Source organism: Pseudochaenichthys georgianus, chromosome 5, assembly GCF_902827115.2.
Source record: "Pseudochaenichthys georgianus chromosome 5, fPseGeo1.2, whole genome shotgun sequence".
Taxonomy (NCBI): Eukaryota; Metazoa; Chordata; class Actinopteri; order Perciformes; family Channichthyidae; genus Pseudochaenichthys; species Pseudochaenichthys georgianus.
The window spans coordinates 21,441,983-21,514,071 of record NC_047507.1 but is presented as its reverse complement, the minus strand read 5'-3'; the positions used below and the strand labels follow the sequence as shown (position 1 = coordinate 21,514,071).

The 72,089-nt window shown below is 42.8% G+C and overlaps 2 protein-coding genes and 2 non-coding genes across 4 annotated transcripts; all 4 read right to left on the bottom strand.

Annotated features, from left to right (window-relative positions):
• Positions 1-15,084: 15,084 nt before the first annotated feature.
• Positions 15,085-20,760, bottom strand: ip6k2b (inositol hexakisphosphate kinase 2b). The gene is made up of 5 exons (XM_034082726.2): positions 20,157-20,760; positions 17,488-17,719; positions 17,205-17,380; positions 16,881-17,056; positions 15,085-16,791 (listed from the first exon to the last, which is right to left on the bottom strand). The coding sequence occupies exons 1-5, from the start codon at positions 20,368-20,370 to the stop codon at positions 16,186-16,188; spliced, it is 1,404 nt and encodes a 467-aa protein (XP_033938617.1). The 5' UTR covers positions 20,371-20,760; the 3' UTR covers positions 15,085-16,185.
• Positions 20,761-61,666: 40,906 nt separating this feature from the next.
• Positions 61,667-61,739, bottom strand: trnaf-gaa (transfer RNA phenylalanine (anticodon GAA)). Its single transcript has one exon. It is a non-coding gene; the product is annotated as a tRNA-Phe (tRNA).
• Positions 61,740-66,729: 4,990 nt separating this feature from the next.
• LOC117447098 (G-protein coupled receptor 22-like) lies at positions 66,730-68,552 on the bottom strand. Its single transcript, XM_034083702.2, has one exon. It carries the CDS (start codon positions 68,428-68,430, stop codon positions 66,754-66,756), a length of 1,677 nt encoding a protein of 558 aa, XP_033939593.1. The 5' UTR covers positions 68,431-68,552; the 3' UTR covers positions 66,730-66,753.
• Positions 68,553-70,618: 2,066 nt separating this feature from the next.
• On the bottom strand, positions 70,619-70,691 carry trnaf-gaa (transfer RNA phenylalanine (anticodon GAA)). Its single transcript has one exon. It is a non-coding gene; the product is annotated as a tRNA-Phe (tRNA).
• Between the last annotated feature and the right edge of the window lie 1,398 nt (positions 70,692-72,089).

The window sequence follows — 72,089 nt, the reverse complement described above, 5'->3', positions numbered from 1 at the left end:
CCCAGCCAACCCCACCAGTGGTGGAGGAGGACGAGGACTTTCAGGCTGCGGCCACACGAGGACGAAAACGGCTAAACGCATAGGATTAACATAAACGCAATCGCAAACAAGCTTCCGTCCACACGCAATAATTATCCGGATAGTGTCTGCCCACACGAGACCGCTCCGTTTAGCTCCAACCGCTGGAGAAGCTGCAGTACATATGCAGGAGCCTGTACGTGGCGCTGTAACTTCCTCCACAAAAGCAGCAAAGAAGCATGGTTGTCATGGTTGCCCTTCTGTTTATTCTCCGCGGTGGGGGCCGAGGGAACCGGGCAGAGTTTTTCGCCAGTCAACGTGTATTAAAGTTTAAATCTTCCGGACAAAATTATAAAACTGTCGGTCAAAGGTCTTCTTTGTTATTTATTGAGCTTTAAAACAAATGAATAACGACTCTATATAATATAATAATAAAATACACGGAGCGGAGCCTCTCTTTTTCCTCCCTCTCTTCGGACAGCGTCAGTGTCTGTCTCATGCAGCATCTGATCCAGTAATGAGTGACCCGGCCGACAGTAAAAATAAACATATTTATAACTAGTTTAGGGAGTTTGAGAGGTAATTAAAATAGCTAAGGGTGATGATCTAACTTGAAGTGTGTGTTTTGCTGCAGCGGGAGGAGCTGCAGGTGAGCAGAGCTGCGTGTCTCCGTCCTGTCAGATTAGACTTCACTCGCGAGAGAAAGATAAATAATCTGAATTCAGGGTGCAGTTTACTTTGACGCGGGGGTGAGCAGCAGAGGTGGGGAGAGGCGGGGCTATTGCCTCATCATTATTGCTGTAGATGTTGCACAAACAACTGTAGCATGGTCAATAGCGTCCGGAGCACGATAGCAACTCTGCGATCCGCCATTGTTGTTGTTGTTGGTGGCGAAACACTTCAGCAATGGCGCGGGGTAAGCGGAGGTGAGCAGAAGAGGTGGGGAGAGGCGGGGCTATTGCGCAATCACTATCAGTGATCTGAAAATGTTCGGATAGGGCGCACATAAGGAGCCGTTTGACCCCCCAGAGAGTGGCGTATGCCTTTCTATCCACCTTGGGACCCGTTATCGTTTCCTCAGTCGTTTAGTGCCGTATTCGGTCGTCCTCGTGTGGCCGAACGGTCTATATGACACTAAACAGTAACGCAAACGGCCAAATTCGTCCTCGTGTGGCCGCAGCCTCAATTCTTCAAGAGCCTCTTGCCCACCATGAGGCAGATGACAAAGGCACAGAGGGCAAGAGTCCGCCTCGGGGTACACCAGCTCATTTTTGAGGTGGACCAGGAGAACAATGTATAATTTTATAATTTGTTCACACATACTGATCCACATTACATTTTTTTACACTCATCACACACACTTCACTCAAATTCACCAAATAAAACATTATTTCAAGTATGTTATGGCTATACTGTGTCTTCACTTGTTCATGTGGTTTGTCAGTTGCAACATACCAGAAGCTTCATGTATGTCGGTATATATAATGTGCTTTCTTCTGTAATTGGTCATGTGAAAACATATTGAAATTATGAGTGGTTTATCAGTAAAAACAGGGCTGAAAGAAAAAGGTTGTTAGTCATATCATAATATAATAATATCAATTCAAGAAACATGTTTATTAGCAATGTTTGATTTTAAAATGGCTCATTTGGAACATTTGCTCTTGAAAGAAAATGGGTAGCTCTTAAAAGAGCTTTTGGTTTGGAGGAGCCATGGTGACCCTACACCACGTTCTGCTGCCATGACACTACACCCTCCTCATTCAAATAGGAGCAGAAGGTCTCCCGCAGTTGGATGGATCGGCGTGTGGCGTTGTTTGAGCCCATCATAAGTGCATCGCGCAGGGTTGGAGCTTCATCACTCGACTCTGCGACGACAGGTGTGCGTGATGACCTTCCTATTGTCTTCCTGCGGAGGACGTTGTGCAACACACAGGCGGCCTTCACACACAACTCTGTTACCTCCGGGCTGGTGGTGATGACACGCCGGAACATTCTCCACTGAGATGAGAGGATGCCAAACGCACATTCAACCACCAACCTGGCCGAGGTGGTAGTTGAACAGCCTCCTGTGAGGTGACGTCCAGGGAACGGACGCAGCAGGTTGTCCAGCAGCGGAAAAGCCTCATCTCCAACCAACACATGGGGAAGAAGGCCGAGCCGCTCTGCCCCCGTGATGACGGTGTCAGGTGGTAGCTGCAGACTGCCATCTCTGAGGCTCTCTCCAAAAGAGGAATTCCGCAGGCTTCCACCGTCGCTGCTCCTTCCAAAACCTCCGACATCCACTACCCTGAAGAGGTACTGGGCATCCACGACAGCCAGCAGTACCAAGGAGTGGGTGGACTTGTAGTTGAAGTACAGGGACCCAGAATGTGCCGGAGCCTGGATCACCACGTGCTTCCCATCAATGGCACCAACGCAATTTGGAAAGTTCCAGCGCTCCTGGAACCCAGCAGCGATGGCTCTCCAGTCCTCCGTCTGTGGTACCGGCATGGTCTCCTCGACCAGCGCGGTCCAGATGTCACCCGCAACCTCCTTCACGATGACAGCCACTGCTGCATGCCCGACCCGATAGCTGAACGATATGGTCCTGTACGAGTCACCGGTTGCCAGGTACCTGAGCAAAAAGTAATATACATGATTTAAAAAAAAAAAAATGTTATACGCCACGCAGACACACCAACATACCACAGACGCACACACATCACAGACACACACATCACAGACACACACACATCAACATACCACAGACACATCACAGACACACAATTACACCACAGGCAGACACACACACACCACAGACACACAATTACACCACAGGCAGACACACACACACATCACAGACAGACACACACACACACACACCGCAGACACACCAACATACCACAGACACACACACACCAACATACCACAGACACACAATTACACCACAGGCAGACACACACACCACAGACACACAATTACACCACAGGCAGACACACACACATCACAGACACACACACACCAACATACCACAGACACACAATTACACCACAGGCAGACACACACACAGCAGTGACACAAGAGCGCAGTGACGCTGCCCTCTTGTGGCCGGCGATAAACTCTTCATCCCCCCCAGACCGGAAAGCTATGGGACGGAATAGGTTAACGGTCTAAATCCAGCTGCCAGACTCGGGCTCGTAACGTGCAGGCGGCCTCCTCACGCGGCCTGGCCGAGTAGGCTGGGGCAGCATCGGCGGCGACTGCCGGTGGGGAAGCGCCCATAGCCGAGTCGCGGGGTCCAACAGCCGGCCGCTGAGCGATCCCCTGGGGCGTCGCCCAGCCCGGGTGGATAGGTAGGGGCTGATGATCCAGAGCAGCGGGCGGCGGCAAGGGCGCAGCCGGCTGCTCACGGGCGCAGGGTGTGGCCGGCGTATAGGCACGGAGGAAGCGCCGGTTGCGCAGTGTCAAACGTCCCGAACCGTCAACCCTGATCCGATACTGGTCGTGGCCCGGCGACTCCACCACGATCCCTGACCTGTCCCATTTATGGGGGCTCGGGCCTTGCTGGTTCTGGAGGAATACCCTTACACCGAGTGCCAATGGGCGGAGCGGTCTTGAGTGAGTCCCCAGAGACTCGGTGGTACGGGACATACGGGTCCGAAGGGCGTCCTCCTTCGCCGCCCATGCCTCGCGCCATAGCAGGCGGATGTGCGGGTTCGAGAACTTCTCGAGGCGGTTCACGAAGGAGAGCGAGCCACGAAGGGGGCGGCCGAAGGGGGCGGCCGAAGATGATCTGCGCTGGCGAGAGGTTGCAGTCGGGGTCAGGCGTGTTTCGCAGCTGCAGCATAGCACGCAGGAAGCGGTCCTGATCAAGGCCGCCCGACGGGCCGGTGTTGGACATAAGGAGGCGCTTAGCGGTCTTAACCGCAACTTCTGCCCTCCCATTCGACTGCGGGAAGCTAACGGACGACACACGGTGTTTGACGTGCCATAAGCGGAGGAAATCCTCAGTGTGGCTCGCCTTGAATTCCGGACCACCGTCGCTCGAGAGCTCCTCCGGTACGCCGAAGGTGGCGAAGAATGAACAGAGGTGTTGGACCAGGCCAGCTGAGCCCGCCAGGGCAGTACCCGCCGTAGAGCTCAGGACCTCTACCCAGCCCGAGAGACGGTCCCCGACAACTAGGTAGTGGTGGCCCCCATAGTCGAAGAAGTCAGCAAACACCGCCTCGAATGGCGTGGACGGGGGTGAGGACGGCAGGGGGGGTGTACCCGCCTGTGACGGAGCATTGCGGTTGCAGTCTGCACATCCGTCCCTGGTGGCCTGAATGTCCCCGGACATCCCGGGCCAGTAAACTATGGCTTGGGCATGCTGCCCCATCGCTGAGGTTCCCTGGTGGGCGGCATGGAGATGCTGAAGGACTCTCCCACGGAGGGATGGGGGGACCACGACGCGGTCCCGATAGAGCAGGACGCCGTCCTGTGCGTAGATGGACTCACAGACCGATGACAGACTCGCCAGGGCAGGGTCATTTACGTCAATCCCACCCTCCTGCTCGATGAGTTGGAGGAGGTGGCCGAGGCATCCGTCAGCTGCTGTCTCCCGTTCGAGGAGGGGCCAAGAGACGGCTCCGAGCTCCCGTGCGTCGTCGCGGATGGAGGCCATGAGTGCTGACTCCACGGCGTCAGGCTCGCTCGGCAGCCCCAATGAGAGGCCGTTCGCAGAGCCCGAGGGGGAAGGATGCCTCGACGTGGCATCAGCGGCATAGTTGCTCTTGCCAGGCAGATGCACAATGTCAAAGCGCCATGGGAGGGTGCGCTGCTTGAGTCTAAACAGACGCGAGTTTGTGATCTCATCCAGCGCACGGTCGCCAAAGATCTTCACCAACGGCTTATGGTCGGTGACCACGACGAGGTTGTCGGACCCCTGCGTGAAGTATCGCGTCTGTTCCAGACCCCAGGCCACAGCTAGGGCCTCTCCCTCGACGGCCGCATAGCGCTGCTCCGCAGGGGACAGGAAACGCGAGCCCGCGAGGGTGATCCTCCATCCACCTGGACAGCAGTCCGGTATGCCCGAGGCACAGTGACAATGTTGCTGGAGCAGGAAGTAGCCAATGCCACGCATGGACCAGTCAGGGCGGAGGCAGGTACGCTTCTGCATGTCGTAGATCTCCACGCCCTCACGGATGGCCTCCATTATGGCTTGCTTGGCCTCTGGAAGGCCTCCTCCAGAACGGGGGACCATAGGAACACACAGCGTGGGCTGAGGAACGGCTTAAATGGAGCCATCGTGTCACGCAACTGGGCGTAGTTGGCCACCTGGTTGACAAGGCCGAACCAACTCCTGATGTCCGTCGTGGAGCTAGGGGTGGGGAAGTCCCGGATGGCGTCCAACTATTTCGGGAGCGGTTCGATGGTAGATTCCGACACACTGAAGCCAGCAAAATCGACGCACCTCTCCGCGAACTGAAACTTGTCTGAGTTCAACACGATTCCTGACCGGCCGACACGCGTCAGGAAGTCGATGGTCCTCCACCAGTGTTGCTCCAGGTCGGTGTCATAGTGGATGGTATCATCCACGCAACGTTCCTTGCGTTCATAGTCCGAGAGGACGGCATCAAACCGACGGTTGTAGCCATCCCCTGATGACAGGAAACCCTGTGGTGCCCTGGTGTAGCGCCAACGGCCGAAGGGTGTGATGAAGGTAGTGAGGTGGCGATCCGACTCACGCAGGGTGACACTGTGGTAGCCGTTCCAGGCGTCCGTGACGGTCTTCCAGGTGCCCTTAGGGACGCGGCGTGCAAGGTGGAACGGGGACTCAGTGGCGAAGGTCTCACGTTGGCAGAACTTGTTTAGGGGGGAGAGGTCCACGGTCCTGCGTGGGGAGCCGTCGTGCTTCCGAGTGACTACCATACGATGGCACCACGTCACAGGCTCGCCGTATGGCACACGTTCAATGACCCCAAGGGCTTCGTCCCGCAGTAGGTCATCGTGGACCCTCCGCTGCCAGTGTAGAGGCACTGTAGCCGCGGTGTGACATGCCCTAGGCGTAGCTGCGGGGTCCACGTGCATCTCGATAGGTGGCCCCTCCATGCATGGTAGTGCTCGATGGGGGCAAGTATTGAACGTTGACGAGGCATATCTCCCGAGTAGCCAATCTTTCATCCTGTTATTGTTCTCTGGCTTACAAGGGAACGGCAGTGCTACGGGGTGGGCCGGGGGGACCGTGCGCTGAGGACATGTGCACTGGGCGTCCCGGGGGTCACCTGGCCCCACACAGCCGCCGTTGGCTGACCTCGTCGCATTGACGGACAAGGGCTGGTCTGGCGTGTCAGCCGTGTCAGGGCTACGCCTTTCCTTGTGCCCCCCTGCAACGTCGTCCGATGGGAAGTTCGCGGGCAATAGGCAGAGGTTGAGCAACGACTCGTAGGAGAGGTACATGGCCCGGACCGAGCTGCTCACATATACCATGGAACGGCAGGATGTGACACGCCCCCCACTGCAGGTTGTCGAGAGCCTAGCGAAGAACGCCCCCTCGATGGATATAGGGGAGCGGTTGGCGGCTGACAGGCTGAGGCTGACGGGTCGCAGGTCGTCCCGCGAGAAACCGCAGGCCAGGAACTCCTCCAGCGACCAAAGGTCCGACTGCGCGCCAGTGTCCGCGACGGCGGATATCCGAGCTCCGTCGGCCGAGCCCCGGTTGCCGGTGCCATCCCTCAGCCCGACTGGCATGTCCATCGAGATGGTGATTAATGCTCGGGGGTGGTCTCTCAGCCTGGCCCGTCTCCATTCGCCCTTGGAGAAGATGTGGTGCTCGAGTCTGATAGGTGCTTGTCTGTTGACACATCCGTGCGACGTCGGGGCGCGGCGTCGACGATGGCTCCTGTGACGTCGGCCAGGGCGGGCCCCAGCTTGCACCGATGAGACCTGGGAGACCGGCTCCGACCCCATGGCGGCCTGTTGACTGTCGGACGACGGCTGTTGGCGCCTCTGTCGTCGGCGGGCCCTATAGCAGCCGATGCACACCTGGTGAGGCTTAGGATTCCACCCGCGAGGCCCCTCCGTGAAGACGTTAAAGACGCTCTTACATTCCGGACACGAGGCACGTTTAGCCCCGTCCGGGGCTGGGGGCGGGGCTCGTCTGTGGAGTCGTCTTCAGGTGCCGGAATGACGACATGGCTGATAGGGAGGACAACGGGAGAGCGTTACGGGCCATCTCTCTTTTCTCGACGAGTGCAATTACGTTATTAACTGGCTTAACCAGGACGTCAGGTGTCCCCAGCGTCTCGCGGCGTATGTCCGAGTCATAAATGCCATTGAGCAGAACTTCACGGATGATGTGGTCGGTATAGTCCACGTCCTTACCACACTCGCATACCGCATTATATGCACATGTCTCTGCTTTACCCCGCACTCTGGCAGCGAATGCACGGAATGTCTCATCGCGTTCCTGGCGGAGCTGAAGTAGCTCGGTGCGCAGGACGCATGTAGCGACTGGGATGACAGCTAGGGAACGCATGACGGTGATTAGGTCTGGCAAGGGTCCGGAAGCGGCGTCGGGAGCGGCTTTCAACAAGCTGTCTCCAAGTACAGGTCCAGCGCACTGAAACAGCTGGAAGGGGGCCTGGGCATCCCCTATGCCTGAGCCGGCGCGGAATACGTCCCATCGGCGGATGAACACGTTCCATTCCTCTATCGACACGCCCACATCAACTTTGGGCCGATCGAGTCTCGGGCCGTGAGGGGCTGGGGCCTGGGCTGGCGCGGCCATGACAGGCGCTGCGTGCTGGTGGCTAAATCCATGAATCGTCAATATAGCAATGACGAGTGCTTCAGACAAGTCTTGGGATTCGAACTCGCAGCCGGGGACAGGGCATCCAACAATGACCATGGTGTCGTCATGAAGAAACAAACTCCTCAATGTCAGTCTTGGTACTTTATTGACAAAGATGACGACACCCTGAAACAGAGCAATGCCGCAGGATAAGCTGACAAAGTATTACATACATGCATGTCATGACCAATACACATATATTAAATTACATATATTAAAGACACACTAAACAGTAGTGGAAACAGTCTTACATGAGTGAGTGGATGAACGTCTCAACTCGAGGCGGAGTGAATGAACAACATGTGAACTAAAATGGCCGCTAAGCACTACCGGGTCAAAGCACGGCATATCCGGGCAGCGACAGCAGTGACGCTGCCCTCTTGTGGCCGGCGATAAACTCTTCAGAAACATATTCTTCATGACCAAAGTTGGAATTGAAATAAAAAAGGAAAGTGAAACTTATGCTCGTCACCCTCTCCCTCCGGTCCACATTAATACCAATGATCCCAATACGTATGATTGTATGAACTAAATATCTTAAAATCAATACAAATGTATTTATTATAAACGTTAGTCCTTAACATCTATCACTGTGTATATCACCATTAAAACATCTTTTAAAAGTTGAACAAACTCCACACAGCTCAGTAAAGACTGTGAAATGTTGACTTTATTTGATAATTTCAGTAAAAACTAACGTTAATATTTCTCTTTTTGATTATAATACTGATGAACGTTCAAAACAAAGCACTTTGGCAACTTACCACCTATGGTTTAAAATGCTTAATAAGCACCGTAACTTTCATGATATCATTTCTCGGTCATAATCGGTTGTTTCCGTGAACGGCCGACTGTTGAGTGACGGTAAATGCTGCGGCTGCAAGGCATTGTGGGGCAGCATTTTCGCTTCTCCTGTCGGTTAGGGAGGTCCAGTGGTTCCTAAGCTAAAGGAGGTTATAAAGGAAGTTTGAAACCTCCTTTCCTATCATTCTCATCATTCTAGAGAATTCGAACGGCACTTATCATGGCTGCCACTGAGGGACTTCCGGGTCATTTCACTCCTTTAGGAAGGTTCCTAAGCTAAATGGACTATTCGACTTCAGCCTACATGTCCTTCAAAATGGCGTGCTGAAATTCATTTCCGGGTCACTACCGGAGGACCGAGGAGTCGAGGAGGGGACATTTGAGTATTGAGAAGCCTCTAAAGAGTCGTGACGCACGGCCGGACTTATCTCAGCCAATGACAGCTCTGCATGCATCCCCTGGATATTATTTTATTAACTGCTCTCATCGCAACGCGATGTTTACAGAGAGAACAGCTGTGAGGTCCGTGCAGAAAGCAGAGCAGTGTGTATAATATATATCACTCAGTATAACAGGCCTACATTACTCTCTGTATTTGCTGTAGTGCAGTAGATATCTACAAACAAAGAGTCGATATTGAGACAGGTCTCAGTTGGTTTGGTGTCCTCTGCTTACTTTTAATACTTGTAAATAAAACTTTTCGCCCGTAATTTATTTCCCTCATTGTAGCGACCAGAGAGGGGGGGGATATATATTCAGTCTCTGATAGTGGTACTGTTACGTTATTATGAGAGTGCTCTGTTTGATTCTGAAATGGTATATATTTACACGTGTGTGTGTGTGTGTGTGTGTGTGTGTGTGTGTGTGTGTGTGTGTGTGTGTGTGTGTGTGTGTGTGTGTGTGTGTGTGTGTGTGTGTCCGCATCTGTAGCCTGTTATTGTCTCATTATACCGCACTGTGAATGAATTAAAAGTAAATATATAAGTCGTCATGAACACATCTGTCCATCAGACAGAGGGCTGCTGTGCCTCCTGTCATCATTAATGGACGTCTCTTTAAAATGACCGCTCAGAGTTCTCATTTCTCTAACCGCCTGCTGCTTCCCCTCCTCGACTCCTCCGTTCGCATCTCCTGTGGGCGGGACTAAGTCTCGAGGATAGGAGTCGAAGGAGGGGAGTCGAGGAGGGGAGTTAGAGAAATGAGAAAGGGCCCAAGTATTACAAAGTTGACCCAGCAACTTTACACCAGTGGGAGAGGCATAACTGCTCTTTCTTTTCAACATAACTTAAAGAGCCTGTGACACCATCCCAACAACTGTTGTGCAATGAAATATTGGGCTACTAGTAATCTCGAACCGTCAGTTTAAAAAAGAAAAAGCGATACCGTTTCGTTAAATATCAATAATTTCGAACATCGCGGGGAAATTCCTTCACTCATTTTGAAGTTTTGGGGGAAGCCGGAAGTGACGTCAATGCGGGAACGCTTCGAGAGCCAAACACGGACAAAGTGTGTTGTGTCATGCGTAGAAATGGTGAATTACTGAGTTTAGGCACGTTAATAACGTTTTAATGAAGTTGACTACAGTATATTCATATTTGTCAGTGCTTTCATGTCAATTCGGCGACATAAACATAAATGATCGTGGTGAAGATGATGATTACATTAGGATTAAAAATCGGGAGTGAGAGCTGCTGAATTTCCTCCCGTCGGATGTGATATAAAAACAAATCGATTATTTTTGTGGTTATAAACTCAAGTGGATGAAACTACATTTATTAGTGCTTTCATGTCAATTCGGCGAACATATGAACACATTAAATGATGAGTGAGGATGATGATTAAAAATCGTTTGTTTGAGCCGGTCTGCATTTACTGATGAGAAAACACACCGATGCTTTTTGTAGTTGTAGTACACCAACAACATGCATTAAACGTGTGTTTTTTTTACCACAATGTTGGGGAAATTAATGGATAAAATGCACGGATTATTATTATTATTCCCACTCCGATCGGGACACTAGGTCCACCGTTTCCCCGCAGCGAAGTGGGCCGGTCGGATAAGTAACTAGCACATCCCCCATAGGCGGCGCGTGAGGCTCAGGTTTGAGAAGGCTAAATAACTTATTTTACCTGACGCTGCCCGCCTCCGGCGTCTATAGAAAAGAGATTAACTCAGTGTGCAGAGTTTAAATCTCTCAAGTCATATTACAGGATAAAGAAAATACAGTTTAAACTGCCGTATGCAGAGAAGACGCCGACGTGTCGCACTTATCATTCATATTACATCATCAATCAGATCATCGATCATATAATAATCATAATATATCATATATTTCCTTATCTGAGTCAGCTTCTCCAGCCTCATCTGGCCGTGCAACACTTACAGTGTCACAGACTGTATGCAGAAGTATTATTTAACACATTATGTTGACGAAACACTCGAGACAAATGTAATTAAAGTCAGATCCACTCGTGTCTTAGACGTGAACGCGCTCTCAGCTGGAGAGAGAAACCCTGGCTTGATTTACCGAGTTGATAACCAGCGTCGTAGGACCGCTTAGCGAGATCTCGTTTGTTAGTTTGTTGTTAGTTTGTTTGTTACTCAAACATATCCAGAGTCTGTTGAACTGGCTTCGTAGTACAGGGCACAGGTGGCTAGCAGCGCTAATGTCAAAGACACAGACATTATACATTATATTTGTATTTTACATCCCCCGCTCCCCCCGTTGACAATTTACTAGCGGTACCGAAGTGGGCCGGTCGAGAGTCCCGGGATGATTTTTAGTCCCATTCCACCACTGGCTACATGACATGATCGCCCATATTGACGCACCTCATTCCTAAACTTCTAACAGATACAACATAAACCGATCCTTCAGCCTCATATGAGCTCTCAGACACGTTCAACATTAACCTGTCATCGCTGTCTGAGCTTGCTGCTGTGTGCACCATCGTGCGTTTACATCTGACTGTATATATATAAAGGTTTACATGCAGATGCTGGGATCCTGGACGGTGCAGCTGGAGCGCTGTGCCCGCAATGACGTCACCCATCATTTGGCGGGACTTGAAGAATCCGCGAGAAGATCCAGAAAATTGTCAACATTGAAGGCAGATTAATGGTTATCAAAGTACAAATATCCAAAATCAGTTCAGTAACGGTTTTCAAGGGGACAATATGTACTCAAATTGATGGGTTTGGATGATGGGGGAAAACCGTGTCACAGGCTCTTTAAGTTACACATGATTTCTTCCAAGTGGTTTGGCTTGTTAAAAACATCTTAGATTTTAGATACATTATGATACAGGAAATTGCTGGCTTTGTGTTTACAGAAGTACCTGACTGCCGGACTTTTGTGCAGCCTACGGGTGCTCTAATTGCCGCAGTCTGCAAACAAGAACCCGTGAAATCACCTTTCACGTGTAAAATATGACAATATTATGACTATAATTAGGATAATCGTTAATTACTTAGTGGATGTATACAAGTCCTGCTACACAGGATCAGTGTGGCTATGTGAGATAATAGTATTGCAAGATTGATGTTGACCCAGCCTCTTTAGAATATGTTGCTACCATTTCTTTACACAATTATTTAATGTTTCCTTTGGACACCTTTTTTATAACTCTTAGTGTGGTTGTCTTATTCTTAAAGTATACATTACATACATACAATTACCCCAAAAATATGATAATTTCGGTGTGTATTTTTGTCATTACCCTTAATGTTAAAGGAAAGAAGGGAGGACAATGTTGACAATAATTTATATATCTGGCTACCTTTCTCATGTTTTTAAGGTTTCCCAAAACCGGAGAGAGGAGGAGGCAGTGGGAAGTTGCCCTAAGAAGGGACGGTTTTGTTTCCTGTGGCAGGACACTGCTCTGCAGTGATCACTTCAGTTGTGAGGACTTTGACAGGACAGGGCAGACTGTCCGGCTTTAAAGATGGTGTTGTGCCAACAGTATTCAATTTCCCAGCTCATCTTCAAAGGGTATGTGTATCATTGGCCAACAAGAATTCAAGGTGTATAAGATTGATATATAAATATGTGATTAAATGTCACACTTTAGTTTTTCTTTCTGCAAGTTTAGGAATAAATAATGTGTTGTCTATTACAGCACATTTTAAACACTCAAAATGTCTTTAATTATGTTTATTTTAGCCGGAAGCAACAAGAAGCACAAGCACTTCAAGAAGAGCGGAAGATGAAGCTCAGCCTAATGTTGTGAGTATTCTGAATGTGGCCAAGACCAGAGAGATGGTCATTGATTTCAGGAGGGTGAGGACGTCTCCTCTACCCCTGTGCATTCTGGGAGAGGATGTGGCTGTTGTGGAGGACTACAAATACCTGGGAGTGCACTTAGACAATGGGCTGAACTGGAGGATCAACACTGACGCTGTGCACAAGAAGGGGATGAGCAGACTCTATTTTCTGAGGAAGCTGAGATCCTTCCACGTGTGCAGCAAGATGCTGGAGATCTTCTACCAGTCTGTTGTGGCCAGTGCACGCTTCTTTGCTGGGGGGCAGCATCAGAGCCGGTGACACCAGCAGGATCAATAAAGTGATCAGGAAAGCTGGGTCTGTCATCGGCATCAAGCTGGACCCCTTTGAAGCTGTGGTGGAGAGGAGGACACTGAACAGGCTGTTGTCCATCATGGATAACCCCACCCATCCTCTCCACCTGCAGCTGGACAGACAACGGAGGTTGAACCAGACCCTTTCTTTTTAGACTAAAATGTCGGGTATCTCTAGGGTCCGTTTGGTGTTTTTTCTTTTCTGTTGCTTCAGCATATGAAACTTTGTATCTCTCTACCTCCTTTGCCTTTTTCTGCACTTCGCAGCCCTGATACGCAGCACTATGTTCCCCACATATGTTCCCCACATATGTTCCCCACATATGTTCCCCACATATGTTCCCCACATATGTTTATGTTTGCTCAGTCTGTCTAATAAACCCATACAATGGTTGTGAAAGAATACCAAAGCTGAGGCTGGACGATGATTGATTGTTGGTGTGCCATGTGTCACCGTGTGTCTTATTGGTTTTATGTTATACTGTATTTTATTGTGTGCAGCTCGTCCTTATCTCCAAGACACATTTAAAACAAAATAACCTTGAAGCCCCATCTCTCCCCACCTGCCCCTGCTTCCTACATCCCCTCCACACCACACCAAGTTGTTCTTCTTGATAATAATACATTTATTTTGGGGGGCCGCCTTTCATAACACCCAAGGACACCTTACAGGGCATAGGGGCAATATAGGGAACAATTAAAACAGTGGATTTAGTGAGATATCAGCCGGGGTGAGACAAGACAAACCACAGTATATGGACTACAAAAGGACACAGGGTACAGTTTTATATTATTCTTGGGCTTTTTTTGACTACAAGAACTCAGCGCACCGTGCTGTGAAGTGGTAACATATTTCAAAGATTCTGGATTTGTTTACAAATCTAGAAACTAAATACAAAACTAGGACGATATGAAGATCTGATGTAAAAAATAATTGTGATAAATCAGACAGAACTGGCCTGTCTGTGAGCTCATTTTATGTTGGTTTGGTTCTTCTGATAAAGGTGTGAATATCTAAATAATATACCACCATATGCTATTGTCATTAGTTGTGTCCCTGTTCTTCAAGCTAAGGCATTGCTAAATTAACAACTCTTGGCTTACAGAGTGGTAACATGAGACCGATTTTTATATATAAAATATAAATATATTTTAATTTTATAATTTATTTTAAATATTAACAATATAATAAAATAAATGAAAATATATACACCGGCAAATATTTAATATAAATACCTTGAGTGAGTGAGTCATCTAGTGTTTATATATATCTATGCACGAACGCACACATGACCAATGAGGGCACGAGATAAGTTGGAAGGCTGACAGGCAGGTAGGCGCTACGGCTTCCACAGCTGACATTTTTTTATGTATTTATTGTCAAAGCATTTAACATATTCATTGCTATCGGGATGTTAAGATCATTCCATGGAATATAACAAAAAGTGTTTCTGAAATAAATTACATACCCCACCTTTAATAAGTGTACACATTGTGTTGTGAGAGCGATGCATCACTTTGGTTTACTAAAGTGTTCTTTGCAGTTGGACTGTGTGATGACCCTGGGCTCTTATGTCATGTGTGTTTTGCTATGCGATACTCCCTCCTCCAGTGTGTGTGTGACAAGGTGGTGCATCAGCAGACAAACCTAACCCTGTGTAAGGTTAATGATGATGGATTCATGATAAAATGTCACTATTTTCCATACAGTATTCAACTCAAAAGGTTGACTCATGGTTTCCACAGCTTGCATATACTTATGTTACAACTCTCTGGATCCCAGATCTGGTGTCAGCATCCCACTCGCATTTCATTTTCCATCCCCCACTTCACTTCTTGTCCAGTGAATGCATATTCAAACACAACACAGACAGTTTTTACAACAAATGAATGCCTTTATTTTTGAAGACACTGTTAACACACAGATACAAGAGACACATCGGCTCCTGCAATAACAAAATAAATCAAAGTCGGTATCATAACAGATAGAGTGGTAATATGGAATGTAGCCGGTTTCCATTTCTTAAGTTTTTAAACAATCCTTTCAAATAAATAGCCTCTATTCAATCTTTGTAGCTAGTGTTTTTAAATCAATATATTCTCTTTGTTTCGTCAAAGTTTCAGGAATGAAGGAGAAAATCAGACAAAAACAAAGACAGTGACAAAACAAAGATATTACTTTTTCAAAGGTTCTTTAAATTATAGGAAAGAAATTAAAGGGAAGAAAGCAAATGTTGAAAAAAGGCAAATCCCTTCTTCTAGAGCTATATAAACTTGTTCTTCCAGCAAAAAGTGTAAATCCAAGTGCCCGTAGACACTTGTTTGTTGCAGAAGTCTTAAGAGACACCAATATAAACACGTAATGTCCTTTTCAGAAGCTTAAGTTGTCAATTGCCACACGGCTGCTGACCTAGCCAGCCAAGGTCAGCTTATACAGTCAACTTCCCCCTAATAATGTGCTGTGCTGCGGGGGACCTGCAGTCCAAACTTCTTACAAAAAAACATATGACATATCACAGGTAAAGCACCACGTCAGGTTCCTAGAACTACACTTAAGCTTTAATTCTCTCTGCCTCGCTCTTTCTCTCTCAGAGAGAACTTAACAGTAAAGAAACTCATCTGTACCAGAGGAGGAGAGGGGGGGGGGGTCCTAGAATGCTACAGGAGTCCCTGTGTTTGTTTAGAGACCGCCGCCTCATACAACATTTCTCCTACCATGAAAGAAAAGGACCAGTCCCAGAAAGAGAAAAGTGCAAGTAAGGGCACAGGCAGCCCTGTCCTCTGGCAGGTGAGGGAGAGCGCAGGAAGGGCCGCATAGACTCTACCCTGTCCCCGAGATGAGGTTCCCCCCAAGCAGAAGGGGAGTCAGACCCTCAAGTAGGCGTAAGGGCAATGCACCTTAGAGTAGCAAGGTTTCAGCTCTATGAGCTCTTCCCATGCTTGAAATTAAGACAATGTTGGCTTCAGTCCAGCCTCAGTCAGTACTGTGATCCTCCAGCTGGGAGATGATGGTGATCAGGTTTTGGAGGCCGAAAATGAACCCACTGTCCTGGCCTTCATGCACCACACTGTCCTCTCCGTAGTGCCGGCAGGTGGTGTGAGCAAAGTCAATCATGCGCACATCTGCCGTGGTGCTGCTGGACTCTCCTGCACTGTGGGAGGAGCGACTGCTGTTGCTCCCTCCCGCCACACTAGCACTGCCCCCGGCTGAGGAGGAACAACGGAAGCCAAAAGCCCCTTCCTCCTCCTCCTCATCTACCTCCTCTTCTTCATCATCATCAGAGGGTTCATCCTCGTCACCTTCTTCCCCACCACGGTGTCTAGGTCTAGGAGGAGTCCTGTGAGGGTCTCCGTCGTAGATGATGAGCAGGGAGCTGGAGTAGAAGCGGTAGGACTCGCAGGCCTCGAGGGCAGCTTGCATTTCCCGGAGTCTGCGCAGCACCGGGGACAGCAGCTCTCTCCGCAGGCGGCGCCCGTTGTGGAAGAACTGGTAGAGCGCCTCTTTGAAGCCTGCAAGGGTCAACTTACGGCCGTGGTACTTATTCATGAACATCAGCTGGCCTGAGTCGGACTGGTACACCTGCAGACACACAGAATCATGAGCACTACTGATCCAAATGTAGCCAATACAAACAACTTCAATGCAAAGGAGTTTTTTCTGTATCATACCTGCATGCCACAAAGTCGCACTCCAATAGAGGCGGATGTGCTCTGCTGACACTTGCGAATCTGATTGGCTTTCTTCTCCTCTGATGCATCATCCCCATGTTGGCGAGTTCCCATCTTCAAATCTAAGACACATGGTACTGTGTAGCGCCACGTCAGGTTTTCCAATAGAATGAATTCTGTTAAAGGGGGTCAAGGATCAAATAACAACAATAGTCCCATAAACTCTCAGAATATATAAGTTTATATTAACATCAAAGACTCATCAGTCTATTTTACTGCACATTGGAGACACCCAGTAGCAGATGTTCATTCATGAAAGGATACTGTATTGGTTGCGATGTTTTGCATTGTCCTTCATCCTCTGTAAGTGCTGCTGGTGGCATTTAAGACTCCAGGGGTTGTGTTTGATCTGTGGCACCACGTTGCCTTTTTCCAGGCTGAAGTACAGAACCTCTGCCTTCTGCTGCTGCTGCTGCTGCTGCACCTCCTCTCGGTTATAACTGCAAAGTGGAAAACAAAGGAACATGTTTAGTGTTACAGAACTTTATCATGAATAGTCTAGTCGTTTTTTTTTTAAACATTAAGGTGGTATGGGGAGCATCGTCACCTCATGATCTTTTCTTCTTTACGGCTGTGTCGAGTTCTGTCTTTGCTGTAGTTTTCATTTTCCAAAAGCAACGAGGACTGCTTCTTTTTGCTCAACTTCAGCATCTTGCTCTTAGGCTCACAGTCTGTGGAGGGATCTTTGTTTTCCAGATCCCCTGACTCACTGTGGAGGGGGTAGGCGATGAGGCACAGGTTCCCTTCCTCATCCTCTTCAAAACTGACCGACACTACACCTGAGAGAAGGTGAGATGAAGCAGCAGAGTGGTTATTAGTACTGACCTATTTTATATCAATATAAATTCTGTTATATGTTGGTAATAGTTTGTAATAATGGGTAAAATACTAAGTAATCATTTATCATTAAATGTTTGAATCCACATTTAAAAAACACATTTCTGCAAAGATGTTGACACATTCGAACAGTAATGTGCTTGTTCACATTTCCACATGCACCAACACTAATGGTAAATGGAAGTAACTGTAGATGTGAAATAAATATGAAGTGAAAGGCGGACAGAGAATTTGTATATGAAGAGAAACAAATGTAAGACAACAAACAGTATTTGAAGGACTCATGATTAAGGAAAGGAGACAAATACCACACGAGGCTGAAATGTGTCAAACTGAGCAGGACATTTATTTAAAAATGGTTAAACATCCTCATGAAACACACACACACAATAACTCATAAAACAGAGTTACAAGCCGTCTGCAATGACATGAGAAAATGAAGTACAGTTCCCACTTTCCACATACAAAAACATACATCAAACACCTAAAGAAGAAACAGTGGTGCTTAACCCCATTACAAACAGTCATTTCATTTTCAGTGACATTTGGCCTGGATACACAGTTTATTAAGCAGGCCTTTAATAGAACAAGAACAATTGCATTTTTCCCCCAGATTTTTTGAGGTGAATATCAACCACAGTTTTAGAAACAGTTTAAAAAAAACATTTATTTTTTCTTAATGATCAAAGAGACACATTCGTGACAATACTTATTTATTACACGATCCAAGAAAAGCCCCCCTGGTAGTCCCCCCCACCCCTGGTAAAGGTCCCTAAAAAGGGCCTGTGTGTTGCGAGTCTCTGTGTGGGGTGGGGGAAGTGTCGCACTTGGAAAAGAAACCACAGCTGCAGCGGCTAATAGAGATGAACCCACAGACAGGAAGTAGTGATGAGGCTGAAACTGGTATAGAAGAGATAGTGGCAGAAACGGCCGCAGCATCCAACACAAGTTGTAGTCATATTTAATAACAGCCCCTCGATAACAGAAAAATAAATTGTGATTTAGAACAACCTGACCAAACAAAAAAATGCATCCGAGTGCGTGTGCATGTTAAACAGCGGGCCTGAGGACCCAGCATCCGCATCTCTTCCGCAGGCTAATGTCATGCGCACTGACTGACATCACCATCCTGCAGGAGGCCCGGAGCGTGTCCTCACACCGTCCACCCAGAGCTGCAATGTCATCACACCACCTCAGTGAGTGTGGGAACATATGAGTCATTTCAGTAAAAGGCCTCATAAATTAGTGTAATAGGTGCCTCTATTAAGATTGTAAATAATAGTCTGATATTATACAGTGGACGTAATATAATAGCCCTGGTTTGAAAGAGTAGCAAATCGTTACCAATGACCCTTGTTTCATTAGGTTCAAAGCTGACATTCATGTCTTTATATTGCAGAGCCCTTCACACAGTGATTAACACTAGATGCAGACAATTTTACAATATTATAATGTTTCATTAAAGTGTGTTTTGTTGTTAAATTCATCATGATAACAGGCCAATGTCAGGTGTCCCTGAAATTGTCTTTTAATGATTATATCTATAAAAATAAAACACCAGAAATGACTGTTCTTTAAAAAACCAAAGCAAAAACTCTTCCCATTATTACTGTGTGAATGTAGGGTCAGAGGCCCCAGGAGTCAGAATAGCTTTTTTCCTCTACTATTTACCCTCCTCCTCTTCCCTGGGTATTTTTCTGAGATCCATTCTGAATTCAGGAACCAGTGTGTCCCCCAACTCCGTCATACAGGCCCTTATCTGTATAGCATGTACTAATGATACAGTTGGCTATATCTGTTGGTAGAACAGCAAGACACAGTGTGACCATGTTTGTATGATGTTGGTGGAAATATACTCAAGTGATCTGCCCCATTTATTTTTGATCCCTGTGGAAGGAATTCATCATCTTGTAACCGAAGCCATCTTAAAACCGACGCAAAACACTTGTAGGTACTAGGGAGCTTTAGTTGCTTTCCAGGCCCTCAGCCTGGATGCTACTTGAACCCCCCCCCCCCCAGTTTGAGATAAAAGCCTCATCTAGAAAAAATGCTGTGGTGTCATTGATCCAGTCACATTGGGTTACAATTGAAAATAGAAACGGGTCTATCTATAGGTATACAACAAATTATTGCAGTGTGTTGTGTACGCCGTGTTATTTTAACCAGCAATCAATTTAAATGAGACTTTACCCAAAGCTAAATAAAATCCTTACGATCTGAACAAATACATATTTTCAAAGCAATATTTTTTTCAATGAAGATTTATTGCACACTGTTAGAACAAGAATTGAAAAGCATATATGAAAAGGTAGCAGCTTTGCATCAAAACAACATAATTTAGGTTGACACTTCCTGCAGATTTGTGATGGGGGGTCTTACCTTTATACTGAGGGGTGAATTTCCTCATCTCTGGAGGGAGGCTCTTGTAGAACTGGTGCTCCCGGGGGATGAGGGGCTTGCATATAGTTTGTTCCCCAAATCGCAGCACACAGGAGTGGCCTCCTACCTGGTGCACGAAGGGCTCAAGCATTACCCCTTTCCCGGGGTAAGGAGTCCCGTCCGCCTGCATGAGGGCTTCCAGAGCGGGACTCATTCTCACTCCGCATCGGACAAGTGAGCTGTGGGGCCCCACGCTGCTCGCGAGGCAGGAGGCTCGAGCTCTCGCCTGGCTCCCTATCCTCGAGCTCTTCTGTGTTGGCTCGCGCGGGGGCGCTATTGTCGTCTGCTCAAGCGCAGCCGTGAAAAAACAAAGGGCTGGACAGGAAGGACACGGTCACCGACAAAATCCCTTATTCCCTTTCTGTTCCTTTACGGAGGACAAATTATAAAACTCCTTCGCTTGGTTGGATGATCTCCTTGAATGTACGTGTAATAAAGCGCTATTTATGCCGTTTTAAGGCTGCTTAAAACGTTTTCGAAACGACGTATGTTTCCCTAGTCTGGTTATTACCGAAACTGACGACAGGGCTGATCCGAGAGCTTGAAAAACAGCAAGGGCAACAGGGAAGCTCCTCCTATCCTCTCAGCTGACCAATCACAAAGCCGGTACTGTCGCTGGGAGGAGACAAGGCACCTAGAAGAGGATCAAGCAGATCGAGCAAACAAAGAGGAAGGAGAGAAAACAGGGGGGAGGGGAGACCAGGAAAAACACGACCTAAAAACACAATCCTGAGGGTATATCTGTAATAGCGAGTTACATTTTTCTTGTTATTTGGAGACAGGGTGCATGTTGCATTTTTAAGTTTAATCTTTTTCTTGCTAAATCAAATATCTGCGGAAGAAAACGGCAGCAAGGAATTTAAAAGGAAATCGAAACAGCAAACAAGCCATTTCCTTTCCATTGTACTTTTTCGATTTACGTTTTACTGTCTCATCAATAAGAAGGGTGGAGGGGCAACATGTGTGTTTTCAGTGGCATATGCCATATCCCTTTTACATGATATGGGATGGAATGTTAATTACTTTAAACTGAATATATCATCATTCAGGCAGAGTTGATCAATTAAGGGTTGAAACAAAAACAATTTATTATTATAATCCATCAAATGATGAGTTTCAAGATTATTTTCGAGATTGGACATTAAGTCGTTACGACAATAAGCGTGTTCGGACCAATAGGATTGCATTACAAAACACAATTGGGTTGCATAAGGGTTCAAATGTAATTACAGGTCAGAATACCTTTATTATTCATCCCTCAGAGGGTACATGTACAAGATGTTGGTGATAAATTGGTATTTGGTCCAGAAAGTCCAGTTGGAATAATACATTCATTCATTTGGTTTACTCCACGACCATTCCAGTGAAAGCTACTCACCCAAAAACAATGTTTGCTTTGCTGTATGTACTGTATGCTTACACGTAGGTTGTTTGGCTCACTGCCTTTCCCTGACCACAACCAAAATACTTTACATTTGAGATGACATAACAAAATAAAATTACCTTTTTAGCTACAGCGGAAGCAACGATTGATCCTTCATTGATTGACAATATTTACAGTTTGGGGTGTAAAGTCAACAATTCAACAGAAGTTGATGGGACAATGTGCTCTTCTTATTCTCCTATTCTTCTTGATTCTCTGGCTTATGACCCATAAATGGATCTCAGTGCTCCCTCTTGAAGAATGTCCTATTTACTAAAATGCATCATCAGATAGTAGACACAATTATACTGTATTGGTACTCTATACTAGAATGTGCACCTGCCTACATTTCACCAATACACTTAATTGCCAATTATGTTTTATTGTGCTGTGGTAAGAGTTGAGCCAGGTTCAATAATAGTTTGCATTATTAAATATTTGTTTGTATAATACAATATCAATGGACAAACATTCCTAAGTGGAGGTTGTGCGTTATATCTGGAAAAATATTGATTCAGTATAAAGTAAAGTTTCAGACCAAACTGGAAACTTAATTGTGAGTGGTAAATTACCTAATGATTCTGACTGGTGTGCCAGAACAGACAAAGCTTTGGATCTGTCGGCAAGCTCGGGTCACTGAGACAGGCACAGTCTAATCACATACTAATCTCTGATGTTCCAGTTCTGCACTGGGATTACAATTGGGAAGAAAGGATCTCAAACCCAAGCAGGGAGGGGATTAAATGATCAGCACTTGAACAGGGGACCCACTCTTCTATTTTCACCGGTCTCACAGGTATAAGAGAATGCGAACCAAAAAATGCAAAGGGAGATAGTGTGTTTACAGTACTGTGTGTGTGTCTTTGTCAGACATTCTGGGTTTCCCAGATGTTCTGATCCCAGGATCAACAGAACAATACTGACTTAATCATGCCAGTACATTTTTGGGAAAGAAATCCATGGCCGTGCCGTTTTACCGTGAAAAGGCTTTACTTGTGTGATTACAAAAAGTGAAGAATGGGCCTCAACACTGGGGTTGGGGATCAACGTGTGCATTTCTGTGAGTGTGCTCTAAACTCTATAAAGTCCAAAGATTTAATCCTAACTCTTTTTCTTAGATACCTTCACCACATAAAAAGCACATTCCCACTATGGCTATCATAGTCCTACAAATCTTGAAACTGAAATAAGACATTGAACTCTTCAACACTGTCACCAGTAGAAACCGTGACTCCACAAATCCCACTATATACAGTATGAGGGATACAAGAAAGTGTGTGTTCATGTGTATGAGTTGCCGACTTTCTAGCCAGTCACCATGGCCTTACTGATGCGTCAGTGTTATGTCAGCTTAGCATGGTTTCCCCTCTTATGTTATGGGTCCGTGCTCAAGGACAATAGATCTAGGCTGTGCCACAGGGCCCTCAATCCAGCTATGAAACAGAGCAGTGAATCAGTGATGCAATGTCCAACAAACTCCTCCTTGCACATTGTATAATGCGTGGCCTTCTATAAACACAGGAGCCATTGTAAACCCCATCCAGCAGAGATACAGCAGGGGTCTCTAGATATCCAGCAGTGTACAAAAGCAGCAGCACTTACATAAATGTTTCCTTCTTTTTAAATAGGGTACACTTATTTTGGGTGCACCAATCTAACACAGCCGATCTGACACTTTTACTGATGATACCATTTGTTACAATGTCATTGTAAAACTGTAAAGCTCCGACTATCACCTTCAACTTAGTTTTAGTGCCAGAGCACGTGCCTTTTTCATGGATATTTATTTGTATACAAGCAATTCTTATCCTTGTCCAAGTAAGCTTATTTTCCTTTGTTTGCCTCATTAGTGTCAAGCTGTAATGGGCTCATGGTAAACACCCTGTTACTGACACAGTTGGTGAGAACCGTAGCTGTATATACTGTTTTTCCACAAAGAATGACGGGGGCAACAATGGGTCCATTTCGCACTCAAAAACAAATGTATACGACGGTGACATTTATTTTATCTGAATTGGTTTTAATCAGTGGTTTATGGTTCTTCAAGAGAAAATATTTCAAGTATGGCAATTAAATGGTAACCAGATATACTGCCATGTATTATAGGCAAGGTTATTGGATGTCTTCAGTCTATGCATGGATTTTAAATGATTAGGTTTTTTGTGTTTTAAATGCTCCTTCCACCCCATGAGTACACAGTGCACTGTCAGTACAGTACAGCTAAGGGGTAACATGTGTTCAGTAAGGAAAGGAGCACCTTGAAATTCCTGTGTGGGGGAAATCACAACAAGGTTATTCTACCAACTTGACATCCTACATTCTAGTGTGTCCATAAGCCCTTCCCCTCAGTCCAAGACACGTGAGGTAGTGAAACATGGGTGGGTATGAGAGCTTGCCTCAGAGAGGGGATTGGCCCATATGCTGCCTCGTACAGGCTATGGGCCGCTCTTGTCATGTGTTGATATTGATGAGTGTTGCTGGCACTCTGACACTCAATGCCGAGTCAAGAGGACATCCTTGTTTACTTGTTTTGCTCCCCACCCACGTTCCTCATGCCATTCATTCCAAATGTTCCCGTCTGCTAATGGAAGAAAAGTCTCACCTGATCACACCACACTGACCACTTGATGAAAAAAATACGATAAAATCACACTTTTGTCATTGGCTGTTTATCTGAAAACGCGTAACCAATAAGGGGCAATTTCACCAGTTTTTTCATCTAAATAAAATACAGAAAATGTTGATTGCAGCACAAATTATTTTACATTTTAAAATAATTTGTAGATCACCAGTTCATTTTATTACTTGCCTGTAATGATGTCCCTGGAAAGCTATTTGGTCGAACAGTTAATACAATCATAAAACATCCGTCTGACACTCCTAGATCCCTAATCCACCTCACAAGCTTTACTTCATAATCTTCAAGTGCATTGAAACATTGCTCATGTGCATTCCTCAAACCCATTACATTTTAGCATGTGCCTGTGCCTGTGCTGCACTGATCTACGGCCAGCCCAATAAAAGCAAGTCCATCAAGTTCCCGGGTAGTGAAATAATTGAAGGTGTATTAATGAAACCTTGACTAAACTGCATGCAGCTCTGTATTCCAAAGAGAAGCAAACTCACGTTCACTTGAACAAACTGATACTGCATAAACAATCTGTGGAATCTACTCAATATCATGTGTTAGTGAAAATGGAGGACATGTATATCTCCATTGCATTGTTTAAAATCATTGAAGCCTCCTTAGGCTGTTAGAGATAATACCTCGCTATCAGCTTCTCACTTTCAGCCTGTCAGTAAACAAGACCCTGACCCACATTTAAGGAAGCAGCTGATTGCTTCTTTCAAGTCTACAAGGTGGGAGGGGTATGTGTTTGTAAACACACATGTCACAGTGTAACGCTAGACATGGAGCATGTGTAAGGTGAAATGATGTAATGCATGTGTGGGCTCTCAAATCGCCGGGAGTGTCACAGTTTATGTTTCGGTCATTTGTGCAGGCCATTAGTCATAGAAAATAATGAAACATGCTTCAACGCCCCAGTCCCATGGCCCAGGTTCAACACCCTTTGGATTATTATTAGTTGTGAACTAGCACATCACTATGGGAACAGTCTCAAGAGGTGTTTGTGAGCAGTGTGACAGGATAAAGGTCTTATTGGGTTGTGGTAAGTTAAGATAAGTGGCAGACTTGTTTATAAAAATAACTTTTTTATTTCCAGATATAATTATAATGCTAGTATAGAATATTTGACAGACTGTGTGATGTGCCTCTTACTAATGAGCCTTTGATTTATTCTTTGTCCTTTATTTAATTCTTCATGTAGAAACGAACAGGACACATATCACACGTACACCTCGTGTTATAAATAGATGCTGGGGCTCTTGTCCAGTAGTTTGCTATGACTTTGCTGGCACATTATCACACACCTACACCCTGCCAAATTAGCTTGCCCTTCCCCCACCTTACTCTTGACTAAGGTTACCTGTTCAGATAACTAAAAGATAGAAATCAGGGATGCTGTGCATTGTTACTAGCTTCCTGAGCTCTTATTTCCCGCAGATCTGGAGGCGAAACTTTGACAGAATCTTTGTCCATGGTCCACATACCCGGCCTCAGACAGAAGCCTACTACCCTACTGCCCAACATCCTGTCTTGCCAACCTGTCACATCTTATTCCTGCCAAAGTGTAGTAGGTGTCACTGTCTGGGATAGGTGAATGTGCTGCAGTTGCTGGCCATGGCTTGTGCAACCTTTCACATGTCACACTTCTTATCTGCGGCTGTGTAAAGCCTTCGCCATCCTGTAAATCTACAGGCTAGAGCACTCATACGGTTTCCTGAGAGAAACAGATAGACATGCAAACACACAATCATAGGGCGTAGTTACCGAAAACAAATTCAAAATTGACCCAAACAACAAAGCCAAAGTAAATAGGCCTAACGAAGAAGAAATAAACAGAAGACGGTTAAAACTGAATTAGGTTCTGTGGTAGATGTACTACATGTTTCTTGCTTCAATTTATCATTATGAAGTAAATGTTGAAGTCGCAATGTAATGGCTATATAATTAAAAAGCATTGGTGTTAAGACTCCCTGTCAGCTTTGCTTCCGTATGCAATTCTGTCTGCCACCAGGTACGCTGTCCTGGGAAAATGATGGCTTGATTTACCGCACATAGAAGTCCGTCACTGCAAACAAGGAAGAGGATAACACTTTTGTTTTCCTCAGTAGCTATTGGGAGCTACTCCCATTTATCAAAGAGTACAATGTAAGATGTCCCCAGCAGCGAAAAAATTGTGGATGTTGGAACAACCGAGATTACCTTGGAAAGCAAAATGAAGTGTCCTATGTTGTAGATGGTAGGCACTGTGGAAAGTAAAGTGATCTGGTTGTCTTTAGACAGCAGCACCAACAATAATACTTTAAAAATGCTAGGGGGGTAAACGATTAAAGTGGTTTGTTTCCACTTTAACAAAGTTATGGGAATACATGTGTTTTTGTGTGATTTAACTAAGTGGTGACATACAGTAGACAGTAGAGTCCTGTATGCCTGAAAGGCTTGGTGGGTGGAGACTATTGAGAGAAAACAAAACAAACGTTCTAACCTCATGGCCTACATCAGTTCTGTTTTCATCAGGAAGAAACCAGATTTATATCTTTAGTATCTTCCCTGCACCTTTCTCAAAACCTGAAGATAATAGACAGTATCGTAAATATAAACTGCTGTTGGGTTTGAACTTAAACTCATAAATCTAGTCTTAATGACGCAGTATGTGGGTTTTACTATGAAACTGTATATAATCATGATTAAATATAAATAAACATTGTATCTTTAAAAAACAAAAACTGAGTGAGGTTTGCAGAGGGATACATTTGTCAAGATGACATGAATTGACAGGGTTGCAGCTCTGTTTTTCTCCCTTCCGCTCACTATACAGTAATGAGTTCCATATGACCCAAACATGCAGAGAGCGAGCAAAACAAGTTTGATTTATATAAACAGAACCACTCCTCCTGCTGTTCACGTGTTGCATCACGTCACGTGGCATTGCCAAAATCTAGAACCATAATATTTTGAATTTCACAGACACACACACATCCATGCACACACAAAATATATTTTCTGACTCAGTTCAAACTTATGCACACTGAAGATTAAGCATCAAACAAACAGAGCAAGGAGACATTTACCATTCAAGGAGCAAAACAGAGCTTTAAATAAGTCTTAAAGTCCCCACTTTCTAGTGTACCTAAACTACTGGAGAATGATGTTCTTTGAAAGTGTTTGCAATCCTTTAGAACCTGTATAGGATTCAATTGAGTGGAAAGTGGAAGAATAGTTAAGTCATGGGTTTAGTTTTGCATCCGGGACAAAATGTACAGCTTGTTCCTACATAAGATTCATGTTGTGTTGGAGATTTTTTATGCTCTGACACAGAATGTACAGTTGGTTGCTGAAAAGTGCAGCTAAGATCCTTTATAGGTGCAAAGGTCATGACCATGAATGTCCTCGCCGCAGTTTGCAGAGGCTTCACTGTCATCTGTTCACCAAATTTCCAGGAAACTCGGGGTAAACATCTTCTGCTGAAAGTCAGATTTGTGACTCCTCCTCACTTGGCTGGACAAAGAGAGGGTGTTTTTGTTTTCAGTCTGCAGATGTAGGACTTTTGGAGTTCCCTCACACAGCAGTGGCTCGTGTGTGGCTGTGTGTGTGTGTGTGTGTGTGTGTGTGTGTGTGTGTGTGTGTGTGTGTGTGTGTGTGTGTGTGTGTGTGTGTGTGTGTGTGTGTGTGTGTGTGTGTGTGTGTGTGTGTGTGTGTGTGTGTGTGTGTGTGTGTGTGTGTGTGTGTGTGTGTGTGTGTGTGTGTGTGTGTGTGTGTGTGTGTGAGTGAGACTCTGCAGCCAGGGGGTGTATGTGTATGTGCATGTGCAAATGTTTGAGAGAGAAAAGAGGGTTATGCAAGAGTCTAGTGTTTCAGTTCTGACTGTATCTGCACCCCATGACATTACATTGACTCTGAGTACAGGCTGTTCAGAGGTGGTGACTCGGCACACAAGCACACAGCCATGTTATCACAACCAATTTCACACTGACCATCAAAACAAGGAGACTCTAGTTTAAGCATGTAGTTAATACTTTACATATTGTTGCAACCAAAACTACAAGCAAACATTAAAGCTGTGGAACAGGAAATACAAGTTTATCTATTCTTGCATTTCAAATGTTTTTGTTCCGCAATTTGCTGAGAAGTCAGTATAAAGAGAGATACAGCATTTGAGGTGAAACCATTGAATTAATTTGACAGAGCATGGAGCCAAAAAGGTTTGACTTTTAAACTAACAAGATCTCCCGATGATCTTCTGCATCCACAGGGCAAACAGAGCAATATAGTGTTTCTTCTAACACCCCTTCCAGCCACTCGGTATCGGTTCATTCAAATGAATTGCAGCACAAAAATAACTCTAAATTAGGATTTGTACATTTCAAACTTTTAGGACCTTATATAAGGGCTTATAAAGTGTTCATACTGGGAAGTTGGTTTCCAAAAAAACAATTCTTTACCAATGTAAGTTTATGTGGAAACGTTTTATTTGGCCCAATGGTATAGGCTCAGAACAGTCTCATAATACACACATACACACAGAAGGATTCACACGTGTACTTCATGATCCGCAAAAGGATTCACACCTGTGTTTTTCAATGCACACACAAATGTGTTCCGTTTCATATACATGTAAATAAAATCCAAATACAGAAAAAAGTTTTACATATGTATTTTTGATCCTCACGTATTTGTTTTCCGTTTAAATCCCCTGAACCTGCAAACACAAACCGCTTTCTGTGCACGGATCGCTGTGCATTCGTGTGTGGGATTTTTGAGACTCCCCTGACAGTCAGCCGATTCGTACTTGTAATTTTTTCTATCTAGAGCCAATCAGATGTCTCCTTCATTCTAAGCCAATCACATGAGCGCGCCCCCACGAGGGTATGATTTCTTGCGTTCATGACGTAGCGCTTCATGTACGCATTTTGCGCAGTCCGGTCAGCTCGTTAAACAGAGGGCGGAGCATCAGGTGATCATGCAGAGCTGCGTGTCTCCGTCAGACTCAGCAGCTGATCTGATCTCTCTCTCTCGTCCGGTTATACTTCACTCGCGTTTATGTCCATATCGATCAGATCCAGCTCTCCTGATCGACCTTTATAGAGAGCACCGATCAAACTATTAAGAGTGAATATCGGCCGATAATGACCGGCGGGGCTCTCCCCGTTGACAGTTCACTGTCTAGCACTGGCTTCGTAGTGCACTGATCGATTAGGCTAAGCCAGTGGCTCTCAAAGTGGGGGGCAGATGCATGACAGGGGGGGCGCGAGAGACCTGGACGAACAATGGTTATTTAAAAAAAAAAAAATCATATTTTGAAAAATTATTGATTTGAAAATAATATGATACAGTACAATACTATTACGTCTGGGTCTCTGTGTTTCATTAAAGCTCGGCTCTGTGTGTGTGTGGAACGAGCCATTATGTGTGCGTGCGCGAGTGAGAGAGAGAGAGCGCACCGGTACCGGAGATTGTTGTTGTTAGCTTCTGGAGATACACTAATGGATATAAGGAGTTTTTTCAACAACAAAGTGGAGGAGAGCCCTCTCCTGTCAGACTGAGAGACTCAGTGAGCTAAAGGACTCTCTCAGTGTTATCTCAGTGGGTCTCAAACGTGTTGGTCACCATTAATGTAAACAATTATTTGCGAGGCACACATTTATATGATCATTATAGTTATAAAAAAATAAGAGAATAAATTAAAAACAGGTATGAAATACTATATGACATTAAAAAAAGAATAAAGTTTAAAAGGGAGTGATTTGTAAAATATCCATAAAGAAAAAGTAAATGTGTTAACAATTCTGTTTCATATGGGTGTTGAGAGATGTATCCATAGATCTCTTCATTTTGCTCTCAAAGTGCACCAGATTGATGCTTTTAACTTCAATATTTAAAAATCTTCCCGGGGGAGCATGCCCCCGGACCCCCCTGTGTGAGGTCCACACACCACCTATAAAAATAGCACTTTACCTCTGCTTACACCTAGATGCCGTGAGCTGATTATCGAGCCTTCATTGTAACAGTTGCGGGTACGTTGTGTATATGCATGCGGATTGTTGCAGTACAAAATTCAACTGTAGCGCCCGGTACATTAATGGAAAACCCTAAATGTTTGAGCACCCTCTATGAAACGTCAAGCTACCCCACAGCAGAGCCATATAATAGAAGAGTTACGACAACGGAAGTCCAAAAACTGTTATCGTCACGTGGTTCATGTAGACGAGGATCGTTCCCCGGAAGTTCATGGCGGGCAATGTGAATGCATTGATAACAGGAGATAGAACTACGATTTTTGGTAATTATTAGTGAATAAAGGTTTTGATTTGCAATATTTATACAACAAATCGATATGTGTATGTATTTACATCAATATGTTTTAAAAAATAAAATAGAATTTGCTAATATTAAGTGATAATATTAGGATTAGTGTGAACAACTAGTTTACATGTTACTAACAGTGCCTTGGTTAAAGAGCCTGTTGTTGTTTATTTATAGCTGTGCATTCTTTAAAACCAATATTATCTTCTTAAACTTGTATGGTAGTCAGGAGCATCACTTTCTAATGTTTATTGATACATTTAGAGGGAGGGGATCTAAAGTAATGCTTTAAAATTCAGATTAGATTCATTTCTACCATTTTCTTAAATTCATGGTAGTTTCAGTAATCCCTGGTAATTGAGGACACAAGTTATCTAAATGACTAATGTCATCTTTATGGCTTTCAGAAAGGACAGGAGACCGACAGGTGACTATCAAAGGACTAGCAGCAGCAGCATGATGATGATGATGATGTTAAATGTGTTGTTTTAGGAACATCCATTGCAAATACATGGAATTCAATAAACATTGAATAGCATATCATGCAGTTTGTCTGTGCCTTTTCCTCCGTGTTGTCCTGGTTTGCTGTGCTGCCTCCTAGTCGCCACCATGGTTTGCTGTGCTGCCTCCTAGTCGCCATCATGGTTTGCTGTGCTGCCTCCTAGTCGCCACCATGGTTTGCTGTGCTGCCTGGGGATGCTCCAATTGCTCAGAGAAAGGAGTACGAATGTACGGCTTCCCCACTGACACAGAGCGGAGGAAGCAGGAGCAATTTCACGACCAACAGCAAAAAAATATGTGATTTATATACAAACACTGCATTTGCACTTTTTCACAAAACGAAAACCACACCATTGGGAAAGCTTAATGTTTTGTTTAATACAAAAAAAAACAGGGAAAGGCTTGAAAAACACTGAGAGTTGAGACTCAGGGTGCAGGGTGAGGGTCTCAGTGCAGGTATTCAGGCTCCATTGAATCCCCCTCTGGTTCTTGTGCTGAAAGAGGGAGTAACAGACAGGAGAAAGGGTTATACACACCTATATAGCGCACCTATTGGATGGGAAATTGCCTTGGGGAGATAAGGTGTGCTCTCTGTTCCCAACTGAAGTTATGGAACTTCATTATTTGTGAGTTTAACAAAGTATGACAAATGGCATCAGTAACAGATGTGATATGAATTTCTATAAAGTTGTCTCACATTCTTGGTCATATTTTATATACAGTATGTAATGAGTATAACATGTCCAGTAAGTATAAAGTGTTTCCTAATACTGTGTATTCAACCACTATGGAGTATGTATGTGGGCAGACAAAACTGAGTGGTTCTGTGTGTGAAGTAACCTCAAGTCACTCGTTTGTCAAGACAAAAAAGGGCAAGACTAGGCTGAGAGCAGAGGCTATACCCACCATCTTCGTGCATCGCCCTGTGGTCAAAAAGAGAAGGGCCCCTGTATCTACAAAGCCCATAGCTCATGATCACAGCTGTAGTGTGAAAGGTGACACAGGTATAATAAGTATGAACTCTTAGTAACAAAAGTAATATTTCTTATTTTTAAGTGGTATAATATTTTAAATGTTCGAACATTTACAGTGCCATGTCTTCTACTTACATTAGTCTCAAAGATTGAAGGAAGAAGGGAAGGGATCACTGCCCTCCACCTGCCAGCACCCAGCCAGAGGAGCGCAAACAACAAAAACAAGCAAGGTGTCCCGTCATGTACCTGGAAGTTTGGGTTGGCAAAATGGAGTAAGAGAGGGACTTGAAACACCTTGGTGGCTCTCTACTCATGTTGTTACAGTTGTCTTGGTTACAGCTCTCAAGTTTTTTTTTTGTGCCATTTCCACATCTTTAGAACATATGAAAAAATTGAAGTGAAATCAACCTCTTCTCTGGAGAACAAACTTTGATTTCTTTGTCTTGTGAGTTTGCAGTCTTGCAGTTTTGCTCCTCCACCTGTAACATCACTGCCCCTCCACCTGCCATACAGTAGGTTACTAACAAGATTACTTATATAATACAGTGATAGAATACATGTTTAGTATGCTTACTTATATAAAACAATAGTATTAAACTTACCTTGTGTTTTCACTCTCACTTAAGTCTCTCTCCCTTTGCCATCAATCCAAAATCAGCTGAGCTGCAACATTATACAGACAGGTAATAATCAACATAATCACAAGGACACAATATGGCTCTGCTAAAAACACTCACTCTGACACGCACCAAAGTTATATTTATCTAATATTTAACTCCCTCCACCCCCGCATACAATCCAGTTTAGAAGCCCCTCTTCTCTAATTCAACAACGTTGGACGAAATGACATTAAGAGAACGGAATTTACAATTGAAAGGCTGTTCAACGTGTGTTGCTAACTTGCTTCGGTATCCTAGCTTAATCTGTTATCTGTAAACGTTCCCTAAATCTACTAATTTAGGGATAATCCAATGACATCCTTTAATACACATGTTAATTTGAATCAGATGTACTGATAATATCCGCAATATAAATCTTTAAACTTCTTCTTACCTTTAAAAGTCCGTCACGAACGGTCTATTATGCTGCAACTCTACTGCTCTGCTAGCCTTGGCTCTAACTTCCGGGGAACGATTGAGAGGCTCCACGATCCGCCATTGCTGTAAAAAAGTGGTCCATTGAAGTGAACGGAGATGTCATAACTCTTCTATTATATGGCTCTGCCCCACAGCACCCCCAAAATAAATCTCTGGCGCCGCCACTGAGCCTGACTATTTGTGTTGGGGGGGCCCGACTTTTTTTTTCTCCAAAGGGGGGCCTGACAGAAAAAGTTTGAGAACCACTGGGCTAAGCTAACCTGTAGCTGCTCCCTCCACACTCACAACAACTTCATACAGACATAAATAAAGCAGCTGTATTCACCATAAAGGAAACACACATTTAAAACGGTTTTGCCTTCCGTTTTTGTGTACACAAACAATGGTTCGGAAAGTGGCGCTGTACCTTAATAATATAAAGACTTGTATTTGCGTGCATTTCCTGTTCGGAAAGTGGCGCTGTACTGAGAGTGGAGGTGTCCTGAGATTAGCGCCTGCAGGCAGGCTCCATGGACCTGTCAGCTCCGGACAGCGTGAAATGCATACATGAAGCGCTACGTCATGAACGCAATAAATCTACCCTCGTGGGGGCGTGCTCATGTGATTGGCTTAGAATGGAGGAGACATCTGATTGGCTATAGATAGAAAAAATTACAAGTACAAATCGGCTGACCGTCAGGGGAGTCTCAAAAAACCCACACACGAATACACAGCGATCCATGCACAGAAAGAAGTTTGTGTTTGCAGGTTCAGAGGTTTTACACAGAAAACAAACATGTGAGGATCCAAAATAGATATGTAAAACTTTTTTCTGTATATGAAACGGAACACATTTGTGTGTGCATTGAAAAACACAAGTGTGGATCCGGAAATACAATTGTGAATCCTTTTCTGGATCATGAAATACAAGTGTGAATCCTTCTATGTGCATGTGTGCACTATGAGACTGTTCTGAGCCCATACAATGGCATCGCGTAATGGACCTGGAAGTTGTAATTCCACTGCTTGGCAACTTTATTAAATTTGCTTCAATGTCAAAGCTTCCCACCATTTGGTTTTCTTTTTGAAGGGAAGGGCTTTAGAGATTGATATCTCCCAAATAGATAATGTGGCATGGCTTTGTGCAGAGGGCGACATTTAGCTTTCAGTAAAACTGCCAGAATGTTGAACTTTACTCAGGCTGCTTTTCCATGTGGATCGCTTAAAGTGGACTACAGTTGTCAGTCACAATGTGACGAACTGACCACAACAACAGTTTGATTTGTTTTAATTAGTGTCCAGACCAGCTAGTACGCCAATACCACTGATTATCATGGTGAGAAACCATTGATAACTCCCACTGTCAAAGGCACTTTAGACTAGGCTGCTATTGACTTTGCTGCTGCAATCACTGCCTGTCCAGAGTCAAGTGGCTATTCAACAGCAGCAGTGAGAGAGGTCAGTGAAACAGATCAGGGTTGAGAGTTTTATTCTACTCTTGCAAGGCATAAACCTGCCGCCATGTGCAGCCACTGATCGTCATATGAGTCCTTTAATGAGTTGCTTAATACACTGTCCAGATGGTTGTATTGACTTTGAGTGACTCACTGCCAACTTTAGTCACACAGCAAACTATTTTCATATTACATCCCTGAGTTTCTGGTGTGAATTAGGAGAATCTTTGTGTCCCCAGGACTGTCAGGAAAGAGTTATAAGTCAGAGCTCTGCAGAGATATGATGCATTCCCCAAACATCCATTTCTTATCCATAAACAGATGTCAAGTTGGTAACACATTACTTAGAAATGCTATTGCGATACAGTTATGTGGATGGCAACCAGAGCTTCATGTTTATAAGTTTCACATCGGGGAGTTTATGAGGGATCACGGTAAATGTAAACGCGTCAAAGTACTTGAGTGCCTCCATTAGCTTGCACTGCATGATACTTTACTTTGACTTCTCTACATTTGTATATAGGGAATGTGAGAGACCCAAAGTGTTGCCCAGTCTAGACTCCAGATATTTTTCAGAGGACATGGAGAAAAAAACAATGACATCAATATCTATTCAAATTTCCCTTTCTAACCAACTGAGCATTTTTTTAAAGGGTGGACAGACTGATACAGAAAGATTTGTTTGTGAAGGTTAACAGTAACAAGAGCTTGGCTGTTTAAGTTTCAGAGCACGACGGAACATTGAATAATTTACAGCAGAGGTCGAGCAGCATTTCCATGATCCCAACAAACATTTTTCAACAGCTATTTCTTCTTTCACTTTCACCATGGGATCAACTTAAGAAAGAGCCAACGAATGTCTTGTAAAATCTTCCTCCTCACTTGTCATTAAAGAGCAGGTTCCTTCAAAAAGAGGAACTAACCTGAAAATTAGATGTGGAAGAAATAGTCAGATCTTGTACATAAGTAAAGGTAGAAGTAGAGTATAGGAATACTCTATTTCAAGTAAAAGTCATGCAGTTAAAATGTTACTTAAAGTACCAAAATTAAAAGTACTCATTATGCAGATTGCACCATTTCAGAATCATATACATTTTGTTCTACTTTATTTACTTCTGGGTAGAATGTGAAATAAATCCATGTTTCTGTGCAGTAATGCGTTACAATTTTTTCACTCGTGGCTAATTCAGAGGCTCAGCGCTAGCTTTGTGGGGGTTTAAAAAAAGATCAGTTAGCTGAGTTTCTTCCCGTTACATGGATATAAAACATTCATAGTTTATTAAATATTAAGAAGCCCTCAGACGCTGTTTACTGCAGATGACACGTTTTTTCCCCCGGTGGCGGTGGGATGGGGTTCAACAGGTTAAGTGTTGGACCTTATTGCTTATCATTAAGCTATATCTGCAAATTAACTAAAGGTACTTCATAAATGTAGTAGAGTAAAAAGTACTATATTGACTTCTGAATTGTAGTGGAGTAGAAGTACAAAGTAGCATAAAATGGAAATACTCCATAAAGTAAAATACTAAGTAAAGTATAAGTACCTCAAAATTGTACTTAAGTACAGTACTTGAGTAAATGTACTTACTGACCACCATTGCTACTAAGTATATTTACACACATCTTAACCAACATTAATGTAAGAGAGGAGTCAAACAATTTCAGCCTCCTCTCGTCTCTTCTCCTGCTCTTCATTCAGAGCGAGGAAGTTGTGAGTTGGGCTTTTGACTCCCTTCAGCATCACCTGTTGCCACTGAAGCCTCTCTTGCTTCAACTGGTTCTGCCGTCTTTCCTCCTCCTGTCTTTCTCCATGCTTGCTTTCTTGAGACTTTCTGTCACTTTTTGAGTCTCTTCTCTGTCCCTCTCGCTTTTTGCCAGGGTCTCCAGAGCAGCTCTTTGTCTGCGCTCCATCTCCACTACTTTGAGCTCGACTCGAAAATGTAATTGTATCATTTAAATATTGAATTGTTCTCTTAGTAATGTCCCATTTTTAATAAAATTGCGATCTTACCTTGATTTGAAGATGAAGTCCATGCTATCCTTCTGGACAAAAATCTCTATTACTTTTTTGTAAAAGTCCTCCTTATCTTCTTGTAGTTTCAAAAGTCTATCATAAATCTAATCATATCCTTTTGTTGAACTGTCTGTTTAAAATTAATTGAAGCATCAGACTAAAAAAAAAAAGAAGCTTTTGAAAATAATATTATATTTTGATTTAGGTCAAGAGTCAGAGCCAGTGCCAGCCATGAACCTCACTGCAGAAGTTGTTTGTGCCCCACCACTTTTGTACATATAAAAACGCCACTGGGCGCTCCACATTTCAGAGAAAACAAGTTGTTTCTCAGAATTGAAGGGGAAAAACACAAAAGCATTGTACACAATTTAAACCTATCAATGTCGTTTAATTAACAAAGGTAATCTGGTGTTTTTGAGTTGATGAGTAGTGGAGATATCACTGTCAAATCAATCGACAGTAAGGAGAATACTTACTTCCGTGTGTACAATTCTCCGTTATCCAATGGGAATGGACGCTCACATTGCCTTTAAGAGCTGCCGACATGAATGGATGCGGTGCTTCCCTAAGCGTCAAATACCGCCGCCGATGGGTATACATTGCAATCAGTTGAAAGCTCTTTCCGTCCGTTTATGAAGCTGAAGGAGCCTCGGCGCGTCCCACCTGCACGCCACGGGACCCTGACCAAGCGTCACTCCTGGACGCTTAGGGAGTGAGAGTGTGTTGTCAGGGGAGGCGCAGCGTGAGAAAAAAATAACGAGAAACAGTGAAATCTAGCTAGTTAACTTCAGCCAAATGTATGCAAGCGGCAACATGGATACATTTTTTGTAAAGTTACCTAAAGTGAGAGAGAAGACAGCGTCTGGCAGAAAACGGAGGAAGTATGATCACGATTATTTGAAGCTAGGATTTTCATGGACCGGTCCTGGCAGGGGCGGACCGGCCATCTGTGTGTTCTGGAGAATCACAGAACGGCCGGTCGTCAGCGGGCCGTTGACGGCCGGCTCGGTTCGCTGACGGCCGGCACCGCCTTTTATTTTAATTTTAATAATACTTACTTTGATCAAAAGCAAGTACCGGTCAAGGCTGCAGCCAGAGGATGATCTGCGTTTATTCCTGTTTACATTGCATCCCTGCATCATCCGCCTGTGCGCATCAAAGACACAGACTCATTGTTCCCACTAAAGTAGGGGTGAGTGTAATAAGGAGAAACCGTTGACGTTCAGTGTGTTGCCGGGAGCATATAAGGATTTATCCACAATGTTAAAAATGTTTAAAACATAAAGATAAAAAGGTTTTAAAAAGTTATTGTTAAATGTTTTAAGGAGGCCAATCAAATCGGTGCAGTCAGTGAGTCAGCATGATAGATTCAAACACACACAGAGACAAGATAAGAAGATAGAAACAGTCGGAGTAATTTCAAATGGCGTGCTCAAAAAAGAGAAAGGTAGACAGCGAAAACGGAGCATTTAATGACATGTTCTCTTACTGGACCTTTTTGAAATGCAATTGAATACCCCTGCATTATAGCAACAACAACAACAACAACAACAATAATTCTGGAGTTCCGGAGCAGAATACTTTCTCCACAATTCCAAAATCCAGTTTAACTACTGTATGTACTTCAGCTTATGTGTTATTCTGTGTCTATTTATTCATGTGAAGTCACTTTTTACCTTTTTGTTTCTTTCTGTAGTTGAATTGAGTCTATTTTAATCTTACTCATTTTGACCCGTATCCTGCATATTTCCATTTGAAAAAGTGTATTATTCTCCCCTAAGACACCTGACTCAAACGTCTGACCTGATTGTACATGCAGCACACTTTGCAAACTAAGGGAGGCCTCAAACAGCACTACAATAAACTGCAATGGTATAAAGCACATGGGTCACCATTTTCCCCAATGCTCTAACTACTTGTTCCTTCTGAACACTGTGGGATGTTGTTCAATATTGCATTAGACAGTTTCAATCGGTATGGAACAGATCCCTCAGACAGTTTGATGGATTTGTAACAATGTGACGTCTGTTGTGTGGCACTTGGCCCTAAGTGTTGACATCCGTGTGACATTGGTGTCTAGTCTGTTTGAGTTTGTGTAAATTGAGTTTGTTGTGTATTAAAAAATACTTTGAATACAGGATATTTTAAAAAACTAGGGCCACCAGGGTGGGTGGAGGGGGTCCGGAGGACGGGTCTGGGCTGACAACCCAGGGGCACAGCAGAGGACTAGGAAGGGAGGAAACTTGAGGTAACTCGAGAGGTGACTCGAGAGAGAACTCGAGAGGAGACTCGAGAGGGAACTCGAGAGGGAACTCGAGAAGGAACTTGAGAAGAGACTCGAGAGGGAACTCGAGAGGGGACTTGAGAAGTGTCTTGAACAGGGACTCGAGAGGAGATTCGAGAGATGAATTGAAAGGGAACTCGAGAGGGGACTCGAGAGGGAACTGGAGGGATGTCTTGAAAGGGGACTCGAGAGGGAACTGGAGAGGAAACTTGAGAGGGAACTCCAGAGGAGACTCGAGAGGGAACTCTAGAGGGAGCTCGAGAGGGGACTGGAGAGGAGACTGGAGAGGGGACTGGAGAGGAGACTGGAGAGGGAACTCGACAGGGGACCTGAGAGGGGACTTGTGTCGGTCGGTACGCCGACAGGACACTGGGAGCTGGCGTCGGCTGGAGAGCCAACAGGAGACGAGGAGCTGGAGTCGGCCGGTACGCCGACAGGCCTCGGGGAGCTGGCGTTGGCCAGTACACCGACAGGACACGGGGAGCTGGCATCGGCCGGAGAGCCAGTCCTGGAGCCGAAACTGGAGTTGGGACCATGGCTACTGGGGCCGGTACTGAAGCCGGAACCATGGCTGCTGGGGCCATGACTGGGGCTGGGACCATGGCTGTGTGGGCCGGTTCTGTAGCCGGGACCATGGCTGTGGGGACCGGTTCTGGAGTCGGAACCATTGCTGCTGGGCGCGGAGCGGAAGCCTGGACCCTGGCTGTGTAAGCCAGGTAATGGAGAATGGAAGCATGGCTGCGTGGGCCGGTACTGGTGCATGGATCCATGGCCTTGTAGGCCGGTTCTGGAGCCGGAACCCTGGCCTTGCGTCTCTTAGGAGTCTTTTGGAGGCTTCGTGGACCTCCAAACGCCAGATCAGACCCCAAGAAAGGGTCAGAACATGAAGACTGGCACTCAGGGCTACGTGAGAAAACCCTAAGCCACTCGGGCAACAAGCTCCAGAGCCAGGGCTTGCGAGCAACCTCCTGACGTGCCTCCTTCAACGCAGCCTCTCTACCCCGTCTAGATGAGGCGCCTTTCCACGTATAAAAAATGTACTCCAGAGAGTATCCAAGACATGCCGCCTGTAGCATCAAATGGGCTGAGTCTGCTGGGTCCATAATGGTCGGTTCGTAATGTTACGGTGTGTGAAGCAGGTAGGACCCAAATGCAGAATAAAGTGAAAATTCCTTTATTTCAAGGCTAGGTGATAAACAAAGACAAAACAGAACACTCACCGACAAACTAGTCATGACACAAGACTCACCGACGAACTAGTCATGACACAAGACGAACCGACAAAGACAGACAGAAAAACCAGAACTTAAATACACACAAGACTAATCACACAAACAAGACACAGGTGAGGAGGGAGGAGAAAACACAGGGGCCACAGGTGAACACAATCGGGTAATCAGACACACCAGGGAAACTAACGACAGGGAACCACAGACAGATCTAAACAAGACAAAACACAACGCAGACAGAAAACCAAAAACAGATATAGACAAGACAAAACACCATAAAGACAGATCGTGACAATTACATTAACACAAAAACCATTAATCATCACCAAATGTAATTTAACACCCTTTCAAACTGTACATATTGTATCAGACTACTGGTATACATGAACAACTGCAGTAAATATACAAGAACAGACACTGAACACGTATTGCGTACAGGTGTGATCCATGTGGGGGGATGGGCACATAAGAGCAGGAAATGTGTCAAATTGTTCTGTGTGTGTGTGTTTGTTTGTGAGTGCCAGGTGTGATTGATATGGGGGGATTGGGCACATAAGGGGGACACACACATCTAGAGTGTGTGTGTGTGTGTGTGTGTGTGTGTGTGTGTGTGTGTGTGTGTGTGTGTGTGTGTGTGTGTGTGTGTGTGTGTGTGTGTGTGTGTGTGTGTGTGTGTGTGTGTGTGTGTGTGTGTGTGTGTGTGTGTGTGTGTGTGTGTGTGTGTGTGTGTGTGTGTGTGTGTGTGATCCAGATGGTTACTAATTCCTTTTGTTTATGTCCGGGAACACCAAAGTTGACAAAATCATCCAAAATTCAATGAAAGTGGTGATCAGCAATTGTATATGTTCAAATGTCTACTGTGAAGGACATCATAAAGCCTTAATGCAATCGAATGTAAAACTAAAAAGTTATGATTGATGAAAGTAGTAAATCGGTCAGATTTGACCCGAAGACAACAGTGATAGACTGCTTTTTCAGGCGAACATTTCACTGATCTGTATCACTCTCTCATGGCTCTCATATTAGGTTTTCAGCCGCAGCAGGCAGCTGTTTGGAGCAAAATAGCTCAAATAACTCACTGTTCTCTACCTGCTGAGCTGACAGGCAAAAACTGAACTTAAAGAGAGTGTATTTTTTACGTTTATTCCATATAACACGATTTTGGGAAAAATCTAATTGCGATTTTTCTGACAAATATTGCGAGTGCGATTCGATTTGCGATATTTGTTTTTAAACGAGCCAAAGGAAGTTTATTGTAAAATGCGGCCATATCTCCGGCTAGGAAGGTCGGATCAACATGCTCCCGTCTCTAGCACCCCCTGCAGCCCAAGCTACGAGTGAAAGAACTAAACTTACATGAAACTTCCGTTGGGTTGCTTTAAAGTCAAGCTTCAGTTCAAGATTCACCCTGTAATAGATGTAAAACATGTGATGGAGCATTACTAACCTGACTCAGATGGTTTGTTTCACCAAACCATCTAGGAAAGCTCCATTGGAAGCCATTTGGAAAGGGCAGGCACTTTCAAAAATACTTGGCAGGTGATTGGATAAATCGGTCTATCACCTTCTATCATGGGTCACTTCTGATTGGTTAACAATGGCTGGTACATGTGGAGCACAGCACTTCTGATTGGTGTGGATGACTGACACACAAGAACAGTTGTTTACCACAACAGATTAACCAGTGACAATATGTCAATGTTTCCATTGACCTACTGTATTTGGCCCATATGGCTACAAAATCTTATTGTGGTGGTGATGTATTTAAACTGCTAACTTGCAATAATCATTAGCAGTTTGATGTTTGAAAAGACAAAATAAAGTAAAAGACATGCATTTGAATACATCTGAGTGAGGAAGCAGTTTTAGCATCAGTATAGTAGTATATGTATATGGGTGGGGGTGTGGATTGATGCTGCAGCTTGAGTTTGTTTGTGGGAGCTGGCTTTAAGCAGTATTATTGGGGTACTGCACTGTTTTCATACTTATTCCCACTGCACATGATGATGATGCATGTTTTCTGCATGTTTCTGCAGAGGTTACTTTGATACATTTATACAATTTATAATGTTAAATAGCTGGATTTACTTAGCTAATGGTGAAACATCACTAAATAGTTTAACATTTAATGCGTCAGTCAGGGATTTGGCAGGGACATTTCACATTAATGAAGACTTAAAACATTAAATATTTCAAGCGTAAATATGCCGGATATAGCTTTGAGCTACTTTCCATTTACTCCCGTATCCCTTCCTCGGTCTCACTTATCCTCCTGCAGTGTTTGCATCAAGAAAAGTGGTGTAAACATGTCTCTCCTCCCACGACATATTAAGAAGAAAATCAAATCATTGATTATGTCCCCTCCTTCAACCTCTCTCTCTCTCTCTCTCTCTCTCTCTCTCTCTCTGCTGCAGTGTGGAATTTTCCGAGCCAAGTGAGCACTGCAGTCTGTGATAACGTGAAGGAAGGCAGAAGAATGCAGGATGAAGGGTAAGTGCTCAGACCAAAACAACCTGAGCCACTGTCACTGAGGAGCCAACACCTCATGTGAGTTTAAAAAGATCAGTGGAAGAATACCAGACAGACATTAAGATACAGAGAGGCAGCTGAGATGGAAAGCCCCCCAAAAAATCCTGACCAGGTGGATGTGAAGAAATGTTGTTCGGTATAGAATATTAACTTAATTTATTATTTAAAACAAAAAAAAAATGGTATATCACAAAACCAAATAGCTAACCAGATATACATAAAATAAATGCATAAAAATAAACATAATAACAGAAACTGGTATGTTTCCAGGGGGGTATACTGCGAAGCAGGATTTTCGCTTAGCCGGCTAAATTCAGGGAAAACTCCGGCTTTCCGGTCATCCGAAGCTGGTTCTCTTTTTAGCAGGCTAGATCTCCATGGTAATATATGCTAAGCAGCTAACCTGGTCGGGACCAGGTTAGGTTGCAGGCTAAGAGCTCAACTCCAACCTGATCTCACCAGAATGCGTGACTCCACCACGACTCCTTAACACCACGATGCGTGGTGGAGTCACGAACTTTGTTACATTTGCGTGTCGGCACCACGCAAACAACCCCAATGTAAAGTGAATGAGGCTTCTTTGTCGTGGTGCACACACGCATTTCTACAACGTGCATTGTGTGTAATGCAACTGTTATTTTTATTAAATTAGTTAGTTTTTAAGGAAGGCCAGAGCTTCAGCTGTGTCAAATAGATTGTTCCCTTCAGTTAACGTTATTTAAAAGATAATGATCATGTCCCCTGTATTGTATTACGAGCGTCCATTCCCATTGGATAACGGAGAATTTTACACCCGGAAGTAAGTAGCCTATTCTCCTTACTGTCGATTGATTTTACAGTGATATCTGCACTACTCATCGACTAAAAAAACACCAAATTGTCCTTGTTAATTACACAACATTGATTGGTTTGAATTGTGTACAATGCTTTTGTATTTTCCCCCTTCGATTCGGAGAAACAAATATATTTTCGTTTTGGACGGCAGAAGACACTACACTACCCAGAATCCTCAGCTATCGTTTGGGACTACACCATGTGCTTAGCTTGACAAACCCCGTGATCAGTCCTCAACCTCTGTGATTGGATGCGCGACGTTTACACAGAGCGTCCAAAAGGACTTTGAAATGGAATGAAACCCATCGACGGCACACTATTCAAAACAGGAATCGAACGTGTCCTACCCCCCCCCCCCCCCCTTAGGTCACAGCTCCTCCAACAGTGCTACGCAATAAAACAGATACACAGAAAAAATAGTGAAATAGTGCAATAAGAGTCTATATACAAGTGATTGGAATATGATATATTAGATAAATAATTTCTAAGTAGCAGCCAGATGAATGTTATTTCTAAGTTCAGGTGTTTAATAGTCTTCTGGCCTGTGGGATGAAGCTGTCTCTGTGTCTGGTGGTTTTAGTCCGAATGCTGTGGTACCGCCTGCCAGACTGCAGCAGACAGAACCGTTTGTGGCTGGGGTCCACTACATTTATTTTAGTTACTTTACAGATTTGGATTAATGATGTGAAATATAAACAACCCTTAAATCAGACTTTAGTTACACCTGAATGAAATTCAGTGAAGGTGATTGTCAAGTGCCAACAATCAGGCGAGATATTTGATAGTTGGTTGCTTGAGAAGACTAAATATTTATCTGCAGATCCGTTTAAAGCATATTCATTACTCGTTATTCTCTAATAGTTCATTAAAGACTGTATATAATTGCTATTTTGCACATCCCTTTCAAGATTTCAAGATTTTCTAAGGTTTATTGACATATCATATACACAACAGTGTAGTTATGCAATGAATGAACAACTTGGGTCACAGGTTCATCAACAGTGCATTACAAGACATCTATCAATGTGTGTATACTTCCACCATTACACTGTCGTATTCTGCACATTTCTTTAAATAAAGCCTTATTAGTTAGCACATCCTCCTATCAGGCACTAAACTGTTTTACTCTAGATATCATTTGAGTATCTTCTTGATATTTTCTATTCTATATTTATATAATTGACCTTCTACTTTCCCACTATTTTGTATGTACTCTTAATATTTGAATGTTTTCATAAAATATAACACATTCAAAAGTGCGTTACAAAAATGAAAGACATTAAGAAAAAGGCATTTTAAACAGTCATTAAAAAGCAACACAATCTTCCTGCATTGCAATTACTCTAAACGTGTAATAACGTGCTTTAACCAGTAGGTGGTTTGGTGGTTTGGGTCAAGCTTACAGTGTTAACAAAATAAAATATACTGCTGTTTCCGGTTTAGTTTACGACGAATATTATTTTGTTATTGTTTTGATATTTGTAACATAAAGGGGTGGAAAAAACCCATAGCAACCAAAAAAAGATGGTCTTAACATGACCCAGTCGTCTAGTAGTTAATAAAAAACAATAATATCAAAACAAAATATTACTACTAACTTTATTGTGAAATTAAAACAGAACGGTAAAAGAATAGTTTCCGGTGTATTCTGATGCCCGATCTCTTTAGATAAATAAAGAACTAAGACAGATGTGTAATATTTAATGCAGCCAAACCATTTATTACAATGCATTCATGTGATGACTATCAAAGAGTAAAGCAAGCACTGCTGAATAAAGTATGATTTTCTCTTTTACGAAACGTTTTTTTTCATATGGAATGCAGTTGGAGGTCAACCAATCAAAGAACTTGAGGACTGATCACGGGGTTCATGGTGTAGTCCCAAACGATAGCTGAGGATTCTGGGTAGTGTAGTGTCTTCTGCCGTCCAAAAACTCCGAAAAAATATTTGTTTCTCCGAATCGAAGGGGGAAAATACAAAAGCATTGCACACAATTCAAACCAATCAATGTTGTGTAATTAACAAGGACAATTTGGTGTTTTTTAGTCGATGAGTAGTGCAGATATCACTGTAAAATCAATCGACAGTAAGGAGAATAGGCTACTTACTTCCGGGTGTAAAATTCTCCGTTATCCAATGGGAATGGACGCTCGTAATACAAGACATGATCATTATCTTTTAAATAACGTTAACTAAAGGGAACAATCTATTTGACACAGCTGAAGCTCTGGCCTTCCTTAAAAACAAACTAATTTAATAAAATTAACAGTTGCATTACACACAATGCACGTTGTAGAAATGCGTGTGTGCACCACGACAAAGGAGCCTCATTCACTTTACATTGGGGTTGTTTGCGTGGTGCCGACACGCAAATGTAACAAAGTTCGTGACTCCACCACGCATTGTGGTGTTAAGGACTCGGGCTGAAGTCGAATAGTCCATTTAGCTTAGGAACCTTCCTAAAGGAGTGAAATGACCCGGAAGTCCCTCAGTGGCAGCCATGATAAGTGCCGTTCGAATACTCTAGAATGATGAGAATGATAGGAAAGGAGGTTTCAAACTTCCTTTATAACCTCCTTTAGCTTAGGAACCACTGGACTTCCCTAACCGGCAGGAGAAGCGAAAATGCTGCCCCACAATGCCTTGCAGCCGCAGCATTTGCCGTCACTCAACAGTCGGCCGTTCACGGAAAAAAACGATTATGACGGAGAAATTATATCATGAAAGTTACGGTGCTTATTAAGCTTTTTAAAACATAGGTGGTAAGTTGCCAAAGTGCTTTGTTTTGAACGTTCATCAGTATTATAATCAAAGAGAGAAATATGAACCTTAGTTTTTACTGAAATGATCAAATAAAGTCAACATTTCAGTCTTCACTGAGCTGTGTGGGGTTTGTTCAACTTTTAAAAGATGTTTGAATGGTGATATACACAGTGATAGATGTTAAGGACTAACGTTTATAATAAATACATCTGTATTGATTTTAAGATCTTTAGTTCATACAATCATACGTATTGGGATCATTTGTATTAATGTGGACCGGAGGGAGAGGGTGACGAGCAGTTTCACTTTCCTTTTTTATTTCAATTCCAACTTTGGTCCTGAAGAATATGTTTCTCTGTTGTCCACGTTCATAAAGCAAAGCAGCAGCATCAGAGCACGGTGCAGAGTCTCTAGATGAGTTTACAGTAGTCCCTCGTTCTTATTAAACATCCATGTTGTCGTCCGCTGTATAGAAAATTGTGGTTTCCATAGTTTCCCCACAGCAGCAGACGCACACAATGACGTCCGCTGGCGCATCATAAAGACGTCGGATAGTGAAAGTGCATTCGGATTCTCTAAAGTACCGCAGTCTCTTCTCCTAAGTCCTTTTAAATTCTCCTATCCACTATCCCTTAACCCCGTGACGTTTCACTCAGAGGTCAAGGAATAGACGATAGGGTTAGAACTTAGGAGCTGATTTTTAAACTATCCGACTGCAGCCTCGGAGTCGTGGTGGAGTCACGCATTCTGGTGAGATCAGGTTGCTCAACTCAGTGAAAGCACCGCCTGCTGACCAATCAGAGCTCAGTGTGCGGAGTTTAAAGCGATCAAGTCATATTACAGGAGAAAGGAAATACAGAAAAACTGCCGTCGCAGGAAAGACGGCCGGCAAAAATCACCGACTGTGTGAACGTGAACATTAATAGAATATCACCTCCATATTCAGAGCAATCTGACTATTATAACATTAGCGTTAAGAAAGCTTACTTAAATATCGGCCACAACATAAGTAACCGGATCAGAGTAGGCCACATTAAGTACAGTCCGCGGCAAATCACTTCATAATGTATCATATATCTCCTTATCTGAGTCAGCTGAGCCGTATCTGGCCGTGCAACACTCACAGTGTCACATACTGTATGCAGAAGTATTATTTTAAGCAACACATAAGTTGACGAAACACTCGAGACAAATGTAATTGAAGTCAGATCGTGTTTTACACGGGGCAGTGATATCATAAACCTGTTAATGTACGCATTCAAACACTTTTTCTTTTACCAGCTGTATTCACCTTGCAGGTGCAGCTATGTGGCTTTTATCCTGGATAAAGTGTTTAAGTCATGGATGTTTAAAGTTTAACTTCTTCATTTTTGACTAGTATTAAAGTTCACTTTTCATTCAGGAAGTATGACGCTGCGCTGTCAGTGCGCTTCTCCATGTTTGTGATTGGTCGAATGCTCCAAATACCACCCCTTTCATGTGAACGCGCACCTAACTAGATAGGACACGGCTGGCTTGAGCGATCCACTTGATAACCAGCGTCGTAGTACAGTTTAGAGAGAGCGCGTATGTTTTGGATTAGGCCAACCGGCTAACTCAAACATATCCAGGTTAGGTTGAACCAGGTTCGTAGCATAGGCCCCAGGTATCAAGATTCAAAGGCTTTATTGTCATATGCACAGTAGCTACAGTGTAGTTATGGCGATGAAAGTAATACGACCCGAGCTCCTCTAACAATGCCACATAGTATATATAGGACATAAAACAATAATACAATTTTAAAAAAGGGAACAAAATGGTGAATAACGAATAGTGTTAGTACAGTAAATGTAAGCATTTCCAACAGGAGAATGTGTGTGAACTATCTGCAGTAGATACATTGGTTTGTCAGATCAACTGCTGGGAAGCAGTAAATGTCCCTACAAGAAATGACTGATGCCACGGTCCGACTGCAGCCTGTTTGGTGCGAAACTGTAGGAGGTAGTTGTAAATGTGTTAATGACATTCTGTTATTGTGGTGCTACAGGCCGCTGTCTGCAGTTTGAGGTCATTTAGTGGGCAGATGACGGGGGAAGGTTATTAGACTGATGACGTTGTAAACTGTGGGGGAAGAGAGGGAAAGTGGAGATACACCACAGATCATTGTCCTGCGTCACCAGTGTTGTGTGGGACAAGACAGCATTTACCCTCAGGGACTGTTCATGACCCCTCATCTCGAGTAAACTCAGTAGGTACATTAGCATACGGTATACACACTTACACACTCAGTATAAATGTATAAAGCTAAATTATAACTAGCACCTTTCTATAATGACAAACAATAACTAACATGCAGGTGTGTGGTGGACTGTAGATTGAATGGATCATGTCTAAATAGAGATTACAGTTTCACTCTATTTTCTTTCCTTATAGGAATGTTACAAAGGGTTGAAGTTTTTGCAGCAAGTGTACAATTCTGCAACATAAAGTGGCTTACAACTTTGATAAGTGCTTGTTTTGCCTCCAGACCTGCATTTTGCTGTTCAGATCATGGTAACTATTGGTAAAGTCACATATTTCACGGTATGCAGCAACAGCAACTAATGGCATGCTTGTCAACAGCAATACAAAATGCTTTACTCTACTTTTAAACACACACTCTGTCTGATCAGGTAGTGTTTCAGTTTATACAGAGTAACATACAACTCAAAACTGAAAAGGATATATGTCAGCTTGATTACTTGATGTCCAGCCAGGCCAGTGAATCTTTCAGGGAAGGGGGTGGTTAGAGGTGATGGTCAACACATTCATTGAGCAGGTCTGACATAGTCTATATGCGATGTTTCCAGGGTAACACAAAACAATTAGCATGGATGTACGTAAGAGGATCCTTAGCCACTCCTCCCTGAATCCCCCAATCATTTGTTGCACTGAACAGAAGGGGGGTTTATGGGAATCCCGACGGGCCTGGGACCGGAACCAGAGCAGGCCACTGCCACAGGTGCCACTCATATGCACAAGCCAAGGGACACTGTCAAAGCAAAGTTTACCAAAAGAGAAGAGGAGGAAGGTCTAAAAAGGTTTTAGTTATATAACTAGCCTCAAACACAGTTGGTAAAACATTTACAAGGAACAAAAAACAGCATTCTTACATGCAGCATTCTCTTAAACAAATCCTTGATCCTGCAGCTTCTTATATAAAGTGTACGCTCTCATCTAACCATCCCTATAGGAATGTGTCTGAACCTACTGCCTATCTATGTACAGTAGTTTCAGCCTGTCTGACTCAATTTGTCCCATGAAATAATCCCAGGGTTGCATAACCTTGACACCCAGAGCCCATCATCACTAGCAGCTGTTAAATCCCAGAGATTAAGAAAGGGATCAGACAAAAGGAGGACAGAACGAACAATGAAGAGACAGAATGACGGAGAAGGGCTGTGGTTAGAACGCTGTACGACTGGCAGGCAGCAAAGGGCATTTGGCTCTCTCCTCTGAGAACAAAGAGTGAGTGAGAACACTGTGGCAGCGGACACTGAGCCCTGCCAGGAATGAGTCCGGCTGACTCTGTGAAGCGAACACAGACTCCCATGTATCTTGAACTCTTCAAGAAAACTTTTCAAAGTTTTTCCCCATGTGACGAAGGGAACTTCGTCACATTCAAATCTAATGCATATAAAGTCTTATGTATCCAATCACAACTTCCCAAAACATGTATCATCATTGAAACCTTGCTATTTAATTCGCAGGTTGTGTAAGTTTTTGATTCTTCGTTCATCATAAAGGCAAGTAAGAAACACAAAAGTTTTCTTCAGAACTTCAAGGTAAAATGAGGGGACTAATTGATATATAAATGATCTTTTTGTGGTTGAGGTACTGCTTAACACTAGTGAAGAGTAGTGTACTTTTCCGAGATATTGTGAAGGCAGGCAGATAAGAAGTCGGGAGATTTTCAAACCTAATCTGAATTTCATTCCTATTCTCCCTGATGGGGCGAGCAGTCTTCAAAAAGAAGTTCTGCCCAAAAAAGAACCAGAAACTGGGACAGGTACCCCTGGGCGAAAGGTTAAGTATCTGTGAGAGTTAGAAAAGCAAAAAAATCCAGAAGCAACCCAGAAATCGTTTTAGGTGCTGCAAGAGGGAGGGATTGTATAGAAGTAACCTTCAGAGAAAATGCTAAAAACAGCTCGGCTCTTCAGTAGGAAAGAAAGGGAAGTAAATTACAGCCTTTCAGAGGATGAGAAGACACATTTACTTTTAAAGAGAACAGCTTAAATATAGCCAACATTTGATAGCACATCTCACCGTGCATCTCTTTGAACAATTTCTACCCTTGCTCCCAGGAAAGATACCTCAGTCATATCGCTGAAATTGCAAATGGTGAAAAAACGGAACCATGCACGACATCAAGGTTCATTTTGCAAAAAGGACCTTCTGGCTGTTCAAAATCCCTTAAGTAAAACACACCGTATATAAAAAACAATCTGTGGGCCATCGTATGCAATCACAGTATAAACTTGCCTGTATACCCCAGTAGAATTGCTTTTATGATAGTCAATCTATAACCCTAGTTTAGTCACACTACCTCCCTAGATCAGCAATAGTTGGTGTATTTACACACGCAGGACTCCATCTCCGCTTTCAAATCTTTACGTCAGTGTCATTTCCTTCTTCATTCTCCCCATGCCACACCTTCCTCCCAGAGGAGCCTGCTCAGAGCGACAGAGGCCCAGAGAGAAGTCCCTCCAAGTCTTCTTTGCATATGACGGAGGTGAAAAGTGAGATGTCCGAAATCCTGTCACCACCTAAAGTCAGCAGTCAACTTCTTCTTGCTTTAGAATATACTGAAATATACAGTTTGTGTGTGTGTGTGTGTGTGTGTGTGTGTGTGTGTGTGTGTGTGTGTGTGTGTGTGTGTGTGTGTGTGTGTGTGTGTGTGTGTGTGTGTGTGTGTGTGTGTGTGTGTGTGTGTGTGTGTGTGTGTGTGTGTGTGTGTGTGTGTGTGTGTGTGTGTGTGTGTGTGTGTGTGTGTTTGTTTCAGGCATTTATCTTCTGTGGCGAGCGGGTGTCAGCACATATCTGACCTAGAATCTCTGCAACATCACCACAAGGAGACGTAACAAAAGTAAGTACAGGCAGTGACTCTGTTGACATGTGCTGCCAGAGATCCTCTTCTTACATAAAATATAGGAAGACAGAGAGAAAGAGCAGTACGTAGAAAAGCTTATGCAGTTCTAAGTTATTGTTTCTACAGTGGAGGTGGTTTGAACGGGATAATTATGTGTTATATATGTCAGACTGTCTAAAGCTGAAATAATCAAATACAATGATTACGAATGGGTTTATGAAATAGCTCTAATATTAAACCCATTGCGCTTCAGAGTCCATCACATTATACATGATATACTGGGTTTGAATTCAGCCTGGGACCCCTGTCACATGTCATCCCCTTCCTCATTGTCTTCACTGTGAGCTCTCTAACAAAGGCAGGTGGGTTCAGAGAGCTGTTCCCACCAGAGGATTTTCTCTCCTGTTACATAAAACTCAATTCTTCTGTGCCGGCACATTCTTTAAGGGACATCGTTAGAAATGTGCTTCTGAATGAGAATTTAAGCTAGGAAGACAGTGAGCCCACGCACAAGATGTACCATGTTTTTATACTTTGGGTGTAGAGGTATTGAAATAACTGTTATATTTAAAGAGTGCTATATTGATATCATATAAAAAATACACATATAATAATCTGGGTAAATAATCCATTGCCTCTTAAATTATTTCCATTTATTTCTGTTCTTGGTTTGTTTCCCTACCCCAAAAATAACGATAATGATTTTTGGTAAGAATAATAACTAGTGAATTATTTTTGATTTGGCTTATTTGGGGGAAAATCCTATATTGCAGTCCAATTACGTCTGTTCGTTAGCATCTAAGAAGGCTATACTATATATAAGGCTATATTACCTCCATGAGTTATTTTATTTTTCCAGATATCTGAATCCATTAAACACATTTTGAAGTTTATTAACTTTAAAATAAACATGAGAAAATTTACTGTAGCTCCAAATGTGTTTTATATCAAACTTTAAATCACAACATGTATCCACGCAGCACAAGGCTGTGTACACTGAAAGTGCAGTGGTGCTGCAGGTGTTACCTGATAGTGTGTGTCTCTGTGTCAGGGCTCCTAAGGGCTTCACTTATTCATCCTAACCCTTTCACCTTGTGCTCTGAGACGCAGGGTCGCGGAAACTTACACCAGACAACCTCTGAAGTGCACTGTCTGAAGGGATCCAGCAGATCACCTAACACTGCAGAGCACCTCGCAGTCGCACATTCAATATGCTCGTGTTCTACTACGTGAGTGTGCGTCTGTCAGTGAGTGGAAGATGGAATGAGTTCAGAAGAGATAATAATAACGACCTGATGGACTGTTTTTCAGGATCCCGAGAGAAATGGCAAGAATAGAGTGCATGATTTCATCTCACAGGCTATGTTCCAACACGTGTGACGGATAAGAGGACCTCGATTATGCTTAAAAGTGGGTCATCTCTGCTGTCAATTAGTGATCTTAGCAGAGGAATCTCATTTCAAAGGAGATCAAGTCCACAGTCAACATGTTGATAGAAGCAAATGAAGTAGGAATTTAACTGTCTTGAGTTGTTGTTTTGCCATAAACTCTAACAATGCTAAAAAGGGGACTGAGATATATATAATATATTTGGACCATGAGACTCAAAATTCACTTAATAACTATTGTAGTCTATTGCCTGTTGCTGTCTTTCATTGCATGTATTAAAAGCTGTCTTCTGCAGCAGTGTAGTCAAGTACTATTTAGCAAAGTTAACATAAATATGCTAACTTTCTCTTTCTTCCCCTGGCTCATGAAACTGTCTGATCTGTGTAAAAAGCAGACAGGGCTGCTGAATACATGACATTAGGGCTACATAAACACACACAGGGAGGAGGATGATTGGTACGCTTGCAAATATGTAGTTGCTTCACCTGGTCTTTATAAAACCTCATATCTGCTGAGCTGACAGTCCCACCACACCTAATGGCAAAGATGCCAAACACTGCCAAAGCCTCCCTGCTGGCCACAGGTGTTACACAGATGACACCCCTGTCTCTGTGATTATCATTGGGCTTTGGCTGGACCAGGCTCTCTATCATCAGAGGACTTAAAGGAAGCCCAATTGTTTATCTACGCTCTGTCAGTTGATATGCAGCACTGTGAAGGCTTAGAAAATAATTGTCTTTTTGCTTGAGTCAGTGCTGAGTAAGACTCTTCTGTGACCGTCTCACAAAGACGTGCAAATGCACACTACCGAAACCCTGTGTCTTCCTGAGGAACAGGAAAGGAGAGGAACACATTGATACAGAAACTTGCAACACGTTGCAGCAACCTCTCGTGCAAGCACTCTTTAAAGGTTCAGTCCCATGCTATAAATAACGCACCGGTCAATGGAAATTCCTACCCTCCTATAGAAGGGTAGTAATGCAGGACCTTCTCAGTAAAGCGTCTCTTCCACTGCGGCATGCGTCTCGCTGGGTCGCATTTCACGCCGCCAATCAACAACTGGAAAGAGAAGAGTGGAGAGGACGGGACAGGCAACCTTGTTAATGCTTTCTGAATTACGTCTTTACAGTTCCAAGTATGCAACAGAAGCTGACAGTAGATCAGCTGCTAGACTTACTGGCAAACAAACAAGAGAAGGTTAATCCCCCGGCCACACGAGGACGAAAACGGTCGTTTGCGTTACTGTTTAGTGTCATATAGACCGTTCCGCCACACGAGGACGACCGAATATGGCACTAAACGACTGTGGAAACGATAACGGGTCCCAAGGTGGATAGAACGGCATACGCAACGCTCTGGGGGGTCCAACGGCTCCGTGTGTACGCCCTATACGATCATTTTCTGATAATGATGAGGCAATAGCCCCGCCTCTCCCCACCTCTGCTGCTCACCCCCGCGTCAAAGTAAACTGCACACTGAATTCAGATTATTTATCTTTCTCTCGATATGGACATAAACGCGAGTAAAGTCTAATCTGACAGGACGAAGACACCTCTCAAACTACCTAAACTAGTTATAAATATGTTTATTTTTACTGTCGGCCGGGTCACTCATTACTGGATCAGCTGCTGCATGAGACAGACACTGACTGTCCAAAGAGAGGGAGGAAAAATAGAGGCTCCGTGTATTTTATTATTATATTATATAGAGTCGTTATTCATTTGTTTTAAAGCTCAATAAATAACAAAGAAGACCTTTGACCGGCACTTTTATAATTTTGTCCGGAAAATCTAAACTTTAATACACGTTGACTGGCAAAAAACTCTGCCCGGTTCCCTCGGCCCCCACCGCGGAAAATAAACAGAAGGGCAACCATGACAACCATGCTTCTTCACTGCTTTTGTGGAGGAAGTTACAGGTCCACGTATGTCCTGCATATGTACTGCAGCTTCTCCAGCAGTTGGAGCTAAACGGAGATGTCTCGTGTGGACAGACACTATCCGGATGACTATTGCGTGTGGACGGAAGCTTTTTTGCGATTGCGTTTGCGTTAATCCTATGCGTTTAGCAGTTTTCGTCCTCGTGTGGCTGGGGCATTAGACCAAATGTAATTTTCCCAGCTCTGAGGTGTCTCAGAATACTTTCTGCAGGTCCCAGTTCGCACATTAAATATCTAAAAATGAAAAATGTATAAAACTTTATAAAATTGAATCCTAGTCTCAATCAGAGAAATGAAATGAAAACAGAGTAATTAAAGCTGCAGCCTTCCTGCAATCATAACTTTACTAAATCTTTACTTCTTTGTTTTTTGCTGACAGGAAACATTTGAACTAATCTATAATTGCAATCCTGAGTGCTCTAAACTTCCTACTGTTTTCAACATGAATTACCTTGCTTGGAATTGTTGGGCATGTTTCCAAAGACACAGGTCAAACGCTGACAAACAATGGAAAGAAATGCAATCTATTCATAGACTGATATTAGTTCCTTCAAGGGAAATGAAAGGGAAAGCAAAACGAAAGGGCAAACTTGTTTGACATTGTTTTGCCCTGATAAACCTGGAATACGAGTCCTTCATACAGACAGAGTTTTAGTTTTAGTTTCCAGACTGTCTGGGACGAGTAACAGACTATGGTAGTTGCAAGAACACCAAGATCTCACCATGCCACCCACTGCCTTCTTATCGACCACATGTTATGAGAAAATAAGTATTTTACAATGGAACAAATGGAACAAATGTACCTACTGTTACATTTCCCAGAACTCAAGGACCTCGTAATTTAGCTGGAAATGATTTCTGATTGTAAAATAAACGTAATCAACTATTAGCCATCATTTCAAAAAGGATTTGGTCAAAATGAGGCAGTAAGATATGGTAAAGTCAAACGATCTGAGATAAATCAAGAAAAAGAAAATCACACTAAGTAAAATCCTGTAGTAAGGATTTCAGTTTGAGGGTCAAGCTCTTTACCTGATGCTGTATGGCTAGAAAGTCATCAAATGTTTAGCGGCCTTGATAATTAAAGAACATTCTCATAAATGTATATAAACATTGGCACTACCGAAATGGGCAATCTTGTAACATTGACAGCTGTTGTTCTTCAGATCAAACTGTAAAGGCAAGGCAAATCTTCCGATATAACTTGTCAGATGAGACCAAGATACAAGTTTTCCAAGATGGAGGGAAGAATATAACTATTTGGAAAACTCAATTTCCATAGATTTTACAAAAAACAATGGGAATTGCTTCTAAAGATATTTAAATGATACACCAAATCAGATGGATGGGATCTTTTGAATGCAGAATAGTGAGCAACAGTAGCAGATTGTAAGTAACAGTAGCAGATTGTAAACTGGGACAGATGGGACAAGAACAGGTTGAGAGGCTTTGTCTTTCCTCTCATCCGGGATCTGGCTTATCTTGGTGTATTTGGGAAAAGGCCTGATACCTACAATGAGACCACAGAGTGCGTATGATGACAGCACAGTTGAAAGAAAGTACTTTTTGTGCGTCCGTGTGTCACTTTCTCTGACTTCAGTTCATAAGATATTCTGAGGTGCCAGTCTTCCTGTTTCCTACCCGGGTTCAATGGCCCTGTGTATTCTCAAGTGCAGCAAACTGAGCACAAGTTAAAGGTCTGAAAAGAGGAAGTGCACTTGGGAGGGGGGTGGGTAAATACAGGAAGTACGCCTGTTTGGAGTGTCTGTACAGCGAAACAAAAGCGCTCATCCTGTCCTCTCTAGGCAGTGCTGATGTCCAAAACTCAACAACTGCTAACTGCACAACTGTTGTAGTGCAACCTCTCCTGTATTAATCACAACACTGGGTAACCGTGGGACACAACGACTGTAAAACGTGAACACTATAGGCTTTTTGCACAGTGTATATCCAATTAATAATATTTATTATCAGTTGCCTGGGTCAAATTTAGGTGTTCTAGTTGCAGGCTGGCTCTTTGTCATTGCTTACTGGGACACTTAAATGAAGCGGCTGGAGCATTATTAATACAATTAGTACAAGCAGTGCTTTACCTGCAAGCACATGTTGAGTTTTCTGATGTGGAAAAGGCTAAGGAAGGGTCTGAAATAATTTCATCAACCCTAATGTTTACTCCTTGTATAACCAACATACATAATTGCAAAAGGTGTCCTAAAACTCGGCCTGACGACATATAGTCAAAATGATGTGAACGGCTGATTTGTATCTGAATCATCACTGTAAAGTTGCAAAAGATTTGTATGAAAACCTCACCACAAAATCCAGGGGATGCGGTTACCAAAGACTAGACCACATTACTTTATCTTCAATAAAACAGTCAAATAATTATGGGTTACAGTACCACAAAACATGAAATGTGTTCATGTTTTGCTTGGTTGTTAAGGTAAATCATGGTTTGGGATAACTGCCAGATTTTGCAAACTCTATACCTTGTACCATGGACATACTGTAGACTGTTAAATATTAAACCCACAGTAAAAAGTAAAAATGTATACAGATTATTTAGTGATTCAACTTTTTCTGTAGTTCTGTGTTGTTAGCAATTTATTAACACTGAGAATAATATGCAACTTTTAACTTTAATTACAATTTCTACATATTTTTTGCACAACAATCATGTGTTGAGGTGTGAAATAGACTTACAAGAGAAGAACCATACAGAAGCACAAAGACACTAAACCCTGAACATGAAGGTTGCTTCACTTTTTATCTTGAGAATAAAATCCTGTTTAATATCGACTAAGAGATCAAAGACTAGTTCAAACACGTGTTCAAAGGGCACCGGGGTTCAGCCAACCCTCAGAAAGATGTCTATAAATATATTAGGGAGTGGTGGCTGAGGACCGTCACACACAAAGAAACAGGTCTGTAAGGAAAGTGAAAAAACTGAAAGAGAAGTGATGGTGAATTAATGACACCAGAAATGGATTCAACTTTATGTGTACAAAGGTCGAAATGCACAGACACATGTGGTACAGAGAGAGAAGCATTCCCTCTCAAGCTAATGTTTGGTTTGTGATTAAAGATGTGTAGTTAAAGGTAGACAAATAACCTTGTTCCTTTCATGAGTAAACATAAGGTAACTTATATAACCATTAATAGTGTAATATCAACACACGAAGGCAAGAGAGTAAGAGAGAGAGAGTTTGATGTTATATATCTTATTATGTTGTGTTATTGCTAATGTTAATGTTCCATTGCTGATATATAGGCTGTTTAAGATGTTATATTATTATGAGAGCTTATTTTGTCTATTGTATAAAAATGTGCTTAATTTGATTAAGGTATTTAATGTCAGATTGTAAAGGTGCACATTATCATCTCTCATACTTTGTTACAATTGTAACATCCCTTTACATCAAAACTGTCAAAGTTCTGGGCAAGAAACCACTTAGGTGTAATCAATGCAATGTCCTAAATAAATATGTTATCCTGCAACTAACACCAGTTGCAACAAGTTTATCAGAAGGACATTTAAAATTTGACTCTGTAAATAAGACTACATTTTCAAAAGCTCAATTAAAAGCTCAATCCTGTAGAATGCCTGGCTAAAACTTGACCAAAACTGTCATCATGACAACTGATTATTATTTGTACATTTTAGTCAATTCCCAACATGGTTTGCATTCTGTTTTGTTTGTTTTATTTGTCTGTTTGAATGTTTGTTTGACTGTTTGTATTGTCATGTCTTGTATGTTTTACAAGATGCACTAATTTTAAGATTTTAAACTGTAACATATAATGTTAATGATTACTGGACTATCAAGTGACTGGTGTTGCACATTAGCTTAAGCTATATACACGTGTACAGTAAATCGGACACTGCTTCTGCAACTTTCAATGTTTATCTGTTGTTTCCCCTTATAAAAATAAACAAACCAATAATCTAAAAACAATTAATAAATGCCCCATACTAGAGAAATTGATGAATGCATTATAGCTCCGCATCTAATACAAATAAAACGTATAATACAATAAAACTTATTTTAGAGGACAAAACATATAATTTCATTTTTGAATTTCAATCAGTTGATGTTCAATACATCAACATTTAAATTCAACATTAACCTATATTTTAAATAGCTCCAGGAACTTAACTCAGGAATCAACACATGCTTGCGTTACAAAAACAACGCACGTGCCTTGTTTGCTACCATCGACAGACTAACTAACCCCCCAGTGTCAGTAGCCTCTGAATTTCTATCCACCAGGGTGTGCAATGATTTTGCCTCCTTCTTCACTGACAACATTCAGAAAATCAGACAAGCAGTCAGTGCCTCTGCATCAGGTACAGCAAATGTTTTGTCATGACACATGACACAATTCCATCAGATTAATGATAAAAACCTGGAGGACATTATACAACTTCTGAAATCCTCCTCCTGCTGCCTTGATATTATTCCAACAGGGTTTTTCAAAAATGTTTTTCCTTGCATGGCCTCAGATCTACTTCATATAGTAAACAAGTCTCTTCAATCAGGTGGTTTTCCACAGGCCCTGAAAACTGCAGTCATTAAACTGCTCTTAAAAAAGCATAATCTAGACGCTTCAGTAATGAATAATTACAGGCCCATTTCAAACCTCCCATTTCTAGGTAAAATCTGTTTGGATGTGTTCCAGTCATGATTTCGTCCAAACCACAGCACTGAGACTGCTCTTGTAAAGGTCTTCAATGACATCCACTTAAACACAGACAGTGGCAGAACTTCAGTGTTAATATTATTTGACACTGTTGACCACAACATATTACTAGACCGACTGGAAAACTGGGTGGGACTTTCGGAAACAGTTCTAAATTGGTTTGAATCCTACTTAAAGGACAGAAACAACTTTGTTTCTATAGGTAAATACACATCTGAGTTGACAAATATGACATGTGGGGTACCTCAAGGCTCCATCTTGGGGCCTCTTCTCTTTAACATCTATATGCTACCACTGGCTCAGATAATGAAAAACAACAAAATAAGTTACCATAGGTATGCAGATGACACACACATTTACATAACCTTTTCACCAGGAGACTATGCTCCAATTCAAACACTGAGTAAGTGCATTGAACAAATCAATGACTGGATGTGTCAGAACTTTCTCCAATTAAACAAAGATAAAACTGAGGTAATAGTTTTTGGAGCCAAGGCAGAACGTATAAAAGTTAGCGCTGAGCTTCAGCCTGCAATGTTCAAAACAACAGATAAAGCCAGAAATCTAGGTGTCGTCATGGACTCTGACCTGAGTTTCAACAGTCACATTAAAACAATTACTAAATCAGCCTACTATCACCTAAAGAACATATCTAGGATAAAAAGACTAATGTCACAGCAGGATTTGGAAAAACTTGTCCATGCTTTTATCTTCAGTAGACTCGACTACTGCAATGGTGTCTTCACAGGTCTCACTAAAACATCTATTAGAAAGCTGTAGCTGCTCGAGTCCTCACTAACACTAAGAAAGTGGATCACATCACTCCTGTTCTGAAGTCTTTACGCTGGCTTCCTGTGTGTCAAAGAATAGATTTCAAAATACTGCTGCTGGTTTATAAAGCTTTGAATGGTTTTGGCCCAAAAAATATTTCTGACCTACTTCTAAATTATGAACCATCCAGATCTCTCAGGTCTTCAGGGACTGGTCAGCTTTCTGTCCCCAGAGTCAGAACTAAACATCGTAAAGCAGCGTTCAGTTATTATGCTCCAAATATCTGGAACAAACTCCCAGAAACCTGCAGGTCCGCTGCAACTCTTATCATTTACACACGGCATCTATTGCACGTCTGTCCGTCCTGGGAGAGGGATCCCTCCTCTGTTGCTCTCCCTGAGGTTTCTCCCATTTTTCCCTTTAAACTGTGGATTTTCTCCGGAAGTTTTTCCTTGTACGATGTGAGGGTCTAAGGACAGAGGGTGTCGTATTGTCATACTGATATTCTGTACAAACTGTGAAGACCACTGAGACAAATGTAACATTTGTGATATTGGGCTATATAAATAAACATTGATTGATTGATATTACTTTTAAATCCACGCTGAAGACTTATCTTTTCGTTGCTGATTTTAATTGAAACTGAGCCGTTGTGTTCATCAGTAAAGTGGAACTTCTGTGTGAACTATTCATATCTTAAACGGCACTGTAACTTTTTATTCATGTATTTTTTCTTTTAATGTTTCTTTTATTATCTTTTCTTTTTAATGGCTGTTTTTAAATGCCTTTGTCTGAATGGCTTTCATTTTTGTAAAGCACCTTGAATTGCCTTGTGTTGAACTATGTAAATAAACTTGCCTTTCCTTACCAGTTAAGTTTATCTCAACTCAAGTTCGGTTTTTGTGACTGCATACATTGATATATTGTGGCCATGGATATCCTGGAATAGGTAACTGCCCTGAGATTAACTGCAATTTCACTTGTTTTGAAATTTGTGAGATGAAGCGCTCCGGTTCAATTATTCTTTTGACAATATCGCCTCCTCGTGAAAATTCATGTGAACTGGTTTTATTTTTGGTTGTGTAGTTAGCACTTAGATGTAGCCTAGCTAAATAGCTTCCCTGTTTGGTATGCATAAATGCTTTTTGATTGTACTTTCCAGCCTGCTTTAATGCACTGCACACAAGAAGCAGTTGACAATATACCTACATATTTGAATGAGGAGGTAAGTCATCATGGAATTCAGTTTTCCACTCTATTTATATATTTTTTTAGGAATACACATACCGTAGGCTACAGTACAAATAAACACATGCATTGAATGGTGCCAGAACGAAGAGGGCTCACCAGGGCAGGAGGCAGTTGCACACTGAGCTACTGCCACTACATACAGGTTGCATGCATTATTTATGTTATTTATTTGATATATACAAGCTAAGTAATTCACGGATATCTTTCTGATCACAGTTCTACAAAAGTGTTGTATAGCAACGACGATCTTACCTTGATTGAAATGTGCAAAACATTATTGCTGCCGAAACCAGGGATCGAACCAGGGACCTTTAGATCTTCAGTCTAACGCTCTCCCAACTGAGCTATTTCGGCGCACGGTACTCAGATGAGGTCTTGGTCGTATATATACGGACGTGACTACCACTGAGGTTTACAGGGCTCGAATTTTATAAGGTTGAATAGTTTTCCTCCGATAGCTATCCACAATCTAATATGCGGCAACATTAGCTGGCTAACGCAAGCAACCTAGCTTAGTGAACAATCCTCTCGACCTGGGTTTGGCGACCGCGACTCCAAAAAGGAAGAAAAAAACCAACGCAAATATAGAATAAATTGAAAAAACAATCTCCGACATTTAGCCGTGTTTAGTTTAAGTTACCGTCGTCCTAGATAATATTTGAACCTTCATGTATAGTTTATGGTTTTAACACAAGATGGCGCCGTTGTCGACCATACCGATCTACTATGAATCTTAAAACTAAATTGAACCTATGAAAAATAGCATTGTATTATTGGTAATAATATGCTTGCTAAAACTCGTATTATCATAAGATTGTTTTTCTTTTTCATAATGTCTCACTTTTTGGTTTAATTTTGCATAGTTAAGATGCCTTCAATCATTATTACATGTTACTTAGACGAAGCGATTTCCCACAGGTTTGAACCGTTTGAACCTGTGCTCCCCTGATCCGAACACCAACGCACTATTCCACTGCACCACACGCCTCATCATAGTTTCAATCCAACTACATATTCTCGAAATTCCGTTTTAGGCATGTAATGCATTTGTTTATCTGTTAGTGAAGAGATTAATGTGGGGTAAACGAGAAGAAGGATGACATGCAACTCAATTTCAAAAACATTTAGATTTACTTAAAGATATGAATGTAAAAATTGGGGCAAGTGAACCCTAAACTCTGCCATTCGTTTGTTCTTTATTCCCATGCAATTCAGAAGTCACTGGTTGAATGTTGTCCCATAAATCACAACATATCGACGAGACTATAAATACTTACTTGTTGGCCATCTTGTGTGCTTTTTGGATGACACCCAAAACATTTTCACAGTTGATGGAAAGGCAGAGGCAGTGTGCATGACTGTACTGGGCCAGTCATGCAATACTGCAGTGGTAGAAAACAGTAACGCTCACTAATCTTATCATCCTGCACTTGGTTTTCCCCTTTTTTATGGGACTCAGTGATGCAGTGCTGTCCTTTTATTAGTCATATGTCCCGATGCCAGCTTCTATGCCTCCCTTCTCCTCTTTCTTCTCTCCCTAATCTCCCCTCAATTCTCTTTCTCTCACTCACCCTCTCTCTCTCTCCCTTTCTTTCTCTTTCTCCTCTCTCACGTTTTTGTTCCTCTGTCATCCCCCAAGGTGACTTTCCTTCCTTCCCAGACACTGCAGCTGTTCCTCGCTTTGTTCTGGAAGGCCTGAGTGTGGATAAGATATGAGAGAGATGCCGACCGACGGAATAAAGAGAAGGAGAACCATGGGAGGAAATGAAGGAAAAAAAGAGGAGGGGACTTGTGAGATTATAAAGTAGAATGGAGAAATCCATGATGTTGACTCACTGCATTAAGCAACAAGGCAACACACACAGAGACACAGGCCACATAAGCACACAGATTTGTTCTGGTTTTATAAAATACAAAATGTCAAAATCTTGACTGATAGAGCTCCCTCAACAGATCATCTGACTAACAAGTTTTATCTTCATTAGCACTGGTGATTAGAACAGTTGAAACGTCACAGCGAGGGTTCGCTATACAGTCAACAATAAATAAGGATCTGGGACGGAGCTTCTCAAGTTAGGGATCAGAGAGACTGGAATTGCAAACACCAGATGAATGACAGGAAAAATGAGTGACAGATATGGACAATACGGTCCAGAGGAAAAGAGATGGAGGAGTTCTTTACACTGAGCACGAAGAAAATAACCAGTTTCTTGTTAGGACTGTAGAAATACAGCTGCAGCTACGAGCCTGTGACAAAACGTTCTACCTAAATGATCTCTTACTCAAAATTGAAGCCAATTGTACAATGGGACTTGATTGTTCTTTACTTGTGGTGGTCGAATCGCCCCAAAAATACATTTAAACAAATACTTCTCTCTCAAGAAATCATGACCCAGTTACTCAAGATAATCCACAGACCAAGGAGCTCTAGGAGCTGCTTTCTTTCTATCACTGCACAAAAGGGAGCATGCATCTACTTCTAAACAAGTTGCTCACCTGAGCTGACCTAGCCTAACCATCACTACAGCTCAGCCGAGGAGGACGCCATTAATATTTACATCTGGGCCTGTCACAAGACTCTCATCCAGGACACCCTTCCTTCTGCTCAGTGACACTTTGGAAAATGAAATATTTCCTACATCAAACTGCTCTCAGCAAGGTCTGTGGATTATTTTGACCTAGAGTAACATGATTTCCATTATATTAAAGAGAAGGCAGACATCCCCACTGCTAATATCTCTAACACCTGGCAATTCACACCACAGAAATCTAGATTGGTATACTATACAGCACTGAAGGTAGGAGGAAAACTATGTATTTATTGACATCAATATATACAAAAGGGGATTTTTTTTGTTTTCTTATTTATTAAGACTGTAATTATAACATGTTAGGAAGTGTTAGTTGAATTATTTGTTTTCATTATTCATAATAAAACGTCTTCTTTTGTAATACTTTAGTTCTTTTTCATCGCTATTCTATGTCTTTAAGCTCAGAGAAAGAAGAAAAAAGACAGCTATTTACACGTTTTTTCTTTCTTTCCAGAATTTTAGCAGATAAAATGCACATATGTCAAGAAAATAAATGTTCATCTATCACTGTTTGAAAATAAACAACTACCAATACATCAAAGATAAAACACGTATGAACTGAGACGGAGATGGATACATTCTTAGAGAGATTATCTTTTAATACAGATTGTGTTCTGTTCTATACAATAACACATAATATAAATGTTATACAATACTAATATTTCTTTATACACATGGTCATAAATGTACAGTACAGTGTACACACATATAGTATTAACACAAATACAATTACATGTATCTTCCCTTTACAGTTGCTTTCCAACTCACTCAGAGTTGATCACAATGGCTGATTTTCTGTCCGGCAGATGATTGTGACCAAATGAAAAACAATTTTCTTTGACTAAAACCCAAAACAGACACTTCAATATTTACATCCCTGAAAAATGTACATGAATACACAATAATTATTATCTTCCGTCTGGCTCACAAATTGTGTAAAAGAGGTGAGGATGAAGGAGATAGCCCAAATCCCAAAGACACTCTCCAAGAGCCAATACAAATTGAAAGTGTACTCTATCTACTAACTTACATAAATCTTTACACTCTGTAACACCCTTTATACAACAGCTGATAGAGGGCGGGTTTCTTATTTTATGTCCAGCCCATTGGAAAATGAGACATGAAACCCTGAGGAGAAAGAGAGACATGGATATCATGTAACATGTCCAGGACTCAGTCCAGAGAGGCTTTTCTGCCTCTGCAGTCGTTCAAAGTGTTGTTCAAAAAGCAGTGAGTCCAGAGAAACAAACAGCTAACATGAGGAGATGTCCCATGTCGGAAGTGTTTTGGCCCCATAATGGGATTTCTCTTGTAAAAGATGCTAGTTTTACCTGCAGTGACTACAATTGACAGTTTTAAATTAAGTTTTCAGAAAAATGTGGCCCTTTGATATTTACTTCAAAGCTGAACTGATAAAATTTGATTAAGATTACAGTTGCCTCTGTAGTTACAATTGCTCAAAGTGTTCTTGTTTTATATCACGAAGATAAAGTCCCCTTTCTTCTCTCTTTCCCCAGTAATCTAAACCTTAAGTAGAAAACCAACAGTTCAGTGTTCATATTCTCTTTGTTCACATCATAGGGGTCATTGCTTTTATTAATTATTGCACAGATATACAGACACACGTTCATTTATTCGTTATACATCACACACGCAAACACTCATGCATACATGCAGGCAAAATCACACATCCTCGCTTTCACCAATCATGACTGTTGCTCCTAAAGTTTATTTAATACAAAAATAATAAAGTCATGCCTTTTTAGCTTTAAACGGCACGCATTTTTTTGAAACATGGTTACTGGAAACAAAATTAGATTTTTTTTGCAGTTTCCTGGTAGTTATATATGAGCTTGTAAACTTTGAATCTGAATGCTTGTATTTACCTGCAATTAATTTGCTATACCATATACAGTATGTGCAAACAGTTTCACTCCAATTCATGTTTGTAAACATACAGAAGACATTCAGCACCACAAGAATATATTAATAACTCAATTAAGGCATGAAACAAATGAGGGAAAGAAAGAGAAATATAGACTCCCATTAATATTTATCTCACTGAGAGTATCTGTGCAGGTAGATATTGGTGTGCTTTCACAGATTATGACTGAATATAGATCAGTGTGCAGTGTAAGTGTAAGTATGTGTGAATACCTGTTACTATGTGCATATTTACATGCACATGCATGTTGAAATTGCACGCCAAAACAGTAAATTATGCATTTGCTGTAGTCTAACCCTTATCCTACAAGTAGTGTGCTCACTAGTTTTACTGGCCAGGACTATGAAGTTGTCAAAATGCTTGACCAGTGTAGTCATGGAGACACATGGGCCTTGTTGTCAGTCAGAAAGTGGACTAATGAGGGCCTCTGTAAGTAGAGCAGAAATCAGGCTCTAATAAGAGCATAGGGCTCACCTGTCTCCACATATACATGGAGCCAGTGGTCATGGGATTTGTCCTGACCTTTGTAAACTAAATGGAATTTCTCATGAATATACACACAAACCATCCCTAGCAAATTGGACACACACACACAGACACCACACACACACACACCACAGACACACACACACACACACACACACACACACACACACACAACACACACACACCACACACACACACACACACACACACACACACACACACACACACACACACAACACACACACACACACACCCACACACACACACACACACACACACACACACCACACACACACACACACACACTTATTCCCTCACTGCCTCTGTGAGGCATCGATCAGTGCATTCACTGGCCTCCCCTCGGCTTGCGATTCTTCCTCTGGCCTCCACCTTCCACCCAGGAATTGTGAATAACTGTCCCCCCGCTGGGAGCTGGGTCCACCTGCAGAAGGGAAACTACTTTTTTCTTTACACGTGTTTTTAGGGCCTTGCGCAGCTTTTGCCTGGTAAAAGCGTAGAGCAGAGGATGAAAAATAGTGGTTCCATAAGCCATCGCTAAGAAGCAGAGGCGCAGCCGAACCAGGCTGTCGCTGGGTCCCATGCACAGGATCAGGATGTTGACTGCGGACAGAGGGGCCCAGCAGCCCATGAAGCTGGATATGATGAGTAGGGACATTTTAAGGACGCGACGTTGGCGTTCTCGACGGTCCCTGTGTCTACGCACTGCCCGCCTCAAGGCGATGATGGCGGAAACCGAGGCCTGTACACCCATGGTGGAGGCAGGCAGTGGTGAGTTGGCATGGGGCTGGGATGAGGCTGAAGCTGGAGGTGGAGAAGCAAGACTGGCCGGTGTAGTGGCGATGGGGGTGGTGGCAGCAGTACTGACAGTAGTGACTGTTGCTCCACTGTCAGAAATCCCCTGGGGCATGGAGGGGAGTGGTGGGGGCGATGTTGGTGTAGGAGTGTTTGGATTGGTTTGGTTCTTGTTCTGGTTGGAGGACACTACCTCGGTTGGTAGACTCAGGTCCTTCTTTCTACGCCTTCTGCAGCGTATTCTGCAGGTGGAGTCTTTTGCCCGCTTACCCCTCATCATATGGGAGCCTATGCGAATGTTGAGGGCCTGCAGGATCTTTGAGTAGGTAAATAACATGACAGCCACAGCGATGAAGAAGCATGGCACTTGGAGTAACAAGTGGTAATACATAGCCAGTCCTGTATAATACCCCTGCCCTCCTACGCACAGCAATGTCCTATTCTGCCATTCTGGAGTCAGGTGGTGTGAAGGGGAAGAAGGACGTGTTGATGGAAAAGAGGAAGGAGATATGGAGGAAGGTGAGATGGAAGAAGGAGAGATGGAGGAAGGAGAGATTGAGGAAAACATGTTGGTCAATCGAGTGGTGAACTCAGAGACATTGTTCTGCCCTTTTGGCTCCTCATCCTCACTGTCCTCAACCAACGAAGAGAAGAAATTCCCCTCAAGGAAGGGCAGGAAGAAGACAGCAAGGGAAACGGCCCATACGGCTGCCAGGAGCAGAGCTGCACGCCTTGGGGTCAGCAGGCGACTGGCTGGACGCACTGAGATGTCGTATCGGTCCAAACTGATCACCAGCACATTGACTGCTGTGGCCACACTGGTGAACGTGACACAGGCTTCGTGAAAGCAGCACAGCGTGGCCAGGCTGCCGACTCCACTTTCATTGGCTGGTAGCAGGATCACAGCCACAGTCAGTGGCAGACACAACAGACATACAAGTATGTCCAGAACGTGGAGGTTGACTGTGACAAGGTTGCTGACTGAATCCACCAGGTTGGACTGAGCACAGTAGAGCACAAGTACTGTCAGGTTACTGCTGAAGCCCAACACCAGCTCCAGCAGCAGCACAGTGGTCAAAGACACCTGGAAGCCCAGGGGGTAGGGCATGCTCCAGCCCTCCTCCACCCCCACCTCACCCCCTCCATCCAGCAGGCCTACCCCCTGACCATCGCTGGTCTCCAGGAGGTCACGATAGCCTTCGGTCTCCATTGACGCCACAGCACTCCCTCAAGCATAGCAACACCGGCCCCCACACCAGACCATGCTCGTCTTTCTTTTTCTTCTGGCTCAAACGAGACAGTGATGAGGATGATGGCCAGATCTGTGGTTGATTCTGTGAAAAAAAACGAGGAGTAGAAAGTCAGACAGAGGACAGAGAAATATCAAGCAGTTATTAGACAGCTTGTCTCATATTTACTCAAAAATAACACTGTACAGCAAGTACAAGTCAAACTTGTGATATTTCACAAGTGGAGAGAAGCTATGAGTTGACACAACGTGGTGTGAAAGTGATCTTGGCATGCGATTAGAGTCGTGGGGTTCAAGCTGCTGCTGATGACCCACCATGTCTCACTGGGCTCAGGCAGTTAGACGACAACAACATGCTTTGCATAGACAATGCTAACAGTTCAGACAAGAACTGGAGCACAAAGTCTCTTGGGGGACATTTTCAAGTATGAGTGCATTGAGTTTCAACAGTCACATTAAAACAATTACTAAATCAGCCTACTATCACCTAAAAACATATCTAGGATAAAAAGACTAATGTCACAGCAGGATTTGGAAAAACTTGTCCATGCTTTTATCTTCAGTAGACTCGACTACTGCAATGGTGTCTTCACAGGTCTCACTAAAACATCTATTAGAAAGCTGTAGCTGCTCGAGTCCTCACTAACACTAAGAAAGTGGATCACATCACTCCTGTTCTGAAGTCTTTACGCTGGCTTCCTGTGTGTCAAAGAATAGATTTCAAAATACTGCTGCTGTTTATAAAGCTTTGAATGGTTTTGGCCCAAAAAAATATTTCTGACCTACTTCTAAATTATGAACCATCCAGATCTCTCAGGTCTTCAGGACTGGTCAGCTTTCTGTCCCCAGAGTCAGAACTAAACATCGTAAAGCAGCGTTCAGTTATTATGCTCCAAATATCTGGAACAAACTCCCAGAAACCTGCAGGTCCGCTGCAACTCTTATCATTTACACACGGCATCTATTGCACGTCTGTCCGTCCTGGGAGAGGGATCCCTCCTCTGTTGCTCTCCCTGAGGTTTCTCCCATTTTTCCCTTTAAACTGTGGATTTTCTCCGGAAGTTTTTCCTTGTACGATGTGAGGGTCTAAGGACAGAGGGTGTCGTATTGTCATACTGATATTCTGTACAAACTGTGAAGACCACTGAGACAAATGTAACATTTGTGATATTGGGCTATATAAATAAACATTGATTGATTGATATTACTTTTAAATCCACGCTGAAGACTTATCTTTTCGTTGCTGATTTTAATTGAAACTGAGCCGTTGTGTTCATCAGTAAAGTGGAACTTCTGTGTGAACTATTCATATCTTAAACGGCACTGTAACTTTTTATTCATGTATTTTTTCTTTTAATGTTTCTTTTATTATCTTTTCTTTTTAATGGCTGTTTTTAAATGCCTTTGTCTGAATGGCTTTCATTTTTGTAAAGCACCTTGAATTGCCTTGTGTTGAACTATGTAAATAAACTTGCCTTTCCTTACCAGTTAAGTTTATCTCAACTCAAGTTCGGTTTTTGTGACTGCATACATTGATATATTGTGGCCATGGATATCCTGGAATAGGTAACTGCCCTGAGATTAACTGCAATTTCACTTGTTTTGAAATTTGTGAGATGAAGCGCTCCGGTTCAATTATTCTTTTGACAATATCGCCTCCTCGTGAAAATTCATGTGAACTGGTTTTATTTTTGGTTGTGTAGTTAGCACTTAGATGTAGCCTAGCTAAATAGCTTCCCTGTTTGGTATGCATAAATGCTTTTTGATTGTACTTTCCAGCCTGCTTTAATGCACTGCACACAAGAAGCAGTTGACAATATACCTACATATTTGAATGAGGAGGTAAGTCATCATGGAATTCAGTTTTCCACTCTATTTATATATTTTTTTAGGAATACACATACCGTAGGCTACAGTACAAATAAACACATGCATTGAATGGTGCCAGAACGAAGAGGGCTCACCAGGGCAGGAGGCAGTTGCACACTGAGCTACTGCCACTACATACAGGTTGCATGCATTATTTATGTTATTTATTTGATATATACAAGCTAAGTAATTCACGGATATCTTTCTGATCACAGTTCTACAAAAGTGTTGTATAGCAACGACGATCTTACCTTGATTGAAATGTGCAAAACATTATTGCTGCCGAAACCAGGGATCGAACCAGGGACCTTTAGATCTTCAGTCTAACGCTCTCCCAACTGAGCTATTTCGGCGCACGGTACTCAGATGAGGTCTTGGTCTGTATATACGGACGTGACTACCACTGAGGTTTACAGGGCTCGTATTTTATAAGGTTGAATAGTTTTCCTCCGATAGCTATCCACAATCTAATATGCGGCAACATTAGCTGGCTAACGCAAGCAACCTAGCTTAGTGAACAATCCTCTCGACCTGGGTTTGGCGACCGCGACTCCAAAAAGGAAGAAAAAAACCAACGCAAATATAGAATAAATTGAAAAAACAATCTCCGACATTTAGCCGTGTTTAGTTTAAGTTACCGTCGTCCTAGATAATATTTGAACCTTCATGTATAGTTTATGGTTTTAACACAAGATGGCGCCGTTGTCGACCATACCGATCTACTATGAATCTTAAAACTAAATTGAACCTATGAAAAATAGCATTGTATTATTGGTAATAATATTGCTTGCTAAAACTCGTATTATCATAAGATTGTTTTTTCTTTTTCATAATGTCTCACTTTTTGGTTTAATTTTGCATAGTTAAGATGCCTTCAATCATTATTACATGTTACTTAGACGAAGCGATTTCCCACAGGTTTGAACCGTTTGAACCTGTGCTCCCCTGATCCGAACACCAACGCACTATTCCACTGCACCACACGCCTCATCATAGTTTCAATCCAACTACATATTCTCGATAATTCCGTTTAGGCATGTAATGCATTTGTTTATCTGTAGTGAAGAGATTAATGTGGGGTAAACGAGAAGAAGGATGACATGCAACTCAATTTCAAAAACATTTAGATTTACTTAAAGATATGAATGTAAAAATTGGGGCAAGTGAACCCTAAACTCTGCCATTCGTTTGTTCTTTATTCCCATGCAATTCAGAAGTCACTGGTTGAATGTTGTCCCATAATCACAACATATCGACGAGACTATAAATACTTACTTGTTGGCCATCTTGTGTTGCTTTTTGGATGACACCCAAAACATTTTCACAGTTGATGGAAAGGCAGAGGCAGGTGCATGACTGTACTGGGGCCAGTCATGCAATACTGCAGTGGTAGAAAACAGTAACGCTCACTAATCTTATCATCCTGCACTTGGTTTTCCCCTTTTTTATGGGACTCAGTGATTGCAGTGCTGTCCTTTTATTAGTCATATGTCCCGATGCCAAGCTTCTATGCCTACCTTCTCCTCTTTCTTCTCTCCCTAATCTCCCCTCAATTCTCTTTCTCTCACTCACCCTCTCTCTCTCTCCCTTTCTTTCTCTTTCTCCTCTCTCACGTTTTTGTTCCTCTGTCATCCCCCAAGGTGATTTCCTTCCTTCCCAGACACTGCAGCTGTTCCTCGCTTTGTTCTGGAAGGCCTGAGTGTGGATAAGATATGAGAGAGATGCCGACCGACGGAATAAAGAGAAGGAGA

Coding starts and splice junctions, on each gene's coding strand:
- ip6k2b (XM_034082726.2), bottom strand. CDS start 20,370: ATGAGTCCCGCTCTGGAAGCCCTCATGCAGGCGGACGGGACTCCTTAC. Junction 17,381..17,487: donor AAAGAAGAAAAGATCATGAG/GTGACGATGCTC, acceptor TCCACTTTGCAG/TTATAACCGAGAGGAGGTGC. Junction 17,057..17,204: donor AAAACATCGCAACCAATACA/GTATCCTTTCAT, acceptor CCCCTTTAACAG/AATTCATTCTATTGGAAAAC.
- LOC117447098 (XM_034083702.2), bottom strand. CDS start 68,430: ATGGAGACCGAAGGCTATCGTGACCTCCTGGAGACCAGCGATGGTCAG.